General features: G+C 45.4%; 1 protein-coding gene across 1 annotated transcript; it reads left to right on the top strand.

Annotated features, from left to right (window-relative positions):
* Positions 1 to 50,262: 50,262 nt before the first annotated feature.
* On the top strand, positions 50,263 to 52,776 carry LOC123181605 (scarecrow-like protein 6). The gene has a single exon (XM_044593914.1). The coding sequence runs from the start codon at positions 50,576 to 50,578 to the stop codon at positions 52,439 to 52,441; it is 1,866 nt and encodes a 621-aa protein (XP_044449849.1). The 5' UTR covers positions 50,263 to 50,575; the 3' UTR covers positions 52,442 to 52,776.
* The last annotated feature ends 19,313 nt before the right edge of the window (positions 52,777 to 72,089 follow it).

The raw sequence follows: 72,089 nt of genomic DNA, 5'->3' as shown, positions 1-72,089 counted from the left end.
TCCATGAAGAAACAAAGAGTAATATAGTTGTGTGCATTGTGTGTATGTTCTGGAGATCTGACTGGCTTGCGGTTGTGGTGTTGCCGACGTGATCGATGCAGGATGAAGTGCAGAGAGTATTTTCTGACGCGGGCCGTGAAGTAAAAGCAGATTATTTTATATGTCGCTTTTCTATGGAGAGAGACGAGAGACCGTAGATGAGACAACAGGGAGAAGGTGAGGTCACGAAGGAGTATCTTTGTTCAGCCGACTCACCCAAGTTGGTCTGAAGCAGATGGTGCCGAAGCGGGTACTGGGCTTGCTTGCCAAGATAGATGATCCTTTCATCTCGGAGAGAATTAGAGCATCTCTAGCTGCTAAAATTTAGCCCTTAAAACACCTATTCAAATCTTAACTTATTAAATTTGAGGAGTTCAAAGGGACACCTAACCGAACTCTCAAATTTAACTCTTCAAACAAATTGACAAAGGTTTTTCTCCTCCCCAATAAAGGTGACTCCTAGATGAGAAGGCCTTTCTGCCTCCCATGGAGTTGTCGCCGGTCTGCCTCATCTCTTGTGGACTTAGGACCATGGAGGCGTGGTGGACCCCGGTCCTTGCCGGCGGGAGGGCTCCTTCTTAATTTTTAGGTCGATTAAGGTTTGTGCCATGCTTAGAAAGGCGAGGCGGCGGCGGCTCTTCGAACATGGAATAAGGCCCTCCACCATTAGCCCCCATCCGGGTAGTGCATCTAGCATCTTCGTAGGGTGTTTGGAGGTGTGTCTCCGGCAGATCTTGGGAGATTCGGTAATTGTTGGTCTTAGGTGGATCTTCGTGGATTCATTCTTCATTTGTCTGTGTTCTTGTGTCTATAGGTTGGATCCTTTCGATCTATACTTCTCTTCATCAACGACGGTTGTTGTTCTAATGTGTTGGTCCCATGTGGCCTTAGCATGACGACCTCCCAACTGTCGGCTACAACAAGGTTTGTCCAGCTACGGTGAGGAAGGGGCGATGATGGCGACGCGCCTTCAGCTTGCTCCAGTGATTGTAGTCGTCGCTATGTGGTATAGGGACCTAGATGCAATTTTTGTTACTTCTTGTGTTTATTGTATTGTCGTTACAGTTGATGAATAGATCGAAAGTTTTTCCCGGAAACAAACTAGGCCTCACATGGAAGTCTCTCTCCCTCTTCTTCTTGTTTCTTCACCTTTTCCTTCTTTATTCCACACGGTCAACAAAGACTTCTTGCCACTAGATGATGTCCATGAATTAACTAGAACCTAGATTCTCTACACAAGTAATTGATATATGCTCATCGTGTGCGACGTAAGCGTGTGACAAAGTAGTTGATAAAGTAGGCAAAATTCATCATCCACGGATTATGGCTTCGGCGCCTCTTCGTCTGAATGCGTTCTTCCCCTCATCCTTCTCCTTATGGCGTGATGGCATGGTACAGAACGCAAGGATTGTGCTTCTTTGTCCGAATGAGTTCTTCACCTCATCCTTCTCCTACCGGATTGATGGCGTGATCCACCAACACAAGGATTCATCAGAATCGGCGATGGCGGTCGGCGACCACTGTTCCGTTCATGTTTTATTCATGTATATGAGCTTTTCCTGTGTAGGTGTTCCTCCACGCATGTTGTAGATGAGACAACAGGAAGGAGTGCCGCTAGGCTAGGGACGGCTAGGAGGAGCGTCATTGTGGCCGGAGACAAAGGGAAAGACAGAAAAGTGAAGAAAAAAAGTTTGCCATATTCTCGTTGGAGTTTGGCGGTCGGAGGATGCCGTGGCTGTGGGGTGTCATGCGGCATGCAGGGTGGTCATCGAAGTCAAGGAATGCGGCGGGGGGCGGGGGGTGACAACGTGCAAGACACCGAGCAACACAGAGAGGTGACCACGTGAGCGAGAGAGAATCTTTTGTTGAGACATGCTTTTGCTCTCACAAAGTTGAGAGGCAGTCGGCGCTTCTCCTATATTTTTTGAGAAGTGAAAGGTTTGAGAGTTCGGCTAAATGTGGCTTAAATCCTCAAAAAGGAATCATACGAAACCTTTTTAGGAGTTCGGCTAGAGATGTTGTAGATGTATCTAGTGTCGTCGAGTGTTTTGAAGATTATTGGACAAAACAATTAAGGAACTAATGTGTTCGCGAGTATACCCAGGAAGTAGGTCCCTAAGGAGTTAAGAGGAGATTGCTTATCGTGTGGAAGACATGTCCTAAAAATTGTATTGGCAAGCAATAGTTTCGATATGATGTTCGAGGAACGATCAACAAAGAAAATAATGCAAACATGAAGACCATTGTGTTTTCTAGTCTTATTTTATCTACTTGAGTCATAGGTCAAACCGTACTATTACAGGGGGTCCAATTTAAGTTGAGATTTAGGTTGTCGGTGCATGCTCAATCAAACACCTATTTCTTTGAGTATAGACAAGAGAAATCTCTTCATTCCAAGTGATTATTCCGAATTTGAGACGATGTTCCTTGCCACTCCGAGAAATAACTACTTGCAGTTGGGTCGACTTGACTTATTCCTCAAGTAAGTAGCTGAGTGAGTTTGAAATTTGACAGTTATGCCATGTATCAGTTGCTCATGAGTGGTCAGTGCATTTATTGGTCATTTCACACATCAGGACCTCTCCCACTTGTAAATGGCCCCGCATCCCAACCTGAGGCGGTTGGCTGCTCTATTTGATTTGACAATACATTGTCTAAGCAACCCATCCTCCGAGAGAATTGAGAGAATCCTAGAAATGAAAAGCCACAAAGCCTAAAATCTATTGAAGTGGTTGAGCAACATGTCGAACTAGATTGAAGCTTAGCTTGAACCTATTACTCTTGTGGATTGTGCATCCACCGGTAGTTAGGTGTCGGTTCAGTGCATCCAGACGTTAGTCTTGATCGCCAAGAACAAGTATGTGAAGGTATGGAGGTCACCTTGAAGACCTACCGAGAGTAATCGGTCGGAGTCCAAGGGCCTTTATATCAAGAAGAATTGGTAGAGAGAGATTTGCTCCCCTGTTCAATCACAAGCCCCTCCAGCTAGACACATCACTTGTGAACTAGTTGAACAAATTATGAGTCGCCATCGAGCATCACGTTTGTTTTTCCTACTAGCATTACTTTCTTTATTTGTCTCTGTTTACGGAGAACTTCTCCCTCGCGATTTCCCTCTCTGATCCATTCTTCGAAACTACTATATCTTTACCATTTTGCTCGGCATGTTAGTTGTAATTTTCTCTCTAGCAATACTTAAGGTCATATATTTGCATGCTCGTCTAGTTGTCATTTACTTATACTTAGTTATTCTTCTATCATGCCTTCAGGTAGATTTATCTCAACAGAGTTACCTAGTTATTTCTCTAAGTCATTTACTTCAACAGTTTTATCTCTGTTTAGTTTCCGTCTTAGAGAGTATTTAGTTGTGCTTCTTCGAGAAACTTTCTTTCGTCAAAGAAACTTTTAAAATCTCCTATTCACCCCTTTAGTTGATTTATTATCCTTCAGATGCTCCTATATCCGTCGAATGATTCAAAATTTCGTCGCCTGGGCAAGACAAGCTGCGTCGTTCGATGCGCCCTGTTAGTTTTGTCAGCGTGTTTTGATGCGACACGACCCACGTGACACGCGTCGGTTCATGTATAGCTTGATGCTGTGCGTTGCTCCCTCAATAAAAAAGGAAAAGATGTCGCGTGTTGCGCCTACTGCATAATGCGCACTATATCTGCTAAATTCACTGTTTCTATCAAAACCAGATAATTGCTCGTGTGTTGCAAAAGGGGCATAGATATTCTAGTAGGTTAGCCCATGATTTATTTGCACAAATTAATTTGGTTGCGTACACAAATGTGATTATGTATTTGGTAAGCAACTATTGGTTTATCAAAGAAAACATAAATTTATTTGGTAAGTACACAATAGATGAGGTAGTCGAAACAGTTTCCGGAAGGAGAAAACAAGTCATGAGAGAAAAAAAATCATACATGGAGAGAGAGGGAATTGGAAGAAGGAACAAGTGATATATAGAACCTTATGTTCATATTAAATAGGGGAGAAAGGGGTATAAACACATATAGATAATACAATCGACTAAAGGTATTGAAACACGAAAACAAAAGACCTAATAAAATAACTAGTTACTCTATAATACGACTAAAGGAATTGAAACACAAAAAGAAAAGACCTAATAAAATACCTACCTACACCAGAATACCTTGAAGTCATTGTCTCTATCTCGAGCCTGCACATCTTGGTGTTTCACATGGATCGAGAACCTACCAATGGTTTTCTGTTTATGAAGATGGTTGTACCCTCATCCCATTAGGAATCAAATCCAAAGTTTGACATATGTGTGTCTCATAAAGGCGGAATTTCTTTCGGTGGGAGGAGACGCTCGCATGTACAGTGAGGCGTCCATGGTAACTTCTTCAACGTGCTCAGTCTCTTGAGCGTGCTCAAGGGATAGGACGTGCACGTGTGCATTCAAAAAGATGAGCGTATGTAAAAGTTTTTTATCTATACAGTGTTTCTAAAAACCCGTAGAAGACCAAACATGCACAAAATTAACCTATGTCAAAGGTTCCGGAGAGATACTTGAGCAATGCACCTCAAGAGATTATAACCTAAAAGTGCAAATGTGACAAAGAGACACACTGCCACCATCTAGGATGTCGAAACTATTGTTTGATCTTGGATTGTTATGGACGAACACCAATATTACTAAAAGGCAAGCTAGAATACCACAACCCAAAGCCACAACCTATCTTTGTGGGGTAAGGTGTAAGAGCAACACTAGCAGATCCCGCATCCGTCCCCGACCCGCAAAATAACCGTCAAAATGCGGGTACGGGCCGGAAAGCCTGCCCGACCAGACCCCGCATCCCGCCCCGGCACGCAAAATTTTTTAGGGGACGCGGCAAATTCCCGACCCAAACTCGGGAAAACGCGGGTTTCCCCCTCGCGGCTGCGGTGCCCTGCATCACAGAGAAGCAGTTGGCGGGAGGGACATTTCAGCCCCGCGCTCTTTTCCCCCTCCTTTCGCCGCCGTCCGCTCGCCCGCCGCCGGCGATTCCGGCCATATCTGCGGGCGGAATCGCTCCGCGGGGCCGCCCCACACCCTCCCGCGCCGAGCCGCTGCAGCGCCCCTCCGGATCCGGCGAGAAGAGCCGCCCCCCAGTCGCCGCCGCCGCTGGGATCGACCACCGCCGAGCGCACCACCCTCGTCGCCACCGGTTAGTCCCTTTTTTGTGATTTTTGCGAGCTGTGTAGTAGATTGACGCGCCGGTGTGCGTGTAGATGGAGTTGACCCCATGCGAGAAGTTCTTGCTATCCGATTCATCCCTGAAGAACATCATGACTTGCTGTGTTATCCTGCACAATATGATTCTTGAAGATGAGAGAGGAATGAACTTAGAATTCTTTTACGACAATGTGGGTAGCCGTGTCAAACCAGCTAGAGACCCAAACCGCATTAGAGCTTTTCTTCAGACATACAAGGAGATTGAAAATGCAAACACACACTTTCAACTTCAGGAAGATCTCATTGAGCACCATTGGCAAAGGGCTGGACAGTGACTAATTTTTGTATTCATTTGTATTTGTATTCATGACAAGTTTTGTATTGCATTATTTTAAGTTTGCTACGGTGATTTGAATAATTATTTGTAATGCGGATGATTGTTGTTTTAGGGATAATTAATTTGGTGCCCTTAGTTGTGTCCCACTCGGCAGATTTACCCCTAGTTTCCGAAAACACTTGTTCCTGCCCAAACCACTTTGCCCGTCTTATGCTTTTGCCCTTTGACCGTTTGACCATCACTTTGAAAACTTCGTAAAAAATTCATACTAACTCAGAAAAATTCAAATAATATATCAAAATGTTCAGAAAAGCATCACCTATATCTGCATGTCATTTGCATTCATGAAAAAAGTGTTGGCTAGTCCCCATCTAAGTTTTAGCTCATATGATCTTAGCATGAACAGTAAAATCTAAACAAATTCTAAAAATTCTAAAACAAATTGGTGGCAAACTTTCACCAATGTTTTGAGTGCTTGCCAAGTTTCATAAGGGAATGGCATTCGTGGAAGTCGTGATAAAAAAATAAAATTTTGGACCATTGATTTTTGTTTTTTTTGCCATGACTTCCACGAATGGCATTCCCATATGGAACTTGGCAAGCACTCAAAACATTGGTCAAAGTTTGCCATCAAATTATTTTTAAAATTTTTAGAATTTTTTAGATTCTACTGTTCATGCTAAGATCATATGAGCTAAAACTAAGATGGGGACTGGCCAACACTTTTTTCATGAATGTAAATGACATGCACATATAGGTGATGCTTTTCTGAACATTTTGATATCTTATTTGAATTTTTCTGAGTTAGTATGAATTTTTTATGAAGTTTTCAAAGTGATGGTCAAACAGTCAAAGGGCAAAAGCATAAGAGGAGCAAAGTGGTTTGGGCAAGAACAAGTGTTTTCGGAAACTAGGGGTAAACCTGCCGAGTGTGACACAACTAGGGGCATAAATTCAATTATCCCATTGTTTTATGTTTGATTTGAATAATTCAGTTTGTTTTCAATTGTTGAATTATGTTGGATTTGATATTTGTGGGTTCATGATATGCGGGGATGCAGCGGCGCAAACAGCAGAACCCGCATAGCCGACCCGTAAAAAGCATATTCCGCGAATATACTTTTTTACGGATCCGTTTGGGGGGTCTGCATCTGTGCCAGCCCGCTCAGGCCCGCAAAAGCTGTTTTGCGCGAACTCCAAACGCGTTTTGCGGGCCGGCGTTTTGCGGGGCCTGCTAGAGTTGCTCTAAGCAGGGATAATAAACCTATCAAGGGCAAGAAATATTAATTTAAATTATACCCAAATTACAAGCCAAAGTTGGTGGTTTCATATTTCACCGTCTTCTGTTTCGAACACCAGTGATGGAACAAACTAACAGAGAAATGCTAAGATTTTTTCACGCAAGGGCATTTGTGGTGGAACCCAAAGATGTCAACACTACTTTCTTCGGGGTGGGGGAGGGTGAATGATAGGGTGAGGGCTACGGCGTGGCCGACCACTATCCAGTAACACTATTTTTATTTTGTATATAGAGTGAAGGAAAACAACTTGACCTCAAAACCAAGATAAATGTTTTGCTCCCTATCCACTAAAAAGTATAACACGCTACTTATTTCTTTTGTAGATGTAGTCTTGCCACATTAAAAACTCGTGCATGTCGGTCATGAGCTACATTTTATTTACAATAACATGTCCATACAAACATACCACATCACAAAGTCAAGAATATCATTTGATAAGTTAAATTTTTCATTAATTTTTGTGTTGTCTTGGACGGTATATATGATGTACACTTGTAGCATACATGCATAGTTCGTGTTTCACATTATGTTACAAATATCAAAATGTTCTTGAATTTATTAAAAACTCTGGAATTTCAAATATTGTTCCGATTTTTTTAAAATCTTTACACATTAAAAAGTCCATGAATTTGAAAAATGTTTGCCAATCTCAAAAGGGGCTCATGAATTTGAAAACTAGTTCTAAATTTATAAAAATGTCCATGAATTTGAAAAATGTTTGTGAATTTGAAAAACTGTTCACAAATTTGAAAAAATCTTCATGAAATTCAAAAAATGTTCATGAATTTTATAATATTTTAGAAATATCAAAATATTTTCAACTTTAATATTCGGAAAATAAATGACGTTCTTGGTTTGAAAAATGTTCATGAAAATCGAACAAATGTTCGTGAATTCAATAATTTTTTGCGGAGTTGATTTTTCCCATTAATTTAGAAAAGGTCCACAATTTTCTAAAAATGTTTGTAAAATTTAAAAATAGTTATGAACTCAAAAAGATTCATTAATTCGAATATTTGTGAAAAAAATAAAATTTGTTTCACAATTTAAAAAGGGAAAAGGAAAGAAAATAATTAAGAAACTGAAAGCGAAATTAAAAAAGGCTAGGAATTCTTGTGGAACCTTCCCAAAAACTATGTGGACGAAACAGAGTAAACCTCAAATGGTTGAGCTCATATAAGTCTCTACTGTTAAAAGGGAGTTGGTAAGTCTCTATTGTTAAAGGGGAGTTGGTGGTTGTACGTCCGTAGTTGAAGCCTTCCCGCTCGAAACCATGTTCTACATTAAATCAATCAAACCAAATCGAATCTTACTAAAACCTCAACTAAATCTAATGAAATGTTGCCTTCCCCTACCCATGCCCAAATCAAATGAAATCTTACCGAAACATCAACTAAATCAAAACTTTTAATGTCTTCAAGTGACCATACTCAAATCAAATAATATCAATGTAAGACATATGTCGGATATTATTAATGTTGAACCACTATAATATGTATATCCGTTGCAACGCACGGGTAATTAGCTAGTAATATATAAGTGCCACTTGCACATGGGAGTCGCGAGTGTTGAATACCTCCTATTCGACGTGTTCCATGTCGGTTAGCACACTAGTGCTTGCACGCCCCTCACGTGTGGGCTGACCCAACAAGTGAGTGCTCGCCCAGGCACCCCCATTCATTCGCTCATAGACCGGTCAACTGTTGGTCACGGACTGGTCGACCTTTTGGTTAGTTGACTATTAGAAAAATCATTAATAAAAAAGCCATAAATTTAAAAATTACTCAAATTCAGAAAAAACGTCATGAATTTAAAATGTTCATAAATTTGAAAACCGAACACAAATTTGATGATCACAGAATTTGGTAAAAATCATGAAAATGGCAAAGTTAATAAAAATAGAAAAAAGTTTGTAGATTAAAAAACATTTTTTTTCAAAGGTCATGAATCTAAAATATGTCTAAAAACGTGCATTGAAAATGTTTATGAATAAGAAAAAATAAACTAGTGAAACACACCCCAGAGAATATAAGCCCAAATAACCTACTAAACCAGAAAGAAAAGAAAAAGGAAAAAAATGCTGAAGTTTTTCTTTTGCAAATTCCAAAAATTTAGAAAAAAAATGTGAAATTGTTCCCATATTTCAAAAAATGTTCCGACATTAAAAATGTGAATTTTTAAACTGTACCAGATTTCAAAATTTATTCATGAATTTTGAAGAAAAACACAATTTTGGATATTTTGTCAAATTTCAAAAATTATTGATGAATCCAAAAATACGTTCATGGATCGAAAAACCATTGCACATTCAGAAAATATATTTGAATCAAAAAAATTCTTGAATACAAAAAACATTCACGCACTGAAAATAACCAAAACTGTAAAAAATATTGTCAATTCAGCAAATGTTAAGAAATTCGAAAATTATTGCTAATTTCATAAAAATGTCAATGAAAAAAATCGGTGAGTGATCAAAATATTCTTGAATTTCAAGATTGTTTTAGAAATTCAGAAAATATTCACAAATTTCAAAAAATGTTCATCGACTTAAAAAATGTTCGCGAGTTCAAAAAGTTTATGAATTTAGAAAATTATTTTGGAATTTGAGTAATTTTTGCATATTTGAAAGAAATTATGAATTTGATATTTGTTCTTGATTTTCAAAAAAATTCACGAATTTTGAAAATTGTTAGTGATTGTTAAAATGGCAATGAATTTGAAAATTATTTGTGATTTTCCAAGAAGTTGGCCAATTTTTAAGGACGGTCTTAAACGGAAAAAGGAAAAGAAAGAAAAAGGTAAAAGAGAAGCGAAAAAAGAAAGAAGATAGTGAATCGGATAGCTTGTTGTGTATCGCCTTTAGAGTTTAGAGATACGTGTGCATGCGCATTGCTCACTAAGAGCATGTACTACCCTCCACGTTGGATTACTGCTCCAACACACCACATTAGTTCAAATGCTCCACCTCCGTCCAGCATGGTCAAAGGGCTCGCCTTCCGGTGAGCCTGCGCAGCGGTCTGCTCGCACGCCTCCCGTCTACTCAAATACCTACCCCGCACGGCGCCTCCTAGCCAGTATAAATGGGGACGCGTGGCGGTACACAGATGCTTAGTAGAACGCCAACGTTTTAATAATACTTGTGTTTCCGATTGTAACGTGGCAGCTCTTTATTCCAAAATGGCTTTGTTGGTTATTGATGTGTGCGCCTTCGCTAATCGGACAATTTTTTTACCACTGCATGTTGGTGCCATGTCAAGTCAACATGCCAAGTTTCATGATTTGCACACGAGTTTTGGATTTACAGGAATTTAAAACCAAGTTTCTCAATGTTTTCGACCGAGCCATGATGCCCATATGTTTCAAATTCATTATCATTTCTTGTATAGGACCTAAACATTCACCCAAGGACACATTTATGTATTTTTAACCCATTTTAAAACATTGAGCATGTGCATGTGGTTCAAATTTGAATTTATGAACAATAAATGCCTAGAAAGCTCAATTAATGAATAAAAAATGCCAAACAAATCCGGAATAATTCCAAGTTTTAGCATGACACTCCTATTGCACGCAAATGCTATAGTAAAATCATTTAACCCGAATCCGGTGATCCTAATGTTAGATTTAGTAAAATCATTTAACCCGAATAGAAGAGGGATCAGAGTCCCAGAGTATAGGCAAGGAGTAAAAGATCCTAATACCACCAAATGGCGACGTGGGCCCGTAAGCCACACAGCCATGTTAGTAAAAGTTTTCCAATGACTAGACTCGACTTCGGCCAAGGAGTTGGAAAGGGGGATTCCTACAGGCAGTTGGCTCTGATACCAACTTGTGACGCCCTGATTTGACCGTACACTAATCATGCACGCAAATGTGTACGATCAAGATCAGGGACTCACGGGAAGATATCACAACACAACTCTACAACATAAATAAGTCATACAAGCATCATAATACAAGCCAGGGGCCTCGAGGGCTCGAATACAAGTGCTCGATCATAGACGAGTCAGCGGAAGCAACAATATCTGAGTACAGACATAAGTTAAACAAGTTTGCCTTAAGAAGGCTAGCACAAAAGTAACAACGATCGAAAAGGCAAGGCCTCCTGCCTGGGACCTCCTAACTACTCCTCGAAGCCGAACTCCATGTAGAATCATCCTCGGGATCTCTAGCTCCTGGACTCCAGCATCTGGTTGCGACAATCAGGTATAGAAAGGGGAAAAGAGGGAGAAAAGCAACCGTGAGTACTCATCCAAAGTACTCGCAAGCAAGGAGCTACCCTACATATGCATGTGTATATGTGTAAAGGGGCCATATCAGTGGACTGAACTGCAGAATGCCAGAATAAGAGGGAGATAGCTAGTCCAGTCGAAGACTACGCTTCTGGTCATCTCGATCTTGCAGCATGTAGAAGAGAGTAGATTGAAGTCCTCCAAGTAGCATCGCATAGCATAATCCTACCCGGCGATCCCCTCCTCGTCGCCTTGTTAGAGAGCGATCACCGGGTTGTATCTGGCACTTGGAAGGGTGTATTTTATTCAGTATCCAATTCTAGTTGTCATAAGGTCAAGGTACAACTCCGGGTCGTCCTTTTACTGAGGGACACGGCTATTCGAATAGATAAACTTCCCTGCAGGGGTGCACCACATAACCCAACACGCTCGATCCCATTTGGCCGGACACACTTTTCTAGGTCATGCGCGGCCTCGGAAGATCAACACGTCGCAGCCCTACCTAAGCACAACAGAGCGGTCAGCACGCCGGTCTAATCCTAAGCGCGCAGGGGTCTGGGCCCATCGCCCTATGCACACCTGCACGTTGCGAACGCGGCCGCGAGCAGACCTAGCAACCCGCACGATCACGGCGGTTACGTCAAAGCGGTCCAACACGGCGCGCGCCACTCAGTCGCTGACGTCACGAAGGCTTCGGCTGATACCACGGCGCGCGGGGTTACGGGCGTGGCCGTGGGCGTGGGCGCCCGTGCACCCGAACGGGGCAACAGGGGGCGCCGGCGGTGGCCGTAGCCCGGCGCGGCGCGGCGAGGCCGTGGCCTCGGCGAGGCTCGACGATGCCAGAGCTGGGCGAGGCCGTGGCCGGAGCGGAAGGGAGCCGAGCGGCGGCTGGCCCCGGCTAAGGCGGCCACGGACAGGGGCGAGGGGAGCCGGCGCCGGTGCGGGACGACGGGCGACCCGGGCTCGCGTCGGCGCGGGCGAGCGCGAGGGGAGGGAGCGGGGCAGCTGTGGCAGGGTAAGGGCGCGGGCGCGCGAGGGGCTTCGGTCGCGCGCGGGAACGACGGGCGCGGTGAGTGCGCACGAGCAGGGAGACGGGGATGGATGGATGGGGTGCTCACATGCGATGCAGGGCACTGGCAGCGGGGCGTGGGGAGGACGACGGGGACGGCGTGATGGAGAGGAGGCAGGCCGGCGATGGCGTCCGGCGAGGTCCAGGCGGCGGCGCGGGCTCCGGACGGCGTCGGCGCGGCGACGAGGCGGGTCGAGCCCTCGATCTCGATCCAGATCGAGGGGGGAGTGGGCGACGGCGAGCATGGGGCGTGGCATCGGGGTGGCGACGGTGTGCGCCGGCGGAGGCTCCAGGCGAGGGAGGGGGCGACCGCGTCGGGGGCGGGGCGTGCGCCCGATCCAGAAGGGGAGGAGAAGGGGATCGGGGAGAGAGTGGGTGATTGGGCTAGGGTTTCGGGGGTGGGGATATCGGGAGTGCGGGGTGGGCCTCCTGGTGGCCTGGGTGGCCAATTGGGCCACTCGGCCCAAGGAGAGGGGGGGGCTTTGCCCCTTTTTTCTGTCTTTACCTTTTCTTATTTTCTTTTTCTTTTTGTAGTTTCTTTTATTTATTTATTTTTAGTTTTACAAAAATTACCACTAGTGCCTAAATTTGTATTTATCAACAAACTACTGTGAGATTAATCCTTAACCCATAATAAAATAGCTTTGGCATTTTATAAATTCAATAGGCATTTGTTTAATTGTTTTCAATATTGTTTTAATTGTTTTAGAGCCTTTAAATATTTTATCAAAGCTTGGTTTCTCCACCACAATTACTTACGATTTATTTGACACAACCCGAACATTTTAGTTTTTTTTATTTGAAAATTTTACTATTTGCCTATATTTTAGATTTTAATTTGAATCGTTTTTGAACTAACTCCAGTTATCAACAGTAACCGAGGTGACGTGGCACCATTAGCAGAGGTTTACTGTAGCTTGATTATCCGGGCATCACAATTCTCCTCCACTACATGAAATCTCGTCCCGAGATTTAAGAGGGAAGTAAAGGGGGAAGGTTCGGTTTACGAAATTCTAGGGAGTGTTCTTGGTCTTGGTTGTTCTTCTCGAAGAGGTTGATCCATTACATTGATGTCTTCATTCTGCTGTTTCAGGTCATCATGATGAAGTTGTCGTCCTTTCTTCGGGAACTCCATCGTACTTACGAAAGAATAAGGGGGTATTCTGGAAGAATGGGACCTCTGCAAGGTTGACTATTTGGTAGCTAACATCGGGGAAGGTGGCGGAAAGTAACTCTCGAATTGAAACTTACGGAAATATCGAGAGCAAAGTAAGGAGGTATCCTGGGAAGTTTCGAGCGGGTAGGCAATGGTTCGATGCCTGTTACAGGGCGTGAAAGGGGTTCAAGGCAACGGGAATAAGTATTGTGCCTGATATCAGACTTGAAGGTGGCTCGTGAATTACATACGAGGCCACGCGCGATGGATTAATTTGGGAACATGGGGTGCACAGGAGAGTCAGGTTTTGATCCTGTGGAACTGTGGGTTATGGGCCCACCATGTGGTTAAAGTAGGAAAGGCGGTGACATCTTGCACGATCATGATAGCAAGGAATGTCAGAGGGTAGCTTGTCAGTTATATGTCAGCAACATCGTCGGTACCAAGGGCGAGGGACGAAGAGAACCATTTTCCTGCTCGTTGAAACGAGGCGGACCATTAGGCAAAGTTCTCGTCCATCGGTGGTTACCGAAATGTCACCAACAATAGTAACAGGGTCTTACTGACAGAGTTGTACACCGAGGTGTTTACATAAGCAGGAGAATATTACTGCTTAGATCATATAGATCACCAGAAAGGTTAAACCAAACAATGGAAAGGAAAATATGATTATCAGGTTAAACAGAAGAATGGAAAGGAAAATGTGTTTAAACACATATTTCAAGGGTATATCCTTCCCAAGGACAAGCTGAGCATGATATTCATGACAGGACATAATGTAGAAAACTCTTTAGGTAGGGGAGAGAAATTTCATGACATTACCCATACAACGGTGTTTGGATAATTGAGCAGGAAACAATTAGCTTTGGGCTTCAAATGTTCCTGTTGAAATTCAGAGTACCATAGACATGCTTCGAGATAGCATTGACATGGTCAATAGGTATGATCAGGCCATGGATACACAAAGGATCCATCAGGAACAACTTATAGAATAAGTCTTACAATTTCCTCATGGAAGAATAGCTAACCTTGCTAAAAGGGGAAACTTATAACAATAGGTCCTCCCGCCAGGTGTGCTGGGTATCATCACCTTACCGGGTCATAAATAGGCCAATGTTATAACTCTTGGAAATAAGTTCCAACCATCATATCTGACCGAGATTCAGATCTGATTGGTGTCAGGATAACTCAGACTCAGGATGCCTGAGAAGAAAAGGTTCGGCACAATTTGACGAGATGACATTGTAAGATTCTCGGGAAAGGAACTATGGAAGCGAGTTCCGAAACAAGAGTCCCTCAGTAAACCAACGAGAGGATGAGGAGGTGGCTGATGGAATCAGCGACAATTCATCGAGATTAACAAAAGATGGATTTCCACAACTATGTGAACAAAGAGATAACATTTGTCAGATCAAATGGTATAATGATGTATGCTTGAGGAAAACATACACAATTAAACATTGGTTGAAAAGGGGCACCCGAAATATGGGCGGGGTTGCACGACCAACGTCGGAATGGAAATTTAGCAACCAGCACACTACATTGGAATTATTGTCCATTAACTCTGAAGTAACAAGGTTGCTAGAGATATTAAATTCTCATAACAGAGTTCACTCAACACGGGGACCAAGAGAAGAAAGATGATGGTGAGAAGCATCATTGTATCAAGAATTTCTTAAGAGGTGGTGAAACTCTCACGACATTCTTGGCATAAAAGATGGTAATATTCCAAGGTAAAGAAGAACAATTGCTGGATAGCAAGGAACTCAAGGTATTGTTGGGGAACGTAGTAATTTCAAAAAAATTCCTACGCACACGCAAGATCATGGTGATGCATAGCAAGGAGAGGGGAGAGTGTTGTCCACGTACCCTCGTAGACCGACAGCGGAAGCGTTATCACAACGCGGTTGATGTAGTCGTACGTCTTCACGATCCGACCGATCAAGTACCGAACGCACGGCACCTCCGAGTTCTACACACGTTCAGCTCGATGACATCCCTCGAACTCCGATCCAGCCGAGTGTTGAGGGAGAGTTTCGTCAGCACGACGGCGTGGTGACGATGATGATGTTCCACCGATGCAGGGCTTCGCTTAAGCTCCGCAACGGTATTATCGAGGTGTAATATGATGGAGGGGGGCACCGCACACGGCTAAGAGATCTCAAGGATCAATTGTTGTGTCTCTGGGGTGCCCCCTGCCCCCGTATATAAAGGAGCAAGGGAGGAGGAGGCCGGCCCTAGGAGGGGGCGCACCAAGTGTGGAGTCCTACTAGGACTCCCTAGTAGGACTCCCTAGTCCTAGTAGGATTCCACCTCCCATATGGAATAGGAAAATAGGAAGGGAAAAAGAGAAGGAAGGAAGGGGGCGCCCCCCTTCCCTAGTCCAATTCGGACCAGACCAAGGGGAGGGGTGCGGTCACCCTTGAGGTCCTTTTCCTTCTTTCCCGTATGGCCCAATAAGGCCCAATACGTATTCCCGTAACTCTCTGGTACTCCGAAAAATATCCGAATCACTCGGAACCTTTCTGAAGTCCGAATATAGTCGTCCAATATATCGATCTTTACGTCTCGGCCATTTCGAGACTCCTCGTCATGTCCCCGATCTCATCCGGGACTCCGAACTCCTTCAGTACATCAAAACTCAATAAAACTGTCATCGTAACGTTAAGCGTGCGGACCCTACGGGTTCGAGAACTATGTAGACATGACCGAGACACCTCTCCGGTCAATAACCAATAGCGGGACCTGGATGCCCATATTGGCTCCCACATATTCTACGAAGATCTTTATCGGTCAGACGCATAACAACATACGTTGTTCCCTTTGTCATCGGTATGTTACTTGCCCGAGATTCGATCGTCGGTATCTCGATATCTAGTTCAATCTCGTTACTGGCAAGTCTCTTTACTCGTTCCGTAATACATCATCCCGCAACTAACTCATTAGTCACAATGCTTGCAAGGCTTATAGTGATGTGCATTACCGAGTGGGCCCAGAGATACCTCTCCGACAATCGGAGTGACAAATCCTAATCTCGAAATACGCCAACCCAACAAGTACCTTTGGAGACACCTGTAGAGCACCTTTATAATCACCCATTTACGTTGTGACGTTTGTTAGCACACAAAGTGTTCCTCCGGTAAACGGGAGTTGCATAATCTCATAGTCATAGGAACATGTATAAGTCATGAAGAAAGCAATAGCAACATACTAAACGATCGGGTGCTAAGCTAACGTAATGGGTCATGTCAATCACGTCATTCTCCTAATGAGGTGATCTCGTTTAATCAAATGACAACTCATGTCTATGGCTAGGAAACATAACCATCTTTGATTAACGAGCTAATCAAGTAGAGGCATACTAGTGACACTCTGTTTGTCTATGTATTCACACATGTATTATGTTTCCGGTTAATACAATTCTAGCATGAATAATAAACATTTATCATGATATAAGGAAATATATAATACTTTATTATTGCCTCTAGGGCATATTTCTTCAGTCTCCCACTTGCACTAGAGTCAATAATCTAGTTCACATCGCCATGTGATTTAACATCAATAATTCACATCACCATGTGATTAACACCCATAGTTCACATCTCTATGTGACCAACACTCAAAGGGTTTACTAGAGTCAATAATCTAGTTCACATCGCTATGTGATTAACACCCAAAGAGTACTAAGGTGTGATCATGTTTTGATTGTGAGATAATTTTAGTCAACGGGTCTGTCACATTTAGATCCGAGTATTTTGCAAATTTCTATGTTTACAATGCTCTGCACGGAGCTACTCTTAGCTAATTGCTCCCACTTTCAATATGTATCTAGACCGAGACTTAGAGTCATCTAGATTAGTGTCAAAACATGCATCGACGTAACCCTTTACGACGAACCTTTTGTCACTTCCATAATCGAGAAACCTATCCTTATTCCACTAAGGATAATTTTGACCGCTGTCCAGTGATCTACTCCTAGATCACTATTGTACTCCCTTGCCAAAATCAGTATAGGGTATACAATAGATCTGGTATACAGCATGGCATACTTTATAGAACCTATGGCCAAGGCATAGGGAATGACTTTCATTCTCTTTCTATCTTCTGCCGTGGTCGGGCTTTGAGTGTTACTCAATTTCACACCTTGTAACACAGGCAAGAACTCTTTCTTTGACTGTTCTATTTTGAACTACTTCAAAATCTTGTTACGGTATGTACTCATTGAAAAACTTATCATCTTGATGCTCAATATGTAAGCAGCTTCACCGAGGTCTTTCTTTGAAAAACTCCTTTCAAACACTCCTTTATGCTTTGCAGAATAATTCTACATTATTTCCGATCAACAATATGTCATTCACATATACTTATCAGAAATGCTGTAGTGCTCCCACTCACTTTCTTGTAAATACAGGCTTCACCGCAAGTCTGTATAAAACTATATCCTTTGATCAACTTATCAAAGTGTATATTCCAACTCCGAGATGCTTGCACCAGTTCATAGATGGATCGCTGGAGCTTGCATATTTTGTTAGCACCTTTAGGATTGACAAAACCTTCTGGTTGCATCATATACAACTCTTTAATAAATCCATTAAGGAATGCAGTTTTGTTTATCCATTTGCCATATTTCATAAAATGCGGCAATTGCTAACATGATTCAGACAGACTTAAGCATAGATACGAGTGAGAAACTCTCATCGTAGTCAACACCTTGAACTTGTCAAAAAACCTTTTTGCGACAATTCTAGCTTTGTAGATAGTAACACTACTATGAGCGTCCGTCTTCCTCTTGACGATCCATTTATTCTCAATTGCTTGCCGATCATTGGGCAAGTCAACCAAAGTCCACACTTTGTTCTCATACATGGATCTCATCTCAGATTTCATGGCCTCTAGCCATTTTGCGGAATCTGGGCTCACCATCGCTTCTTCATAGTTTGTAGGTTCGTCATGGTCTAGTAACATAACCTCCAGAACAGGATTACCGTACCACTCTGGTGCGGATCTTACTCTGGTTTACCTACGAGGTTTGGTAGTAACTTGATTTGAAGTTACATGATCATCATCATTAACTTCCTCACTAATTGGTGTAGGAGTCACAGGAACAGATTTCTGTGATGAACTACTTTCCAATAAGGGAGCAGGTACAGTTACCTCATCAAGTTCTACTTTCCTCCCACTCACTTCTTTCGAGAGAAACTCCTTCTCTATAAAGGATCCATTCTTAGCAACAAATGTCTTGCCTTCGGATCTGTGATAGAAGGTGTACCCAACTGTCTCCTTTGGGTATCCTATGAAGACACATTTCTCCGATTTGGGTTTGAGCTTATCAGGATGAAACCTTTTCACATAAGCATCGCAACCCCAAACTTTAAGAAATGACAACTTTGGTTTCTTGCCAAACCACAGTTCATAAGGCGTCGTCTCAACGGATTTCGATGGTGTCCCTTTTTTTTATGTGAATGCAGCTGTCTCTAATGCATAACCCCAAAACTATAGTGGTAAATCGGTAAGAAACATCATAGATTGCACTATATCCAATAAAGTACGGTTATGACGTTCGGACACACCATTATGCTGTGGTGTTCCAGGTGGCGTGAGTAGTGAAACTATTTCACATTGTTTTAACTGAAGGCCAAACTCGTAACTTAAATACTCTTCTCCACGATCAGATCGTAGAAACTTTATTTTCTTGTTACGATGATTTTCTGCTATACTCTGAAATTCTTTGAACTTTTCAAATGTTTCAGACTTATGTTTTATTAAGTAGATATACCCATATCTGCTCAAATCATCTGTGAAGGTGAGAAAATAACGATATCCGCCACGAGCCTCAATATTCATCGGACCACATACATCTGTATGTATGACTTCCAACAAATCTGTTGCTCTCTCCATAGTACCGGAGAACGGCGTTTTAGTCATCTTTCCCATGAGGCACGGTTCGCAAGCATCAAGTGATTCATAATCAAGTGATTCCAAAATCCCATCAGTATGGAGTTTCTTCATGCGCTTTACACCAATATGACCTAAACGGCAGTGCCACAAATAAGTTGCACTATCATTATTAGCTTTGCATCTTTTGGCTTCATTATTATGAATATGTGTATCACTACGATCGAGATCCAACAAACCATTTTCGTTGGTGTGTATGACCATAGAAGGTTTTTATTCATGTAAACAGAACAGCAATTGTTCTCTAACTTAAATGAATAACCGTATTGCAATAAACATGATCAAATCATATTCATGCTCAACGCAAACACCAAATAACACTTATTTAGTTTCAACACTAATCCCGAAAGTATAGGGAGTGCGCGATGATGATCATATCAATCTTGGAACTACTTCCAACACACATCGTCACCTCGTCTTTTACTAGTCTCTGTTTATTCTGCAACTCCCGTTTTCGAGTTACTACTTTTTAGCAACTGAACCAGTATCAAATACTGAGGGGTTGCTATAAACACTAGTAAGTACACATCAATAACATGTATATCCAATATACCTTTATTCACTTTGCCATCCTTCTTATCCACCAAATACTTGGGGCAGTTCCGCCTCCAGTGACCAGTTCCTTTGCAGTAGAAGCACTTAGTCTCAGGCTTAGGTACAGACTTGGGCTTCTTCACTTGAGTAGCAACTTGCTTGCCGTTCTTTTTGAAGTTCCCCTTCTTCCCTTTGCCCTTTTCTTGAAACTAGTGGTCTCGTCAACCATCAACACTTGATGTTTTTCTTGATTTCTACCTTCGTCGATTTCAGCATCACGAAGAGCTCGGGAATTACTTTCGTCATCCCTTGCATACTATAGTTCATCACGAAGTTCTACTAACTTGGTGATTGTGACTAGAGAATTCTGTCAATCACTATTTTATCTGGAAGATTAACTCCCACTTGATTCAAGCGATTGTAGTACCCAGACAATCTGAGCACATGCTCACTAGTTGAGCGATTCTCCTCCATCTTTTAGCTATAGAACTTGTTGGAGACTTCATATCTCTCAACTTGGGTATTTGCTTGAAATATTAACTTCAACTCCTGGAACATCTCATATGGTCCATGACGTTCAAAACATCTTTGAAGTCCCGATTCTAAGCCGTTAATCATGGTGCACTAAACTATCAAGTAGTCATCATATTGAGCTAGCCAAACGTTCATAACGTCTGCATCTGCTCCTGCAATAGGTCTGTCACCTAGCGGTGCATCAAGGACATAATTTTTTTGTGCAGCAATGAGGATAATCCTCAGATCACGGATCCAATCCGCATCTTTGCTACTAACATCTTTCAACATAATTTTCTCTAGGAACATATCAAAAATAAACACAGGGAAGCAACAACGCGAGCTATTGATCTACAACATAATTTGCAAAATACTATCAGGACTAAGTTCATGATAAATTTAAGTTCAATTAATCATATTACTTAAGAACTCCCACTTAGATAGACATCCCTCTAATCATCTAAGTGATTACGTGATCCAAAGCAACTAAACCATATCCGATTAACACGTGAGATGGAGTAGTTTCAATGGTGAACATCACTATGTTGATCATATCTACTATATAATTCACGCTCGACCTTTCGGTCTCTATGTTCCGAGGCCATATCTGTATATGCTAGGCTCGTCAAGTTTAACCTGAGTATTCCGCGTGTGCAACTGTTTTGCACCCGTTGTATTTGAACGTAGAGCCTATCACACCCGATTAACACGTGGTGTCTCAGCACGAAGAACTTTTGCAACGGTGCATACTCAGGGAGAACACTTTTATCTTGAAATTTTAGTGAGAGATCATCTTATAATGCTACCGTCAATCAAAGCAAGATAAGATGCATAAAGGATTAACATCACATGCAATCAATATAAGTGATATGATATGGCCATCATCATCTTGTGCTTGTGATCTCCATCTCCGAAGCACCGTACTCGTGATCTCCATCTCCGAAGCACCGTCATGATCACCATCGTCACCGGCTCGACACCTTGATCTCCATCGTAGTATCGTTGTCGTCTTGCCAACTTATTGCTTTTACGACTATCGCTACTGCTTAGTGATAAAGTAAAACTATTACATGGCGATTGCATCTCATACAATAAAGCGACAACCATATGGCTCCTGCCAGTTGCCGATAACTCGGTTACAAAACATGATCATCTCATACAACACATTATATCACATCATCTCTTGACCATATCACATCACAACATGCCCTGCAAAAACAAGTTAGACGTCCTCTACTTTGTTGTTGCATGTTTTACGTGGCTGCTACGGGCTTAGCAAGAACCGTTCTTACCTACGCATCAAAACCACAACGATAGTTTGTCAAGTTGGTGCTGTTTTAACTTTCGCAAGGACCGGGCGTAGCCACACTCGGTTCCACTAAAGTGAGAGAGACAGACACCCGCCAGTCACCTTTAAGCAACGAGTGCTCCGAACGGTGAAACCAGTCTCGCGTAAGCGTACGCGTAATGTCGGTCCGGGCCGCTTCATCTCACAATACCGCTGAACCAAAGTATGACATGCTGGTAAGCAGTATGACTTATATCGCCCACAACTCACTTGTGTTCTACTCGTGCATAGCATCAACGCATAAAACCTGGCTCGGATGCCACTGTTGGAGAACATAGTAATTTCAAAAAATTTCCTACGCACACGCAAGATCATGGTGATGCATAGCAACGAGAGGGGAGAGTGTTGTCCACGTACCCTCGTAGACCGACAGCGGAAGCGTTATCACAACGCGGTTGATGTAGTCGTACGTCTTCACGATCCGACCGATCAAGTACCGAACGCACGGCACCTCCGAGTTCTACACACGTTCAGCTCGATGACGTCCCTCGAACTCCGATCCAGCCGAGTGTTGAGGGAGAGTTTTGTCAGTACGACGGCGTGGTGACGATGATGATGTTCCACCGACGCAGGGCTTCGCTTAAGCTCCGCAACGGTATTATCGAGGTGTAATATGGTGGAGGGGGGCACCGCACACGACTAAGAGATCTCAAGGATCAATTGTTGTGTCTCTGGGGTGCCCCCCTGCCCCCGTATATAAAGGAGCAAGGGAGGAGGAGGCCGGCCCTAGGAGGGGGCGCACCAAGTGTGGAGTCCTACTAGGACTCCCTAGTAGGACTCCCTAGTCCTAGTAGGATTCCACCTCCCATATGGAATAGGAAAAGAGGAAGGGAAAAAGAGAAGGAAGGAAGGGGGCGCCCCCCTTCCCTAGTCCAATTCGGACCAGACCAAGGGGAGGGGTGCGGTCACCCTTGAGGCCCTTTTCCTTCTTTCCCGTATGGCCCAATAAGGCCCAATACGTATTCCCGTAACTCTCCGGTACTCCGAAAAATACCCGAATCACTCGGAACCTTTCTGAAGTCCGAATATAGTCGTCCAATATATCGATCTTTACGTCTCGGCCATTTCGAGACTCCTCGTCATGTCCCCGATCTCATCCGGGACTCCGAACTCCTTCGGTACATCAAAACTCAATAAAACTGTCATCGTAACGTTAAGCGTGCGGACCCTACGGGTTCGAGAACTATGTAGACATGACCGAGACACCTCTCTGGTCAATAACCAATAGCGGGACCTGGATGCCCATATTGGCTCCCACATATTCTACGAAGATCTTTATCGGTTAGACCGCATAACAACATACGTTGTTCCCTTTGTCATCGGTATGTTACTTGCCCGAGATTCGATCGTCGGTATCTCGATATCTAGTTCAATCTCGTTACTGGCAAGTCTCTTTACTCATTCCGTAATACATCATCCCGCAACTAACTCATTAGTCACAATGCTTGCAAGGCTTATAGTGATGTGCATTACCGAGTGGGCCCAGAGATACCTCTCCGACAATCGGAGTGACAAATCCTAATCTCGAAATACGCCAACCCAACAAGTACCTTTGGAGACACCTGTAGAGCACCTTTATAATCACCCATTTACGTTGTGACGTTTGTTAGCACACAAAGTGTTCCTCTGGTAAACGGGAGTTGCATAATCTCATAGTCATAGGAACATGTATAAGTCATGAAGAAAGCAATAGCAACATACTAAACGATCGGGTGCTAAGCTAACGTAATGGGTCATGTCAATCACGTCATTCTCCTAATGAGGTGATCCCGTTTAATCAAATGACAACTCATGTCTATGGCTAGGAAACATAAACATCTTTGATTAACGAGCTAGTCAAGTAGAGGCATACTAGTGACACTCTGTTTGTCTATGTATTCACACATGTATTATGTTTCCGGTAATACAATTCTAGCATGAATAATAAACATTTATCATGATATAAGGAAATATATAATACTTTATTATTGCCTCTAGGGCATATTTCCTTCAGGTATAACACCAAACACGAACAAGTTTGTGTTGGAGGGAAGGCAGTAAAGTAGCCGATGATAACACAAATCATCAAGGGAAAGGATGGTCTTTCTCATCATGAATTCAATCGATATTCCGGAAGGGCTCAGAATGCTCATGATGATCACGACACATTTGTCGAGAGATTCCATGAAGATGCAATCACTCGGCGATGACATCAAGTCAAAGGAATGATGAAGCGAAAGGTTATTGGAACCCTGGGTATGACACAAACTCGGAATCAAGCTTGTTGTTCAAGGAGAAATGATATGACAAGGAAAGTCGGCGTAAGTTTAGCTCATCGTCGAAAATCATGCTTCAGAAAGAAGGACCCGATTAGCACAGTTAAAAAGTTGCATGATAATGATATAGCCGATCGGGCTAGGAATGACTTGAAGGGTTATTAAATCATAAGCAACGAAAATTACTTAGAGTTATTGAATCGGAGTGCGGAATCGATTCACTTAACGGTGTTCTCGAGTGACTAATAACTTAGAACCCGAGGGAAATTGGGATTGGCGAGAATAATAGTTGACGAAGAACTCATAATAAGTTATGTAGTTTCGTGGTATTCTTGAGATACCAGAGTGTAATGCTCGACAGTAGATCAAGTAGAGGTTGGACTGGGGTATTGCTCTGCAGAAGACAAGTGCTCAACTTGTACGAGAAATGGTATTTAAAGGAGAACATGGTCGGAACCACGATTGCAAAAGGCCAGATCCCAGATATAAGATGAACTTATACCAAGGGAATAATTAATTTAAGAGAAGCTTTTAATGATAAGATCTACATCGTGTCCATGGGCATGAACACAAGTTCAAGGTCGACTCCCACTTCTCCAATGCATAACCTTTCATTTACTTCTCGCGTTCGATGAAGTTGTATGGTAGAAAATTATCTGGTAAAATACCAGAAGGGTATGGCTTGTGAAAACCTTCGGGTTCATACGGTTTTTAGGGAAGGTCTAGGTTCAACCCATCAGGGCATCTTAGGAACATATACCACGAACTTCAGAAGTAAATAACACAAGCTCAAAAGTAGAGCATGGTTGACAAAGCAGAAGATACAATTTACCAAAGGCATTATGTACCCGTGGAAAGGCTCACAGGGTTATTCAATATGAAGGACACTGTTGGATAAAATCCAACAAAGGAACCGATGGTCCACAAGGGATCTGATGTGAGCATCGGTACTCCACCAGAGGAAGAAGAATGCAAGGAGATCTGATTATAGAAACAACTGACTAACTCAAAGTTCAAATGCAAAAGAATTATGATTTCGAAATCAGGGGGTCAGAAGCAACGCTCTGATCAAGGATGGATAAGTTGAGTAGGCTAAGGGGTACAATCGATGGCAATTTGATAGGTCGAGATCCAGCTCACGTTTAAAATGACGTCTGAGCCGGAAGAATGAATTCTAGGATATGATTGAGGATTGTGAGCATTCGCAACAAATTGAATCAACGGACTCAAAATGATAATGACAAGAGATGCCAATAAGATTACGAGACTTAGGGGATTAACCATAATGCAAGCAAACAAGAATTTCAAGAGCAATAGGCTCCTGAGGATTTTCGGAAGATCGAATAGTATTTTGAAGACTATTGCGAAATACTTGAATCAACTAGCGATGAGCGGATACTCGGTAAGTGCGAGAACTATCCGTAGGGATATTCAGGTGACAATGAACAGCAAGGTAGTAAGCTCAAAGGATTCTCGGAACAACAGAGAGAATTTCGGGGTATCTTGTAATAACAAGATCATCTGGGAAACATTGTATGAATGGCGAGTATACGTGGTTATCCATAGGAGTTTATCGATGAAAGGGAATTGCAAAAGCGATGAACACAAGTTCTCGGGTTATCAGCGGAGAGTATCTTCAGGGTCTTCACGTGCAACAGACGATCATCAGTAATAAGGGGCTCTCCGGGTGAAAGTGATAACGAGATCCTAATGTTAGATTTAGTAAAATCATTTAACCCGAATAGAAGAGGGATCAGAGTCCCAGAGTTTAGGCAAGGAGTAAAAATCCTAATACCACCAAATGGCGACGTGGGCCCGTAAGCCACACAGCCATGTTAGTAAAAGTTTTTCAATGACTAGACTCGACTTCGGCCAAGGAGTTGGAAAGGGGGATTCCTACAGGCAGTTGGCTCTGATACCAACTTGTGACGCCCCCGATTTGACCGTACACTAATCATGCACGCAAATGTGTACGATCAAGATCAGGGACTCACGGGAAGATATCACAACACAACTCTACAACATAAATAAGTCATACAAGCATCATAATACAAGCCAGGGGCCTCGAGGGCTCGAATACAAGTGCTCGATCATAGACGAGTCAGCGGAAGCAACAATATCTGAGTACAGACATAAGTTAAACAAGTTTGCCTTAAGAAGGCTAGCACAAAAGTAACAACGATCGAAAAGGCAAGGCCTCCTGCCTGGGACCTCCTAACTACTCCTCGAAGCCGAACTCCATGTAGAATTATCCTCGGGATCTCTAGCTCCTGGACTCGAGCATCTAGTTGCGACAATCAGGTATAGAAAGGGGAAAAGAGGGAGAAAAGCAACCGTGAGTACTCATCCAAAGTACTCGCAAGCAAGGAGCTACCCTACATATGCATGTGTATATGTGTAAAGGGGCCATATCAGTGGACTGAACTGCAGAATGCCAGAATAAGAGGGGGATAGCTAGTCCAGTCGAAGACTACGCTTCTGGTCATCTCGATCTTGCAGCATGTAGAAGAGAGTAGATTGAAGTCCTCCAAGTAGCATCCCATAGCATAATCCTACCCGGCGATCCCCTCCTCGTCGCCCTGTTAGAGAGCAATCACCGGGTTGTATCTGGCACTTGGAAGGGTGTATTTTATTCAGTATCCAATTCTAGTTGTCATAAGGTCAAGGTACAACTCCGGGTCGTCCTTTTACCGAGGGACACGGCTATTCGAATAGATAAACTTCCCTGCAGGGGTGCACCACATAACCCAACACGCTCGATCCCATTTGGCCGGACACACTTTTCTAGGTCATGCGCGGCCTCGGAAGATCAACACGTCGTAGCCCTACCTAAGCACAACAGAGCGGTCAGCACGCCGGTCTAATCCTAAGCGCGCAGGGGTCTGGGCCCATCGCCCTATGCACACCTACACGTTGCGAACGCGGCCGCGAGCAGACCTAGCAACCCGCACGATCACGGCGGTTACGTCAAAGCGGTCCAACACGGCGCGCGCCACTCAGTCGCTGACGTCACGAAGGCTTCGGCTGATACCACGACGCCGGGATACCCATAACTACTCCCGCGTAGATGGTTAGTGCGTATAGCCCAAATGGCCAGACTCAGATCAAATACCAAGATCTCGTTAAGCGTGTTAAGTAATCGCGAACGCCGACCAGGGCCAGGCCCACCTCTCACCTAGGCGGTCTCAACCTGCCCTGTCGCTTTGCCACAAAGTAACAGTCGGGGGCCGTCAGGAACCCAGGCCCACCTCTACCGGGGTGGAACCACCTGTCCTTTCAGCCCCCTCATCAGAATCACTTGCGGGTACTCAACGAGCCGACCCGACTTTAGTCACCACATGTGTCATGTATATAATGTATATAGTATGTACCCGTGATCACCTCCCAAAGTGATCACGGCCCAGTAGTATAGCATGGCAGACGGACAAGAGTGTAGGGCCACTGATGGAACACTAGCATCCTATACTAAGCAGTAGGATAGCAGGTAAGGGTAACAACTGTAGCAACAATGACAGGCTATGCATCAGGATAGGATTAACGGAAAGCAGTAACATGCTACACTACTCTAATGCAAGCAGTATAGAGAAGAATAGGCGATATCTGGTGATCAAGGGGGGGGGCTTGCCTGGTTGCTCTGGCAAGAAGGAGGGGTCGTCAACTCCGTAGTCGAACTGGGCAGCAGCAGTGTCGGTCTCGTAGTCTACCGGAGAGAAGAGGGGGAAGAAACAGTAAATACAATGCAAACATAAACATCACGATGCGTGACATGACAATGAGTAGTGCGAGGTGTGTCCTAACGCGACAGTAGGTGGTACCGGCGAAGGGGGGGAACATCCGGGAAGTATTCCCGATGTTTCGCGTTTTCGGACAGATGAACTGGAGGTGAAATGTTGCAGGTTCACTATGCTAGGGACGCGTGGCGGACGAACGGACTGCGTATTCGGATTCGTCTCGTCGTTCTGAGCAACTTTCATGTACAAAGTTTTTTCATCCGAACTACGGATTATTTTATATTAATTTTTAAAGATTTAAATCATTTTTGAATTTTAATTAATTATTTAATTTAATTCGAAAATGGATTTATGACATCAGCATGATGTCATGCTGACGTCAGCAGTCAACAGGGGTTGACTGGGTCAAACTGTCGCGTGGGTCCCGTGGGACCCACGTGTCATACTCTGTTAGGTTAATTAGGGTTTAATTAAACTAATTCTATTTAATTAAACTAACAGGTTAATTAGATTAATTCATTAGGATTAATTAACTTTAATTAATTAATATTAACATGATTAAATAAGTTAATTAATTATCTTAATTAATTAATTAATTAATTATTTTCATTATTTACTTTTATTTATATATTTATTAATATTTATTAATTAATTAATTATTTTTATTATTATTATATTTTATTTTTATTTATTTACTTATTTTATTTTTATTATTTTAAAATCATTTTTTTTCTTTTCCTTTTCGTTCTGTGCGTGGGCCCCGGCTGTCATTGGGCCAGGGGCCTTAGCGGGCGCGCGGGGTTACGGGCGTGGCCGTGGGCGTGGGCGCCCGTGCACCCGAACGGGGCAACAGGGGGCGCCGGCGGTGGCCGTAGCCCGGCGCGGCGGGGCGAGGCCGTGGCCTCGGCGAGGCTCGGCGATGCCAGAGCTGGGCGAGGCCGTGGCCGGAGCGGAAGGGAGCCGAGCGGCGGCTGGCCCCGGCCAAGGCGGCCACGGACAGGGGCGAGGGGAGCCGGCGCCGGTGCGGGACGACGGGCGACCCAGGCTCGCGTCGGCGCGGGCGAGCGCGAGGGGAGGGAGCGGGGCAGCTGTGGCAGGGCAAGGGCGCGGGCGCGCGAGGGGCTTCGGTCGCGCGCGGGAACGACGGGCGCGGTGAGTGCGCACGAGCAGGGAGACGGGGATGGATGGATGGGGTGCTCACATGCGATGCAGGGCACTGGTAGCGGGGCGTGGGGAGGACGACGGGGACGGCGTGATGGAGAGGAGGCAGGCCGGCGATGGCGTCCGGCGAGGGCTCCGGACGGCGTCGGCGCGGCGACGAGGCGGGTCGAGCCCTCGATCTCGATCCAGATCGAGGGAGGAGTGGGCGACGGCGAGCATGGGGCGTGGCATCGGGGTGGCGACGGTGTGCGCCGGCGGAGGCTCCGGGCGAGGGAGGGGGCGACCGCGTCGGGGGCGGGGCGTGCGCCCGATCCAGACGGGGAGGAGAAGGGGATCGGGGAGAGAGTGGGTGATTGGGCTAGGGTTTCGGGGGGTGGGGATATGGGGAGTGCGGGGTGGGCCTCCTGGTGGCCTGGGTGGCCAGTTGGGCCACTCGGCCCAAGGAGAGGGGGGGGCTTTGCCCCTTTTTTCTGTCTTTACCTTTTCTTATTTTCTTTTTCTTTTTGTAGTTTCTTTTATTTTATTTTTTTTAGTTTTACAAAAATTACCACTAGTGCCTAAATTTGTATTTATCAACAAACTACTGTGAGATTAATCCTTAACCCATAATAAAATAGTTTTGGCATTTTATAAATTCAATAGGCATTTGTTTAATTGTTTTCACTATTGTTTTAATTGTTTTAGAGCCTTTAAATATTTTATCAAAGCTTGGTTTCTCCACCACAATTACTTACGATTTACTTGACACAACCCGAACATTTTAGTTTTTTTTTATTTGAAAAATTTACTGTTTGCCTATATTTTAGATTTTAATTTGAATCGTTTTTGAACTAACTCCAGTTATCAACAGTAACCGAGGTGACGTGGCACCATTAGCAGAGGTTTACTGTAGCTTGATTATCCGGGCTTCACACTTTGCATGATTCTCCTACTGGTTCAATAAACCTAGGTTCACACATAGGGAAATACTTATCTCTATTATACTGCATCTCCTCTCCTCTTCGGGGAAACTCCCAACGCGGCTCACAAGTAGCACGTGCCCTATTACCTTGTGGGACCCATGTGGCTCCGCTGACCTAATTCCACTACTATAAATTTTAAAATATTGAGAAACACCGAGAGAGCCACACGAAACACTTTTTCCGCCGCCGCAAACTTCTGTTCTTCCATGATCCCATCTGGAGGCCTTTTTCGATACTCTGCCGAAGGGGGAATCGATCACGGAGGGCTTCTACACCATCCATGCTGCCTTCTGATGATGTGTGAGTAGTTCACCACAGACCTACAGGTCCCTATCTAGTAGCTAGTTGGCTTCTTCTCTCTCTTTGATCTTCAATACAATGTTCTCCTTGATCTTCTTGGAGTTATATTCGATTTAATCTTTTTTTTGGTGTGTCTGTTGGGATTCGATGAATTGTGGGTTGATAATCAGATTATTCATTGAAAGTAGTTGAATCTTTTCTGAACTTTATTATGCATGACTGTTATAGCTCTGTATTTCTCTCTGATCTATCCGTTTGATTTGGCCAACTAGATTGATTTATCTTCAATGGGGGTGCTTTGTAATGGGTTCAATCTTGCGGTCTCCTAACCCAGTGACAGAAAGGGTAGCGAGGCATGTATTGTATTGTTGCTAATAAGGATAAAACGACGGGGTTTATTCATTTTGATTGGGTTTACTTTGTCTACATCATTCATCTTGCTTAAAGTGTTGCTCTGTTTGTCATGAACTTAATACCATAGACGCATGCTGGATATCGGTCGATTGGTGGAGAATAGTAGTAGATGCAGGAAGGAGTCGGTCTACTTGTCACGGACATGATGCCTATATGTGTGATCATTTCCATGAATACGTCATAACTACACGCTTTTCTACCAATTGCCCAACAATAATTTATTTACCAACCGTATGCTATGTGTTCAAGAGAGAAGCCTCTAGTGAAAACTATGGCCCCTGGGTCTACTTTTATCATTTTATAAAAAACAAAAGTACCTTCCTGCAATATTTTTTTATTTTTTTTCAATTGATCCTTGCAAGTAAAGAGTTCAAGGGGATTGACAACCCTCTTTCCTGCGTTGGGTGCAAGTATTTGCTTTTGTGTGCAGGTAATGTTCATGAGGGTTTGTGTGGTTCTCCTATTGGTTTGATAAATCTTGGTTCTCACTGAGGGAAATACTTATCTCTACTGTACTGCTTCACCCCTTCTCTTCGGGGAAAATCACAACAGTTTACAGGTGACAGGAAGAATTTCTGGCGCAGTTGCCGGGTAGACATCATCAAATCCTATCAAGTACCTTCACTCAAACTATCATCTACTTGCTCTAATTTTTATTTGCCTCTCTTTTTCATCTCCCCCACTTCTCATAAAATCAAAAACACAAAAATATTTTACTTTGTTGCTTTGGTTGTTTGCTTGCTTGCTTTGCCGCTATGTCTTAAGAAAATACCAGGTTGTGTGACTTTTCAAATACTAATAATAATGATCTCTTAGTACCCCAATTGCTCCTCCCGCCACTAGTGCAGATACTTATGATATTAATGATACTATGCTAAATCTTTTTATGAAAGAACAATTTTATGGAAATCCTAATGAGGATGTTGCTTCCCATCTTAATACTTTCACCGAATTATGTGATATGTAAAATAAAAAAGATGTGGATATTGATATTATTAAGTTGAAATTATTTCCTTCGTTCTCACTAAGAGATTGTGCTAAAATTTGGTTTTCATCATTGACTCGAAATGGTATTGATTCTAGGCATAAGTGTAAGGATGCTTTTATTGCCAAGTATTTTCCTCCCGCTAAGATTATATCTCTTAGAAATCAAATCATGGTATTTAGGCAACTTGAGCATGAACATGTTGCACAATCTGGAGAGATAATGAAATTAATGATTAGAAATTGTCCCACTCATGGTTTAAGCTTATGGGTGATTGTACAAAATTTCTATGCGAGACTAAATTTTGTTTCTAGAAATCTTCTAGACTCTTCTTCAGTTGGTACTTTTATGGAAATCACATTGGGGAAAGCTACAAAACTCCTTGATAATATAATGAAAAATTACTCTCAATGGGACACCAAAAGAGCTCCAACTGGTAAGAAAGTAAACTTTGTTGAAGAAGTCTCTACTTTGAGTGATAAAATGGATGCTCTTACGAAAATGCTTGCTAGTAAAAATACTCATGTTGAAGCTAATGATGTGCCAGTATCTACTTTGATTGAGCAAAATAATGAGGCTATTGATGTGAATTTTGTCTCTAGAAATAATTCCAATAACAATCCTTATAGATGTAATTTCAATCCTAGATCGTATCTCAGAAATTCCTCTAATAATTATGGTAATTCCTATGGAAATTCTTACAACAATAATAATAAGATACCTGCTGATATTGAGAACCACATTAAAGAATTTATTAGTCCTCAAAAGATTTCCAATGCTATGGTAGAAGAAAAAATGAATAAAGTTAATGATGTGGCTAGAAACATGGATAGAATTGCACACGATGTGGAAACTGTTAAAATTAAAAGTTTGCCACCCAAGCATGATATTAATGAGTCTATTAAATCCATCCAAGTCTCCATTAATTAAAGTAAAGAGAGAACCGCTAGGTTGAGAGCTAAGCGAGAATTCCTAAAAAATGCTATTGCGCCCGGTTTTTATCGTAATCATGATGAATATATTAAAATGATTGGTGTCTCACCTTTTGAATCTTTGTTTAGTAATGTAAACCTTGATGAAAAAGGAACTGGAGATGAGTCAACTTTAGCTAGAAGACGTCCCAATTGTTTGGAGGGTGATGATCTTAATGATATAAATGATAAAAGTGGGTTTGAAGAGGTCATGATTTTAAATAGTGATGTGCCCACTACTTTGGATTACAAGGACTTTAATTATGATAATTATTCTTTGATTGAATGTATTTCCTTGTTGCAATCCATGATAAATTCACCCAATGCTTATGAACAGAATAAAGCTTTTACTAAACATATTGTGGAAGCTATGAGAAAAGCTCATGAAGAAAAACTTGAATTACAGGTGTCAATACCTAGATAATTGCACGATGAATGGGAAACTACTATTAAAGTAAAAAATAAAGATTATGAATGTAATGCTTTCTGTGATCCAGGTACTAGCGTCTCTACTCTACCAAAATCTTTACGTGACGTGCTAGGTCTCACCGATATGGATGCATGTTCCCTTAATTTGCATTTAGCGGGTTCAACTATTAAGAAACCATTGGGTAGAATGAATGATGTTCTCATACTTGCTAATATGATTTATGTGCCTATGGATTTCATTGTGCTTGATATTGAATGCAATTCGTCTTGTTCTATAATACTTGGTAGGCCTTTCCTATGAACCATACGTGTTATTATTGATATGAAAGAAGGAAATATAAGGTTCCAATTTCTATTAAAGAAAGAGATGGAACACTTCCCTAGGAAGAGAAGTAAACCACCATATGAATTTATTATGTGGGCCACCGATGGAATTAATTTGAACAATGACAATACTTGAAACAATGCCTTACGCCTAGCTAGGGGCGTAAAACAATAGCGCTTCATGGGAGGCAACCCAATAGTTATCTTAATTTTTTTGCTTTTACTTTCTGCTTTTGTGAGTTGGCACAACTAGTGCTACTGTTATGATTGTGTTTTTATGTTTTAATAAGTGTTTCTGCCAAGTAAAGCCTTTGGGATGATTTGGATGATAGTTGACTTGATTCTGTGAAAAAATAGAAACTTTTGCTCTTACTCCAGGAATTACTAAAATTCACCGGAACATGATTTTGATCTGAAATTTTTACAAATGATTTATATACAAATTGCCCATGTTTTCCTAATTTTTCAGAAGTTTTGGAGTTACGTAAGTTTGATTTTTATTTAGATCATTACAAGCGGTTCTATTTTAGGACAGATTCTGTTTTCTATTGCATAGTTATCTTGTTTTGATGATGCTATGGATTACATCGGGGGGTATAAGTCATGGAGAAGTTGGAATACAATACCTATTATGAAATATTTAAATATGAATGGGTTCATAACAGTACCTACAGTTTATGATTTGTTTATTATACTAACAGATCTCACGACGTTTCTGTTGAGTTTTGTGTGCTGAAATTTTCAAGTTTTGGGTGAGATCACGATTAATGAAGGATAAGAAGCGGTAAGATCCTAAGATTGGGGATTCCCAAGGCACCCCAAAGTAATATTCAAGGAAGATCCAAGCATGGGGATAAACCAGATGGCATCCCTTCTTTCGTGTACAATCTATTGATATGTTACTTGGAACTATATTTTTATTCATCACATGAAATGAGTTTTGCTTGGAGCTTCTTGTATTATAGTCTTTTCTTTATTTGCTTTTTAGTTTACCACAGTCATTGTTTGCTGGACACACCTTTTGAGAGGGACACGCATTTATTCGTGATTTGTTACACTACTGGAATCAGCTAATTTGCCATCTGCCAGCTCTTTGCCGTCTGCTAGTAGATGGCAAAGAAGGTCTTTGCCATCAGCTAGATAAAAGCGGACGGCAAACAACAGGCAGACGGCAAAACAAGCCTTTGCCATCAGTCACTTCTTTGCCGTCAGCTGGCGTACGGCAAAGAATCTTTGCCGTCAGCTGGCAGACGGCAAAGAATCTTTGCCGTCAGCTGGCGGACGGCAAAGAGAAAGGTGGCCCCCCACTAACGAGCCGTTTACGAAAAAAATGCCCCCTCTTTGCCGTCTGCTAGCAGACGGCAAAGAGACAAAACGGCGGACGGCAAAGAACAGCCGTACTACCGCTTGCGGGTACAAAGAAAATGTTGCCCCCACCTCCTCTCTCAGTCTCCCCTCTCTCCGCCCGGCCCCCACCTCCTCTCTCTCCCCCTCTCTCCCACTCGTCTCTCCCTCTCCCTCGCGCGAGCACCTACGGCGGCCGATTTTGGCGAGCTCCGATGGGATTCGACGGCGCCCAGCACAACCACGTGACCTCCTCGCCCCGATCCTCCATCCCCTCCGACCAGATCTGACTCGCGCGTCCTCCTGCGACCACGCGTGACCCTCCCCTGCGGCTAGGGTTTCGGCCACCACAGTGCCGGCGTGGCTTCGGTGTTGCTCCGGTGACTCAGGTGAGTCTCTTCACTCCTCCTCGTCACATCCATCCCTCTCTTTCTCACCGCGTCACGTCGCGTCTCCTCTCCCTCATAGATCCATCACGCCGGGAAGCCATGGACGGGAAGGACGCCGTGGAGGACACAGCTCCACCACTGCCCCAACGCCATCCAGGTCCGCCCCTTCTCCTCTCCCCCCTCTTGGATTTCTTCTTTTCCTGCCTTGCACCCGTCCACTCAAGATCTAAACCAAACAAAAAAAATTATCAATCTTGTTTTTGCTGCATATGCAATAATGGTTGAGGACGACTCAGTTGTTCACTTCTATAATTGTGCCATAAATCGGTTTAGTCTGCTTGAGGGCTGCCGTGGTTAGCTCGATTTGATAGGGTCCTTACTACATATGCTGCAGGGATTTAACTTGACTTGTTAATAATGAGTGTCAATCAATCAAACACAAGGAAACTATAAATGCTTACTATTTCGTATAGTTATCGTTGTGTTGTGTATAGGTAAAACTTGTGCTGTCCTTGTCTACTTCAGAGGCATCATCATGTGTTGTCAATTTAGTTTCTGCCATGGTTTTGGTTTGGTCCTGCTTATGCCAAATCGATCATTCATTGCTTCTGAACATTCTACCTTTAATCTTTGCTTCTGTAAAACCAGCCTTTCTTCTATTGAATGGAGTGTTTGCTTGCTGTGCGGGAAAAGTAGCTCATTCATCACTGATTTGGCATGTGCAACCAGAGTGAACGGACCACATTTAGGTCCGGTCGCCGTGAGGATCCTCCGGCGGTGCTGGATGTGCCATGGCGCGGTGGTGCCCCTAGGTGGCGCCTCCGTGCTGCGGTGCCCCTGGTTGGCGCCTTCGTGCCCGTGCTCTCACTGGTGCCGCCGTTGTGGTGCTCTCTGGCAAGCTCCGGCTTGTTGTGGTGGTGTTGGTTGTGATGCTGGTCACACCATAGTGATGGTGTGGCTGCATCCTACTTCGGCTACAACTCCTTTTGGTGAGCTTCTCCTTGCTCCCCTCCTGATCTCTCTAATGCATAGCTCTAGCTCTTGATCTTGTTGGATGTGAGGCTCTATTAGCTGTGGTTAGCTGCTGTAGATGAGCATCAACTTGTATTGGAGCTCTCTGTGATGGATTCTTGCTGTGTCAGGGTTTTGGTCAGTGACCATCTATGTGTATTTGTGAAGTATATATACTCATGTACTGCTCTGTTCTGTTTAGTTGATCCTGGAGTTGTTACTTTGGTCAGTTACTTTACTCATGAACGGATACTCACTTGTTCTTAGTTATTTTACTTCTAATACTGATATGAACAGATACCACTTGGTTTGGCTATTCCTATTTGTCTCTTTCTAATAGCCTATGAACAGATGCTATACTTGGTTTTGGCTGTTACTTTCCTAGTTTTCTACTGATAAGACAGATACTACATCTAATTTGGGCAGTGATGCTGGTCTGAGCCCCCCTCTTAGGCTTAATTTACATGTGACTATCCTTGTGCTGTGATGAACTAGCCCTGGCACTTCCAGGCTGTCTGAGCACATAATCCCTCAAGTATACCTTGAGGTCTTCTGTAATTCTCCTTAATAGTTATCTCTTCTAAGATTATCTTGATCTCAAGTACTAGCTCCTACAGCATTGCATTTCACCAAGTGAAATGCTACATTTCTACTCCTAACCCATTCTCTCTTTCTTAGTGTTTTTGTTATGCAGGTTGGAAGAAAAGAAGAAGATCCGGAGAAGATCTTAGTAATAAGATAGTTTTTTTAGGAAAATAGATATTTAGTTTTAGATCATTCCTTGTAATATTTGTTGGATATGTGTTCATGGATATGTGTTGGATATATATGTGTTCATGAGTATATATTGATAACATGTGTTGGATATATATGTGTTCATGAGTATTGGTAATATGTGTTGGATATGCTATATTGGTCATATATATATATATATATATATGTTTGATTTTCTGTGAAAATGAATGGATATAAGAAGAAACAGAATTAATGCCTATTTGGTCTCATTGCCATCTGCCAGCAGATGGCAAAGAGCCTGCAGTCTTTGCCGTCAGCGGCGGACGGCAAAGGCTGGACGCCTAACGGACTAACAGCGAATTTATTGCCGTCGGCTTTCTTTGCCGTCCGCCGCTGATGGCAAAGGCCCCTTTGCCGTCCGCTTCAGAAAGCAGACGGCAAAAAAGCTCTTTACCGTAGCCTACTTTGCCGGAGCCTTTTGCCGTTCGCGGCAGACGGCAAAGGCCTTTGCCGTCCGCCATCCTTGCCTTTGCCGTCTGCCGTGGCAGACGGCAAAGTAGCTGATTCCTGTAGTGTTAGAATACTCTATGTGCTTCACTTATATCTTTTGAGCTAGGCAGTTGCTCTAGTGCTTCACTTATATCTTTTAGAAAATGGCGGTGGTTATATTTTATAGAAATAGTTGCACTCCCATGCTTCACTTAAATCTTTTTAGAGTCTCATAAATAGTAATGGCAATACACATGTGTTATAAGACTAGTCCACAAAGGATAGGTATTCTAGGGGATATAATAAAAACTTTCATGTAGATCACTAAATATGAAAGGGTCTCTGATGGCGTGCACTAGGAAGGGTCTTGCGCTATCTGAGAGGTATTATGAGTTATAGAATTCACTATCCAATGCATCCTGTTGTGCTAGAAGGATATAGTGATTCAAATTGGATGTCTGATGTTGATGTACTCTACACCACAAGTGGGTATGTATTTACTCATGGAGGTGGAGGTCTTGCAAACAGACCATATTGATGAGCTCAACTATGGAAGCATAACTAACTGCTTTAGACACATCCAATGTTGAGGCAGAATGGATGCGTGAGCTCTTGATAGACTTGCATGTGGTTGAAAAACCTGTACCGGCTATTCTTATGAATTGTGACAACCAAACGGTTATCACTAAAGTGAACAATTCTAAGGATAATGCGAAGTCAGCAAGACACGTGAAGAAACATTTGAAGTCTGTCCAGAAGTTGAGGAACTCCGGAGTAATAACTGTTACATATATTCAAACTAACAAAAACCCGGCAGATCCCTTTACAAAGGGACTATCACGAAATGTGATAGATATTGCATCGAGGAAGATGCGTATGAGACCCATAGATGTTACACCATAGTAGTAACCCAACCTTTGTGATGGGAGATCCCGTGAATCCTAGGAAGAACAAGCTATTGGTTAACAGAGGAGAGTAATATATGACCGGCTCTAAGTTAAGATGTAAAACTCTCAGAGCTGTAAGGCAGGTTGACAACATTCCTTAATGTGGTTCTATTGGCTATTATAGCAAAGATGCTGTCCTACAGAGCGGTCTCGAAAGAACGCACCTATATGAGCTTCGAATTTAAACGTTGCAGTCTATTAGACTTGGGTGATCTCTAGTAAGCCCACGGAGAGACTATGGAGTACGACATATATGCTCCAAACCGCAGGGTAGCCTACTAGCAGCCAAGTACTGGTAAAGACTTTGAGTGAAACCTGTTCACACAAAACTAGCAATTCAAGGCATAGTCCATTATCAAGTTGTGAATGGATGTAGCTTAAAGTTCTAGGCAGAAGTTCAACTTAATAGTCTCTGTTGAAATACTGATATATTAAACAAGTGGTGAGAAAAGGTAAATATCTAAATGGGTATTTGAGATCTAGTGGGGGATTGTTAGAATAAATGGGCTTGGCCCATTAACAAATTCTGAAATCTCAACGAGCCCATAAGGAAAATGGTAAGTGGCGGTGTGGTGCTAAAATTTAGTCCTGCATTACTAGTTGAGGAAGAGTTGGACATCTTGATATAGTGAGTTCTATCCACCACTCTAAGTGGTGTGTTGAGAAGAGAAAGGGAAGATCACACGCGCACTCGCTCACCTCGTCTCGGTCGGGCACGGGGCGGGGCTAGGGCGGCGTGTACGTGCGACATGCGCGTGAATGGTCCGCCGAAATCCGGCCCGTTGCCTTGCAGGGGCGCGGCTTCCTTTTGCCGTTTTATTTTTTGATGTCTTGACGGACAAGTTCGTTGTTTACTTGTCTAGTAAGTTTGACTTGGAAAACAAGTCGATTTGAGATCATGATCGCGACACGATACCGCCTCTGGTTCTCCTATATATACTGCTTACCGGCCTCGGCCAAAGATACACCGAAAACACCTAGGTTTTTGCCTTATCTCACAACTTGCGCCGTCACCATACTCTATTCTATCCCAAACGCTTGCGCCGTCACCATACTGGGAGAGCAGGTCTTCGGAACCGTTCGTCCTCACGATCCTGCACCGGGAGAGGATGAATTAGGTTTTTGGGAAGCACTCTGTGCAACTGCTCAAGTTCCTCATCACGAGTCGTCTACCGTCCAAGTCGGGCAGTGCTACTCATCGTCATCTCCATTGCCGTCGATTGTTGCTAACATCATCATCGACACGGTCGCTCCTGCAGCAACTAATGAACAGTACGTACTTCGTGATCTGTTCATGCTCTCTCTGAAGTTGCTATTTTGTGTGCGATGCTTGTACATGTTTTGCTATTGATCTAGTTTGCTAGATTGTTGCATGCTAGTTTCTATTCTAGTAATGAATTATTAACTAGAATTGATCATTAATCATGAACTTGCCTAATATTTTAACACGCGGAAGGAAATTTACGGGTTGCCGTTTGAGATGCCCTGACGTACCCCATTATACTCATCGATATCATAAATTGTGTGCTAGGTAAAACAGATTATAGTTATGCTTTATGCACGTAGTAGAGACTTTCACATCAAGAATCCACACGGCTTTGTCTCTATCACATTCTAAACTAGCCCTAGTTCTTAGTTATGTATACAATGTGATTTGACCTGGGCATGGGCAGAGTGTATGCATCAAGACGTGTAGTAGTGCGCTTCAGTCCTGGCTTCGAAGCTCCTCAAATTTGTTAAGTAAGTTGACGTCCCATCCGAAGAAGAAAATGGACGAGAACCAGATGCCATTTAGAGTTAGGCTAGGCAATCTAATTAACTAAGCCGGTGACAGTTTCCTTGTGCCTGCTACCATGTACTATGTGCATGCATGTAGGCATCAATCTTGGGGATTTTAAAATCCAGACAGGCTAATTAACGAGGAAACTCGTATGTTTAACCCCCAGCTGCCATTGACACTGACATGTTAGTATATAAGTAGTATACTTTTCTGATCAGAAAGAGAAAACTACAGGTTTTCAGTCAACAGCTATGGACAGGGACGGTTTTACCAAATTAATCATCTGATGTCGATTGTGAGTGGTGATCACTGATGATCGGCAGTTGCTTTCTTGTCTTGGGTCATTGAACCACGTTTTGATTTGCAATCCTTCTTCGATCTTCTTGTCCGATAATATGCCCCGTGCTGATGACTAGCTATTTTTTTTATCCAAATGATAAGGGCATCTTCAAGGCGGACCGTGGGACCGTGGAAGCCATCTAACGGATACGTGTATCGGTCCACGGAGCGGTCCGTACGTGATTTCTTCAGCAAACTGGAGATAAATGTGGGGAGGTTTTGTGGTAGTCCGGACCGATCCAAGCCCGCTTCTGACCGCCCTGGCCCACCAAAAACCCGTCACCCGCCCCTCCGACGCTTTCCTTCCGATGCACGCGCCGCTTACCGCGCCGCATTCTTACAGGCCCGGAGCACGCAGACGCCAGCATTGATGCCGTGATGTGACCGGAGGGAGGGAGGGAGGGCGGCGCGGACCGACGCGACCTCTCAGCAGCCGCCGCTTCAATGCGGACACAGGTTCCCGAGGAACTAACTCCTCCTTCATGCGCACCGGCGACGGTGGCGCCGGACCCATCTAACGGAGCTAGCACTCCGTCATGATCTCCATCTGACGGATGAATTCTTCGTCCGACAAAGTCGCCTCTGAGAGTAGACGTGGTCGTTGCTGCGGCTAGTCCTCCTCGTCGCTGGAGGGGAGGACTATCTCCTCCTTGCCGAAGGAGCCCGCCGCCGTGGATGCAGATGGTCCAGGTGAGCGAGGGCGGCGACGCCACGATTCCCCTGACGATGAACTTCCACCGGTGCCGCCTGCCGTCACGGAGAACTAGGTCTTCGGCATCACCGCTCGGCTTGGAGAGAAGGAAGGGCTCTCATAGGGGAGGGGGGAGGGGGGTGGACGGTGCGGTGCTCTGGAGGGTGCGGATCTGGACGACACCGAAGTGTAGCTTAAATGGCCACGGCCAGGGCAGGCGAACGGACGGTCAGCCCGCTTCAATGCGGTGTAGTGTCCGGAGTTGGTTTCTCGGGACGTGGCGTCCGCATTGAAGCGGCAGCGACGCCCTAGAGGCCGCTTTCATCTACCTCGCCTTCCCCTCTGGTCAAATCGCGACGTCAATGTCGGCCGCTGCATTGCTGTGGGGCGGCATGAATGCGGCGCGGCAAGCGGCGCAAGGCGTGTGATGAAGAGTGTGGGACGGGCGGATGAGGTTTTTTGGTGGTCTAGGGCAGTCAGAAAGCGGGTTTGGGATCGGTCCGGACTCCCGCAAACTTTCTTCACGTTTGTCTCCGGTTTGCGGAAGAAATCGCGTCCGGACTATCCTGCGGACCGATACAGGTCGGCGTTGGATGGATTCCACGGTCTGGACAGCGCGGTTCAGACGGTTGCGGGAGGTTTACGGGTCCGCCTTGGAAATGTCCTAAGTGCCATGTAGAAATTAAGGACCATGTGTTGAATATTATTGGTCCTGATTACTTTGATAAGAGAGAATTATTTTTTTTACTTCAAGATGCATAAAGATATAAGTATATTTTTTGTGGACAGATAAAGTCAAACTAACACTTATACGCGGACAGAGGCAGTAGTAAGCCCAGGATGTGCGAAGGACTGTATTCTGTCTTGAAGACTAACGAGTCTTGAAGGTTACAGATTTAAGAGTTAATTACAGCTGGGGTACATAAACTTGCGTGGCGGTAACGGATTCATACAGAAACAAAAAAACACCCATAAAAGTCATACAGTAACTCTGATGCTGATGCGGACTCATTTAGGCCCAACTCGCATGCAAAGTGGACACATGGGCTTCCACGCACGCCTGGGTCTGTCCACTGTGTCATGGCATTTTTTGCAGATAACCCCCCCAGTTTAATTGAAACTGGCCCGCCGCCAACTCCTCTGTATCCCCAATTCCTTTCTCCAGATCCCTAGCTACTGTGGCGCGGCGGCCGCCCTTCTCGTGCGACCATGGAGGGAACGACGGTCAGATCCCGTCGTGGGACCATGGTAGGCGGTCGGAACGGCGGCCTCAACCACGGCGACAGCATCAACCACGGCGACAGCATCAACCACGTCGGCAGCCTCAACTACGCCGGTGGCAACAGCAACATGGATGGCGAGTGGAGAATGAGCTCCGAGCTTATATTTGGCTCCAAAAAATCCATGAAGGTGTGTCCTTTCATCGTTTTGTTGCCGTGGATTTTTGTGTCTGATTTCACGCGTGATTTGTAGGGAGGGGAGAACAGTGCAAATGGAAATCGCCAAGGTCATAAGGCTGAATGTGGCTGCAAACTGACGCCTGTTGTGAGAGTGTGCAATGAAGGATTTGATGCAGGACGACGTTTTCTGAGCTGTCCATATGAGGTATCCGATTTGGTTTCACTGAATTTTGCTTGTTTCACTGAATTTTGCCATGTCCAAATTTTGTACTGAATGTGTTTCTGCAATTGAAACGGACAGGGGCTGAACTCCTGTGGGTATTTGAGTTGGATGGATGATGCATGGCAGGGGAGATCAAGGCTTGTTATTCACAAGCTTGCAGATGATAACAAGAAGCTGCAAGTTAGTATGTTTGAGAAGGAACTGGAGATTCAGAGGTTGAAGAAAGAGAGGAAAAAAATAGATGAGCAGAGGAAAACTAGGGAAAAATTAGATCGGTTTCTTGTACTTGTGATTCTTGCCAGTGTTGTGGTATATGTCGTGGTTGCATAGCTTAGCAGGGGATTTGTGTGATTGTAAGATGAATAAACTAGAAAGTGTAATGCAGAAAATCTGAAATGTTATTGTACAAATGTGACAATTTTTAAGTATAAAGAAGCTCTGAAATGCAAAGTACTTAGGAGACAGTTGAAACTGAAATTCAGTTCAAATGCAAAGTACAACACTGACGACTAAGACTAACACTTGAGCACTAACCTGATTAAGACTGACCACTAACACTGACCACTAACTTGATTAACACTGACTACTAACACTTCTGAAACTTAAGCACTAACTTAAGCACTAACACTGACCACTAACTTGATTAACACTGAGCACTTAGCAGAAATTCAGTTTCTAGTTCTGAACTTTTCTGAAACTCTAGTCCTCGTCGAACGACAAGTCGATGTACTCAGGTGCCGGACGGCTGCAGCTCGGCTCCATAGCATGGTTGTACTGCGCTGGTGCTTTCCTAGGCGCTGCAGCTTGCCTCCTGACCATGGCGTCGCGCGCGGCGCCGTGGTATTCCACGACCTGCCTCACTCTAGCGGGGTCTACATCGACAGGAGCGGGCAGTCCCAGGACAGAATGCTCGTCGGTGAATCTGCGGCTGGAGTCCTCCCTCGCCGCAGTGCCGTACGAGTTCAGCAGGGCAGTCTGCTGATCAACTGCAGGCACCACGGCTGGGAGCGGAGCTTGTGGCCATGGATCCCATGGCTGGGGCTGGAGCGGAGGTTGTGGCCATGGATCCCATGGCCGGGGCTGGAGCGGAGGTTGTGGCCAGGGCTCCCATGGCTCGGGCTCTAGCTGTGGAGATGGATTGGGTGACGGAACATTGGTTGAAGGGGAACGAGGACGGGTGATGTGATCCCAGGTTCCGGTGATGGTAGCCCAGGTGGTGATGAGCTTGCGCACCATGATTGTCGCGGTGAGCACGGCTTGGGTTTGGCCGCGGTGACCATGGCTTTTATAGCGGCCGAGCGTGGCCATGGCGGGAAGAGGCGAACGCGGGAAGTGGCCATGGCGGGAAGGGAATTGGCGGGAAGTGGCCCAATGGTGTACGGACAGCGGTGTCCTGTTTGGCCAGAGGAGGCAGACGATGCGGCCTCGGTCCAAGAAGGATAGGAGAAATATTCAAAAGCTTTAGTTGGCCTGTTAAGATCGATATCCTCTCATAGCCCAATGGTAAGAGCGCACTAGTGTAATACAAAAGTCCTGGGTTCGAGTCCCAAGATCCCACATTTTTTTAGGGGCTAGTTTTTTTGGAAATATTTGCACAGCAAGTATATAAAAGATCAATTTGCCATGAACAATACCAAAAACTTTACCAAAATTTTTGCAAGCACATAAACTTGATTTTCTCCAAGGTAATAAACTGGATCATAGCAATTCAAGGTATGGAAATACGCTCAAATTCAGACTTGACGGTATTAAAATGTGAGGCTGTCAACACACACATATAAACACACACATAACTTGAAATGCAAACATAGATTATACTGACATAAGGTTCTGTTGCAGTCTACTTTGCCAAATTAAAAGATCCATCATGGGCAAGATTAAGGTCATGCATTACAAAATTTGCTCTTGCAGTCTTGTAGTTCATACATGAACTCGGACTTTTTTTTTGCAGTTCAGTGCTGAACTAATGGAGCATACAGAAACAAAAACTAGTGCTCTGGAGTCCTTGGAGCATTCTGGGTCACTGGAATCTCTTCATTCAGGTCTGGGATTGCATTCATTGCTCCATCATGTCCAAACATCAGTTGCCACAAAGCATAATCTTCAACTCTTCTTCCTCCTTCCCCAACTCCTGTTGCAGGTGCTTCTTGTCCAGCTCCTGTTGCAGGTGCTTCTGGTCCAGCTCTTATTGCAGGTGCTTCTGATCCAGCTCCTCTTCCACCCCTCCCAGATCTTCCTCCTCTTCCAGCCCTCACAGCTCTTCCACCTCTTGATTTCTTCACTACTCTGCTTGCACTAGCACTGGTACCTGCCTCATCTGCAAAATTCAGTTGTTGTAAGTTTCAGACAATGCAAATTTAAGGGGCATGCAAGATTCATTAAGGGTACTCATTCAGTTCTTGAAAGATTCAGTTACTGTACCTGCATTTGTTTAAGCTGTTGTTGTTGCCTTTCTTTTACCTTTGCCAGCCCTTCTACCAGTAGTTGTAGCAGTTGTTTGCCTGGTCCTTTGAGGGATTAATTCCCTAGCTGCAGCTACAAAGCTTGACTCCTCTGGCAGTGGTCCAGGTGGTCTGACATTTGTAACATATGCTCTCTCCTACAAAACAGTTGTGGCAATATTAAGTACAACAATATTAACCATGCTTGTCCAATCCTCTCAATATACCCTCTCTTACCTCTTGTCCCATCCTGTAAACCATGCTTGTCCTGTCATTAATTGGGTCCAACCTAGGGTTCAGTCTGCAATGCACAATGTCCTGCAACAACATTCAGAAAAGCAACAATATTAAGTACAACAACAGTCATAAAAGTAGCAATATTAAGTACAACAACATTCAAAATACATCAACAACCTGCAGAATAGCTTCACATGCAAATTCATCCTCTTCTTCCTCATCCTGTTGTTCCACTTGTTCCCTCTGCATGTATTTCTCATGCCCCCTGCTGTTGTGGTCATCTTTGCCACAAACTGAGCAATGCATAGCTACCCCTTTTTTATTCAGATACACTGTTCCATCCTTCTTCCTTTTCTCTTCAGGAGTTTTTCTTCTATTCTTAGGTGGCCTGCCCATCTGTTTTGTGAAAACTGGTGGGTGAATGTACATTCCATTCATCTTCTCCCAGTGGCCCCTGTCTCTTAAGGGCATGATGAAGTGACCATATGCTTGCAAATATGTCTCTATTGTATAGCATTTGTGGACTAGTTCTTCAGGGTCAATTCTTTCAACCCTGCACACTGCAATTGCATGACTGCAAGGCACTCCACTCAAATCCCACCTTTTGCAATTACAAGTCCTTGCTATGATATCAACAATGTATGAGTTGGGCCCAGACTGCACATGGAATATACCATTGCCGGCATTTGTTGCAAAACAATTGGCAGAAAATTATGCATTCTTCTCAAGCTTCTTCCTAATTTTTGGGCAAATTCTTCCTGTCCATTTCTCTACTGCTTCTCTGTGTTTGCTTGCATGCCTCAGTGAAATCTTTGCAAGGATGCACTCCAACATTGACACAACACATAGCTCTCTAGCTTCAAGTATGTAACTGTCATGACAAGTGGAACATGCTATTAGAGCACTAGAAGATGCAGTTGGAGACAACAACTAGAAGATGCAAATGCAAACTACAACTTAACATGCAAAGTACAACTTAAAGATGCAGTTAGAACATTACCTATTATACACCTCAGACATATTGTTCAAAAGAATATCACATTTTGGAAAATCACTGAAGAAGTTTTTCACCCATTGATTAGGTGGCTTTCCCTCTAACCAGTTGTAAGCATCAATGGAAGCCTCTCTCATTTTTTCTCTGTTCTCATTCCATCTTGGTAAGTTTGTAGATCTGGCCATGGCCCACAGCAGATTCTTCAATGTCTCACCTTTGAATTTCTTGTGGAAGTTTGGTATAGGTGCCTAACACAAAACCTATGCTCTGCATCTAGGAAAACTTTTTCAACAGCATTTATCAAACCCTGCAATGGATTTTCACATAAGTTCATATGAAGTAGCCCATGCAATTCATACATAAAGCATGCATATTAATGCAATGGATGAGGAACAATACCTTTTGCTTGTCACTCATTATGGTGTATGGGCTTGTGTTGATAATATTCAGATCATTTTTTAGTGTTGTCAAAAACCATTCCCATGTGTAAGTGGATTCAACCTCTACCATTCCCATAGCTATTGGATAGATGCAATCATTTGGGTCAATTCCCACAGCTGTCAACAATATACCTTTGTACCTACTTTTCAAATGGCAGCCATCCACAAATATAATTAGCCTGCATCCCTTTAGGAAACCTCTCTTGCAAGCATCATATGACCAATAGAGTGAGGACAGGTGATCCTTTGGCAGTGCATCATTCTTCTCCTTCACCTTGGTAGTGGAAACTATGAATTTGCTGCCAGGATTAGCTCTTCTGAGTTCTTGCCCATAGTCCCACAATAAGTTGTACTGCTCTGCTTCATCCCCATGAATTAGGTCTAGAGCTGCCTTCCTGGCCCTTCCCAATTTCATCTTGTTTGGTAGCAGTTTGAACTCTCTCTGGACCTTCTTACCAAATGTACCCAAATCCATGGTCTGGTTGTCTCTGAATTCCTCAATGAATTTCTGTGTGAGAATTTTAACTGTCAAACACTTCGAATCAAATGATTTCTGACATTTGTGAGCGTCATTGTACTGCCTTATGACAATGCTACCAGTCCTATTGTCTTTTGAAGCTTTTAGTTGCCAAGGACAACCTTGTGAGCAAACTGCATTAAGCCTTTCAGATTCATTCCTTTTCTTATAGATCTTCACTCTGTTCCTAACAGTATATGCATCCAAAGCCATCCTCAGCTCTTTCATGTCACCAAACACCAAACCAACACTGAAAACTGGATTATTCAGATCCACTGCTGGATTGTAGGCTTTGAAAGTGTACTGCAACTTTGACAATTCATCCTTGCTCGGGTTTAGATCATCATCATCTAAAGGGTCTTCTTCTTCAATGTACCCTTCCTTCTCATTGTTATCATGGACATCTATATCCACATTCTCCACAAACAAATCATCATCTAGATCTTCAACATCATATTCACTCTCATCAAAATCACTGTCAGTTTCTTCTCCTTGAAACTCTCCCTGCTCTGTTTGCTCTTCTTCTGCCTCTCCCTGCTCTGCTTCATGTCCATGATCTTCTGCCTCTCCCTGCTCTGCTTCATGTCCATGATCTTCTCCCTCTCCCTGCTCTGCTTCCTCTCTTGCTTCTCCATGTTCTTCTTCTCCATGCTCTCCTTCAGCAGACCTTGGCAATTTCCTTGGAGTAATTACCCTTGGTAGAGGGGGCCCATCTAGGATCACATCATCATACAAAGTTCTTATCTTGTTCTCCTCATCCACTATTAACAGCAGTGTCTTACATTCTTTGCTTGCATTGACCATAGCAGCAATGACCTCTTCAGTATCCACACAAACAAGGCCATCTACTATGTCTTTGCCTGGCAAGCACCAGTACACTTGCAGGTCTGGATAACCATGGGAGTAATCCAACTTGTCCAGGCAAAACTTCAACATATCTAAGGACCAAGTGTCAGCATGACAATAGTCAATTTCACAGTAACTGCTGCCAATATATGATCTGTTCACTCCTTGCCCAATAAATATGCCATTGTACTCAAAAGCTACAGAGAACAACAGGATTCTTCTCCTGAAGTTACTGCAAAAAAAAGACAGATGTTTTGTTCAGACTATGATGCAAACCACAGTAGTAAATGAAGTTCTTTTGACTATATAGTACACCAATAAATAATTAACAACATTTATCATCACTTAATTGAATTCACTGCAACATTCACTAACTGAATTTCGACAGCAAGTACAGAGCCATATCTGAATTTCGACAGCAAGGACAGAGCAATTCATACCCATAACAGGGCATCCATCACAGTAATCACAGGGGAGTGCATACATCACAACAATCACATCTTCCTTCAAATCCAAGAACAACCCCTAAATTAACCCCCAAATCATTACCACCGCAAGCCAACATGGAAAGCAACAAAACAACAGTAATCGTCCTATCGAACGCCTACATTCCCTTCATCGCATGAATTGCGGCAACAAAACATCAATCTTTCCACCAAAATCATGAAGAACCTAGCCTGATCAAAACCCTAGGACAAGGGGGCAACCCAGCAGGAGACGAGGTCGATCGAGCGCGTACCGTACTCAGGAGGGAACTCCCCGGGCCCCCGTAGTAGCGGCTCCATGCCGCGTCGATGGGCGGCGGCGTCCAAACCGGCGGCAGAGAAGGCGACGGCGTCGAGGCAGAGAAGGCAACGGCGTCGAGGCAGAGGCAGAGAAGGCCAGGGGTTAAGGGGGGTTTCTGAGCACCGGGTCGAACCGCTGCTTGTACTTATCTGGACGCGCGGACCGATCTACAAATATTGTACTACACAAGGGGGAATGTAGAAAAGTGCCCAAGACCAGCCGCGAGCCTTCTCTTCCCACGTGGCAGCCCAGTTGGCACGTTTCGGACAGTTTTGTAGCTAAACGTTACCGCATCAGAGTTGGTGTATGACTTTTATAGGTTTTTTTTTTGTTTGTGTATGAATCCGTTACCGCCGCGCAAGTTTATGTACCCCAGGTGTAATTAACTCCAGATTTAAGCACAGCTCGACTTTGAAGATGGTACCTTTTGTGGATAAAAGCAATGATGCTTTAGCGTGCTCTCAAGCAAAGTAATCGAGAGAGAGAGAGAGAGAGTGCTTAACTGGACGACGTCAGGGGTCAAAAGCTGACGCCAGTGAGTGAAATGATGATGCATTTTGGTGCAAACAGCTGCTTCAGCTTTCTAACTTTGCTGTTTCATCCTCTTTCCCGGTGTCTCGTTGATTATTCATTCATCTTTGGGACTCCAAGCCTGAACATATATACTCCTGGCCTGGCCAGCCTGAAAAATAGTGATGCGGCAACTGCGTGAAGGAAGACGCGGCCATGAGTGAATTCATGATAACACTGGCACGGTGCCACTTGTGATTTGGTGTGGGGTGACCAAAGGAATGAGCATTGATTGCACTGACTGCACGAACGAATTTCTCAGGGGGTCCTTGCATGCCAGAGTTTGGCACTTTTCTGTCCCTCCTGATATAGTGAAAAATGAAATCTAATCACGCCCAGCAAAGCTAAAATTAATACTCCTAGTGGAACAAGCAGTTCCTGATAAACTGAAACTTTTCAAGTAGGACGTGCACACAAACAAATCACTAGTAGTAGTACTAAAATGGTGGAAGACTTTTCCACGACAACAACAGTTGTAAAGATTGGCTAGCAGGTAGAGGAGGGAGGCTAGATGAGCAGATAGATTTGTTGCAGGGCATGGAAACTAGCGCACATGCAGACGAGGCGGGCGAGCGAGCCACAACTGTACTGCTCCTTCCTTCCTGCAAACAGTTTTATGTCCGCGGATGCATCATCAGGAATTTTGCACAGCCTTTTTCTTTCTCTCTTCTCTTTCTGTTGCCACCGAACCGTGAGCTACAGTGGGGAAGCCATTGCAGCGAAAGAGAAAGTGGCCGAGAGATGAGAGACTGGCTAGTTGAAGCAGTAGGAGAGGGAGAGGAGAGGAGCAAGGCAAGTACTCAGCGGGAGGGAGAGAAGGCCACTCCCACTTTATCGCCTTTTTCATGTTGCACGCTATCATTTCAAGATCAAGACGCTGCCAAGAGAATAAAATACTCTCGCTCTCCCCCCACAGCCTCACTCACACCCCACACGCAAAGGAAAGAGGAGAGGGACAGGGGCCACAGCGACAGCAGTACAAGGGTGGTGCTGCTGGTAGCGGTAGCGGTAGCGTTAGCTCCCTACTACTAGGACTGTGCACTACTAATGGCCCCGTAGACTCCACACCAGAGCCAACTTTGGAGGGAGCGACGAGGGAGGAGAGGTCGACGGAGGAAGGAGAAGACTAGACTAGACCAGCACCCAACTCTTGCTGCGTGGCGGGGATTGGTGGTATGAGGTGTTGCTGCCGGGCTAGATGAGAGGAATGCCCTTTGGTGGAGAGGGTCACGCGGGGAGACTGCAGCAGCCCAAGCTCAGCGCCGGCTTCTGGGCGGAGCCCACGTCCGTGCTCGACCGCCGCCACAGCCCCAGCCCCAGCCCGCCCTCCGAGGCTTCCGCGCTGTCGTCCGAGGTGGCGAGCCTCGCGCCCGGCGGCGACGGCAAGAACGTCTCCCCGCCGCCGCAGCAGCAGGCATGGCCGGCCGGGGAGGATGCCGCGGCGGGGGTCAAGGAGGAGTGGGCGCACCAGCTGGCGCCGCTCGACATGGGCATGGGCCTCGGCGCCGGCGAGGGGTGGGACGGCACGGCGCCGCCCGGGCTCGCCGGCCCTGACAGCACCTTCCTCCGCTGGATCATTGGCGGCGGCGAGGACGCGTCCGCGGGGATGGCCGGCGTCATGGATCCGCCCGCTCTGGAGCTCGACCACGCCACGTCTATGATGTCGCCGCCTGCGGCGTCTCTCGGGCCCAGCCTGTCGCCGTTCGCGCCGGCCATGGAGGACGCCAAGGGGGCCCCTTTCGGCCACGCGCCCAGCTTCCTGCTCCACCAGCACCAACACCACCCCCAGCCACACGCGGCCTTCTTTGGCGCGCACCCGTCTTTCGAGTCGGCGCCGCCGCCGCCCAAGCGCCACCACCCGATGGCAGGCGCGCCGGCGCCGAAGCTGCCTGCTTTCCAGGGGCATCTCGCTCCGGCGGGCGGGTTCTTCCCCGCCCTGAAGCCCAAGGCGGGGACAGCGAACGACGAGGCGGCCGCCACGGTGGACCAGCTCGCCGAGGCTGCCAAGTTTGCCGAGGCGGGCGACGCCTTCGGCGCACGCGAGATATTGGCGCGGCTCAATTATCGGCTCCCCGCCGCCCCCGCGGCCGGGACGCCACTCCTCCGCTCTGCCTTCTACTTCAAGGAGGCTTTGCGCCTTGCGCTCTCCCCCAACGGAGAGACGCCCGCGCCGCCGGCGTCCACGCCGTACGACGTGGTCCTCAAGCTCGGCGCGTACAAGGCCTTCTCCGAGGTCTCCCCGGTGCTCCAGTTCGCGCACCTCACCTGCGTCCAGGCGGTGCTCGACGGGCTCCGCGGCGCAGGCTGCATCCACGTGCTCGACTTCGACATCGGCATGGGCGAGCAGTGGGCGTCGCTGATGCAGGAGCTCGCGCAGCGCCGCCCGGCAACGGCGCTCAAGGTCACCGCATTGGTCTCGCCGGCGTCGCACCACCCGCTCGAGCTGCAGCTCATCCACGAGAACCTCTCCAGCTTCGCCGCCGAGCTCGGCGTGTTCTTCCAGTTCACCGTCTTCAACATCGACACCCTCGATCCCGCGGACCTGGTGGCAATCGCTGGCGGCGACGCCCTTGCCGTCCACCTCCCCGTCGGCGCCGCACACGCGGCAGCAATGCCCGCCGTCCTCCGCCTCGTGAAGAGCCTCGGCGCCAAGGTGGTCGTGTCCGTGGACCGCGGGTGCGACCGCACGGAGCTGCCCTTCGCCGCCCACCTGTTCCAGGCGTTCCAGTCCACCGTGTTCCTCCTCGAGTCCGTGGACGCCGTGGGCACGGACCCGGACACGGCCGGCAAGATCGAGCGGTTCCTGGTCCAGCCGGCCGTGGAGCAATGCGTGGTCGGGCGCCACCGCGCGTCCATCGAGAAGGCGCCGCTGCCGTGGCGGGCCGTGTTCGCGTCGGCCGGGTTCACGCCGGTGCAGGCCAGCACGTTCGCGGAGTCGCAGGCCGAGTCGCTGCTGCACAAGGTGCCCGTGCGGGGGTTCCGCGTCGAGAAGCGCGCCCCGGGCTCGCTCTGCCTCTACTGGCAACGCGCCGAGCTCGTGTCAGTCTCGGCGTGGCGGTGCTGACAACCCCGACCTCCCCGGCGCCGTCGCCGGCGTCGAAAGAAGCCGATCGGTCTTAGTTAGGACTAATGATCCTACTACAAAGTACTATTTCGTCGTTGTAATGATCCGAACCGTCTCGCTTAGTGTCCTAAATTGGAAGTACTATGTTAATGGTGTCGCCTTGCATTTGCCGCTGGTTGCTCGGTATGCTCAAACTGTGGTGTCAGTTGATCACGAGTAGAATTGGCATGGCTTGGCAGGTTGCAGGGCGTGTGTGTGTGGTGGTGCAGTGCGTTTCTACCCTCTACGTGTTGCTACTCTATAGCTGTGAAATCAATGGTTATGGCGTTTTCAAATGTTTCTTCTCCCGCTCCCTCCTCCCTCCGTCCTTGACCGTTCTCTTCTCAGCTTGCCTTAGAGCAACTTCAACGGGCCGATCTAAACACGGCGATTTCGTTCATTTTTTGTCTGTTTGGGTCGGCCGCCCGTCCGGCGTCCGTCCTGTTTTTTATATGGGTCGGCAGCGCGTCCAACGCGCCAATCTATATATGCCGGCGTGGCCGGCTGGCCGGCCAATTTTACATGATTTGCATTTAACATATTGTCAAATGAAAATGTTTTAACAAGCCAAAATAGTCTGGCCGTCCAAATAAATAGTATAGTTTTACAAGCCAAATACCAATAAACATGTTTCACATAATTTTGCAAACGAATAAAAGAAGATACATCTATTGGTTGACAACATGAGCCCACATATGCTCAACCAAATCATTTTGCAGTTGTACGTGAGTTTCCCAATCACGCATGTCTTCATGAAATTGAGTGAACTACTCAAATGTTGCCGCTACTCAATGCTCAGGCACAACATTCTCACCCTGAAACTGAAAGCCTTGATCGTACAGACGTTCCGGGCACTCGTCTTCTACGATCATATTGTGCATGATCACACAAGCAGTCATCACCTCCCACAGTTTCTGCGTGCTCCAAGTATTAGCAGGATACCGAACGGTGTCCCATCGAGATTGCAAAACACCAAAGGAACGCTCGACATCCTTTCTAGCACTCTCTTGCTCTTGGGCAAATCTTTTCCTTTTCTCTCCGACAGGGTTGGGTATTGTCTTGACAATGTGGTCCACTGAGGATAGATACCGTCACCCAGATAGTACCCTTTGTCATAGTTGTGACCGTTGACAGTAAAGTTCACCGGTGGGCTGTTGCCTTCGGCAAGCCAAGCAAACACCGGCGAGCGCTGAAGCACGTTGATATCATCGTGTGATCCAGCCATGCCAAAGAAAGAGTGCCAGATCCAGAGATCTTGAGACGCCACGGCCTCTAGTATGACAGCGCAAGCCCTGACATGTCCCTTATACTGCCTTTGCCAAGCAGAAGGGTAGTTCTTCCACTCCCAGTGCATGCAGTCTATGCTGCCAAGCATCCCCGGGGAAGCCCCTGCTGGCATTCATTACCAACGGGCTGTATCTTCAGTTGTCGGCTCTCTCAAGTACTCAGGGCCAAACACAGCAATAACAGCCTTGCAGAACTTATACAGGGACTCTAGGCATGTAGACTCGCTCATACGGACGTACTCGTCAATGAGATCACCGGGCACTCCGTATGCAAGCATTCGGATGGCGGTAGTGCATTTCTAATAAGAGGAGAAACCAATCTTGCCGACGGCATCCTCTTTGCACTCGAAGTAGTCATCATAGCCGACCACTCCCTCTCTAATACGGTTAAAAACATGACTATTCATACGGAACCGGCGGCGGAATTTGTTATGTTTGAACAACAGGTTTGTTGTATCAAAGTAGTCCTTCCAGAGAAGGAAATGCCCGCTCTCTTGGTTGCGATTCAACGCCGGAAGGTGGCCCGGAATGGAGCCACGGAACAACGGCCGCTGGTTGTTGAGGTGGTGATGGACCACCACGGCAGCCAATATCTCCTCCTCGTCGTCGGACGACCAAACGTCGGAGTCGCAAAGGAAATTGTGGAAAAAGAACTCGTCGGCGGAGTCCATTTCGTACCTTGGCAAACTGTTGAATAGCTTGCGGGCGTCGACGTTGAAGACGGCCGGCGAGGGGAGTCGCGGCGCCCACAGACAAGCTAGCTGCCCTGCCGGCGTCCGACGAGGGTGACGGCGTCCGACGAGCGTGCCGGTCGGATGTGGCAGGGGCGGCGAGGCGGCTTCTTGGTCGCGGGGCGGCTGTGCGGTGGGGGAAGTGGCGGTCGGAAGCAGTTTGCTCCCCGGCGGCAAAACGGCGGCGGAGGGCGACGGGGGGGAGGGGCGGCGTTGCTGGGCGGATGTGGAGGCGGCGGCAGCTGGAAGAGTCGCCGGAAAAAAATGGGCGGCGGCGTCGGCGACGGAGGAGGCGGGAGGGTTGCTTGTTGGCCCAGGGTGAGACGGGAGGGCAATGTGCTAGAGACCAGCGGGTCCGGGGACAGGAGTAGGCGAGCGCGCGCGCGTCCGTCGCGTGTCCGCGCCGACGCAAATCCGGCTCAAAAATGGGTCGCCCGCGGACGAAAAACGGACGCGCGTCCGTTTGGGTCGGCGCGTTGGGCCGCCTTTTGTGTCTGCGCCGACCCAAACGGACGGCCGCGGACGAAATGGGTCGCCCCGTTGGAGTTGCTCTTACCTGCCAGTTTTTTTACGAGTCTTTGGGCCTTTCCAACCTGATTGTAGAAGGACAAGTATGGGCTGTGCAATCGCAATACGTTGATCGATGCACCAGGCACGTATATATGAGTACAGAGGGGGGCCACAACCTCGACTATACAGAGAAACTAGGAGGTGGGCCCAATACACAATATACACGTACATAATATACTCAACCCCCCCCCCCCCCGCGGTCGAAGCGGCGCCAGTGACGCAGAGACTGGAACAAAACTCCTCGAAGGTGGAAGTCGGCAGTCCCTTCATCATCACATCGGCGCACTGTTGTGCGGTCGGAACATGAAGGAACCGAATACGTCCAAGGGCCACCTCCTCGCGCACAAAGTGAATGTCCAGCTCAATGTGCTTAGTCCGGCGATGATGAACGGGGTTGGCGGAAAGGTACACCGCAGAGACGTTGTCGCAGTAGACAACCATAGCCTGGGAGACATCGTGATGCATCTCCTGAAGTAACTGTCGTAGCCAGGTACACGCCAGTCAAGCAGGAGTGAATGCACGGAGGGTTCTATAGCACTAGATAGGGTTTTTGGGTGGGTCTGGGGTATTGGAGTCCGACGTGGAGAACGTCCGGACTCCCTGAGACCTCCCCCCCACCCCACCCCACACACACACCCCAATTTAGGGCCGACTTGTGGGTTCCGTACGGCTGGCCGGGTCCGACCTGATTTTGACGATCCGTGTTGAAGGCCTAAAAGTGCCCGGACGGTTCAGTTTGAATATTTGATACCATTTTGATGATCCTCATTGGAGATGCCCATATCCGCTAGTCTTCTTGAAATATGACAGTGTCCAAGTTTCACCATTCTTTTCTCGTCTTGTTTGGAACACTACAAGTTCGAATGGCATTGAGGGATTTCACCAGATCCAGTTCAAATTCTGCATGATCCAGAGCATCTTTGGATCATAGAACTAAATAAAAATACAAAGAGGAAAAAAATACCCAAATTTGACCCCAAAAAACATGTACAAAAGAACCCAAAAAATGTGAATATTGTCCAAAAATCTATTTGCATATGACACATGGTAACCCCCCGCCCTCCTCCTCCCAACCCTAGTCGTCCCTCCTCCTCACCCCCGCCCTCTTCCCTTCCTCGCCGCCACCTGAGGCAGCCGCCGGGCAAGCCCGGGGCGCCAAGGATGGTGGCGGCGGGGCCTCGATTGCCCTGGCTCTGCGTGGGGAACCCCGGATCTGGAGTGGCGGCTCCATTGGCAAGGCACAGCCGGCTAACAGCCGTGCGGGCGGTGGATCTGGCGTCCCGGCCGCGCGGGCGGTGGGATCCGGTGGTCGTTGGCCGCCGGCGACGGCTTCTGCGGCGGTCGGTGCGTGCGATCTGGCGCCTCCCCTATTCGGCGTGCGGGCCAGCCTGGTCAGGCCGTGCTTCCTCTTGGTCGCCGGTTCTGTACAGGAGGCGGTGCTGGTGGCGGGATCTAGTTCGGGCGAAATCCCTGGCCGGCCATGACCGGCCGCGCCGACGGTGACGCCTGAGGGCGCCGTTCCCCTCCTTGGAGGCGTCGGTATGGACTGATCTCCTCACTTCCCCTTCACCTAGGTCTCCCGAGCGAAAGCCCTAACTTTGTTGGGCGGTGGCGCCGCTCACGGCGCCGTTCCCTTCTTAAAGGCGCCGCTTTGGGAACCTTGGGGTTGGGTGGCGCTTGTGGGTGGTGGGCGACGGCGGTGGTGCGGCCCTATTCTAGCATGGATTTACGTCCGTTGCTTGGAGATGGACTCGCGTAGGTGGAGGTCGCCGTCTGGCGTCGTGGTGGCGTCAATGGCGGAGGACCTGCCAAGGCTCGTGTAGGTGGAGGTCGTCGTTTGGTGTCGTGGTGGCGTCGATGGCGGAGGACCTGCCAAGGTTGTCACCTCAATCTGCTCTGAAGATGGACCAGTGGAAGATGGCGGTGACGACACATGTGAGTGCGTCGGACCGGTTTGAGCTTCGGACCCGGCAGATGGCTCGGTCGGGGCCTCCGGCTTTAGATGTTAGGCTTAGGTGAGAGGTCTGGGTATGTGGGCCAGCTTGCACCCCTTCATCATTTGGATAGGAGTAGCAGCAGATGTTGCAAGATGGCAGATTCAGGCATATTGTTGTTATACTTTGTAAGGTCCTCGAGCATAATCAATAAAATGGCCGCATGCATCTCCCAGATACAGAGGTCAGGGGTCATCCTCCTTTTCAAAATAAAAATATTTTTTTTTGCATATGACACATGAAAAAAGCTGGAATTATGATTCAATCCCTCGAGGCAAGTTGTTGTGGATGTTGAAACTTATGTGCTCTCAAAGCCATATAAAGACAATCCACTGAAATCTCGTAACACCATTCATGTGATCCGCATCGTCCATCTAGTGCAAATTTTGAATTAGTAAAAATCTACAAAAATAAGGTATTCCCTCCACTTCATATTACTTGTCGTTGAGTTTCGTACCAAGTCTTCTTATTTTTTAAAATAGTTTGAATTACTTACCACATGTGTCACGTGGTTAGTTTAGTAAAAAGGGATTACGAGAATCATAGTCAAAAAGTGGTAATACGGGCCCGTCTCTTCTTTGAGCCTAACTCTTTTTTTTTTGCGTGGATTCTTTGAGCCTAACTAACTGTTTTAAAACAGGTAATTCATGGATTCACCTAAAAAAAGGTAATTCATGGATTAATGAAGGTTCTAGATGAGCAGCACTAGTAACCACGCGACTTATATTTTACGCCCAAATGTTGTAGACGTACAAGACCTCGTCAACATGCTCGCTGTCATCCAGTTCGTGATGGATCTTGATGGAGACGCTGGATCGTGTAACAGCGTCATAATGCCAACGATAACGGCGGCCGGAATTGATGAATGCTCCGTGGTGTTAATCAATGCTGATCAAGTGTACGCACAGTACCATCCATTTTCCTGTAGTGGCTTTGCGCTTCTGTCTGGAACATCCACACTGGTGTGCTACACTGCTACAGTATCTTGTTCGTGTGTACTAGTCATGCTAACAAATGGGCACACGACAGCTTAACGACTAAGCCGGCGAACATACATCCCTACCAGCTGGTCTTCTTCGTTATCCCCCTCAGCCGCCGGGTCACCAAACATCTCATAGTACTGATCCGTAATTGTCGACGATCATGGCGACTGAAACTTATCGACGCGACGTGTAATGCCAAGGCCTAAGGGCTGTTTGGTTGGCATGCTAAGCTTGCCACACTTTGTCACGTCACGAGTTAGACAAGTTTCGTTGTTTGCTTTGCAGTCACACTTGTGGCATCATTTCTTTAATGCATACTACTCCCTCCGTTTTTAAATATAAGTCTTTTTAGGGATTCCAACAAATAACTATATACGAAGCAAAGTGAGTGAATCTACACTCTAAAATATGTTTACATACATTCGTATGTTGTAATCCATTTAAAATGTCTAAAAAGATTTATATTTAGGAACGGATGAAGTTTTTTTTAAGCCCCAACCGTAGAACAATAGTTCTACGGTATTTTCTATTAATAATAATAAAAAGTACAATTTACAAAGGACCTACAAGAGGCCCTAAAGAGGGAAGAAAAAACTATCCTATGCCTGTTTTACGAATAAAGACCATCACTTTATATGTTATTTCCTATCCACTGTGAGAAACTGGCAGAATGCTTATTCTTAATCATGTGTTTAAGAAGGAGAATGTCTTGCTTGAGATAATATCTCCATGCTTGCAAGGTTGGTTGTTGTGCACGGAAAACTTTTCCATTTCTCTGAATCCACATGTTCCAGCAGCCCAAAATGATAATCTCCGCTGCAAATTGTTTTGGTATGTGCTTGATGGCTAGAATGGTGTCCTTATATATGGAAGTACCTCTTTGTCTGTTTGGAATCAGAGAGTTCCAGCATTCTTGTGCAAAATTACAGCCCCAAAGTAAATGCATGTTTGTTTCCTCAGCCTTTTGATTGCAGACTGGACAATACAGATCATCTAGATGCATACCTTTTCTCTGAAGAAGTGCTCTGGTATTGATTCTGCAATGTGCCGCTAGCCATATTTTTGTGTGTGTTTTAGTCTGCTAGAGCTATTCCATATCAGGCTGAATATAGGGTGTTCATCCTTTCGTTCAAGCAACGGACGTGTAATGCCAAGGAACGGAGGAAGTAGACCCCACATGTCATTGATTTAGAGAATGTGACAAGATTGCCTCAAGTGTGGCGTTCATTTGATTGCCTAAGCTTAGGCATGTGTGACAAAAACGTGTGGCAAATGATGACAACCTTTATATATGACCTGAACATATACCCTAAAAGTTGTAAGTATCCGGTTTTGCACCCTGTTCCTCTATGATTCAAACAAGTTGCGATGCAACAAGAAATGTGTAAACGTAAGCAACCACATGCGCTCAGTTGGGGTGTGATGCGTGAGCATATACACGAACCCGTGAACTTTTTTCATAATTCATTTTCAGTTTTGCAGAATCCTAGGTAAGGAACTCTTTGATTCATAATATATCATCGGAATTTTGGAGGATTCTATTTCTTAGTAATTTTGATTCATAATATATCATCTAAATTTTGGATGATTCTATTTCTTAGGAATTTTTCATGCGTAGCTTGCTTGGAGTGGAGAATTGCAAACCATAGACAATTTTAAAGGAAAAAAAATCTATTCAGTCCAACGTCATGCAAATTGATAATGGAATTTTTATTTGTTTCATCAAGAACTATGGCATGTGCATAATATATAAGAAACATGCATCTATGGTTTCTTCAATTCTTGTAGGATTCAATATGCTACGACATCCAATTCCTAGTCCCGTGTTTTTAAGAGAGCGATGCACTTACAATGTAATAACATTTGATCCTTTAGCTTGATCAATTAGTTGGTTGGAGCCTTTGCTATTTTTATTGGAATCAGCTGTCTATTCTCATTTCCAAAACACCTAAATCCCTATTTTTGTCATTGCAGAAGAATGGTCAGCCATGTCCATTCACTTGTTTTTTTGCCATAATGCTACTTAAATTGACGGGCCTATAGAATCATTAGTAAAATTATCCATCAATTTGCCAGCACGACACGCACCTCGTACGACATCGTATGGAAGAACTATGCCGCAGGAAATCCTTCTCTATACAAGTTCATCAAATTTAAGAATCGTTAGTAAAATTATATAAATAATCATATGATATATGTGCCTAAGTACTCCTATAATTGTTAAAATAAGGAGATAGGAGGAGGGAGGCCCACCCTTTCCGCCTTGCCCTAATGGTATCTAAATTTTTGGACGTTTCAATTCTGTTGACAAGTCTTTTAAAAAATACCAGTATTGTATATATTTTAAACTCGTTTAAATTTTTCCATTTCACACATTAATTAAAACTGAAATATATTTTTACAAGTGATAACAAATATTCGTAATCCATATTTCACTTTTAGTGTTTCATTTTTTAATGATTGAAACTATTTATTTTAAATGAGTGACATAACTTAATTCACTTGCTATAAATATTTCACATTTCAATCTCAGTTATATTTCATAAACATCAAATTTTAAAATGAGTGAAATCAATTTGTTTGAAACATGTGAAATTGTATTTTTCCTGAAGAGTGTTTTCTTTAAATGAGTGAAATCTTGAAATGGGTGATATCTCCTATATGAAATGGGTGAAATAAATTTTTTATTCAGAGAAATATGTAAAATCGGGTTTTTTATGGGTGCAAACATTTTTTCAAATTGTGTGAAATGACTGAAATCACTTCTTGGAAATAAGTGTTTTTTGCTTTTGAATTAAGTGGAATAAATTATTTTTAAATTAACGGAATATGTTTCCTGAAATGAGTGAAATTTGTTTTAAATGTGTGAAATAATCTTTCAAAAATGAGTGAAATTATTATTTTTTAATTGAGTGAAATAAGTGTTTTGCAAGGAGTGACATGGGTGTATTGAAAAGAGTGAAATAAGTGTTTTGGAAAGAGTGAAATCAATATTTTGTATCGAGTGCAGTTAGTGTTTTCTAAATAAGTGAACCGGTGAAATATGTTTTTCGAAATGAGTGAAATCAATATTTTGTATTGAGTGAAATTAGTGTTTCTAAATAAGTAAATCAACCAATTTTTTTTAAAGAGTGAAACCAGTTTTCTGAAGCGAGTGAAATCAGTCTATTGAAATGTTTGAAATTAGTGTTTTGAAATGAGTGAAACAGATTATTATTTTAAATACTCGAATCAGTTTTTGAGACTAGAGAAATCAGTTGCTTGAGTTGAGTGAAATTAGTATGTTGAAGTGAGTGAAAGTGACTATTTCAAATATGTGAAATTGATTTTTTAGTGTGTGAAACAAACCGAAATTGAAATACGATTTAAACAGTAAAATTCAAAGTAGTTAAAATATATCCAAGATCACTCTTGTTTTAAAGGTCTTATCGCCTGAATTCAAATATATAAAGAATTATAAATAAATAAATTTGGTTTAAAATTTATCAATCATTCAAAATTTTGTAATGAAATTAAATAGAAGCCTTTGGCATGGGATGGAGGAAACGGAGAATGCATGCATCCCTTTTCTTCACCGACTCACTCTTTTTCATGGCTAAAAGGTGACATATGTCCTACTCCAGGATTTTTTTTCCGGTAAAAACTTCCAGTCTATGCATCAGTTGTCAAGGCAGTACAAAGAACACTAGAAGTAACAAGAATTAGATCCAAGTCCATGGACCACCTAGCAATGACTACAAGCACCAGACCGAGCCTAAGGCGCGCTGTTGTCATCGTCCTGCCTCAGCGGAGCCGAGCAAACTTGGTTGTAGTAGACAGTCAGAAAGTTATCATGTTAAGGCCCGACAAAATCAAGGCACTAGAACAGCAACCATCATCGATGAAGAGAAACGTAGATCGGAAGGATCCAACATGTATACACACAAACCCAGACAAATGAATACCGGATCAAATTGGATCGATCGAAGAACAACACTAGCCGAATCTTATGAGATTTTCAGCGGAGACACACCTCCATACGCCATGCGGTGATGTTAGACACACCACCTTGACGGGGCTAGGCAGGGAGAACTTTACTCCAACTTCACGGAGTTACTGCCGCATCTGAAGGAAATATGGCCTAGAGGCAATAATAAAGTTGTTATTTATATTTCCTTATATCATGATAAATGTTTATTATTCATGATAGAATTGTATTAACTGGAAACTTGATACATGTGTGAATACATAGACAAAACAGATTGTCCCTAGTATGCCTCTACTTGACTAGCTCGTTAATCAAAGATGGTTAAGTTTCCTGACCATAGACATGTGTTGTCATTTGATGGACAAGATCACATAATTAGGAGAATGATGTGATGGACAAGACTCATCCGTGAGCTGCTACCTCTAGAGCATGCGTTGGTTTTCCCTTGAAGAGGAAAGGGTGATGCAGCAAAGTAGCGTAAGTATTTTCCTCAGTTTTTGAGAACCAAGATATCAATCCAGTAGGAGACTACACGCAAATCGCCTGGTACCTGCACAAACAATCAAGAACCTTGCAACCAACGCGATAAAGAGGTTGTCAATCCCTTCACGGCCACTTGCAAAAGTGAGATCTGATAAAGATAATAAGATAAATATTTTTTGGTATTTTTGTTGTATAGATTGAAAAGTAAAGATTGCAAAATAAACGGCGACAGAAATAGCTAGTTGACGGGAAACTAATATAATGTAAAGTAGACCCGGGGGCCATAGGTTTCACTAGTGGCTTCTCTCAAGATAGCATATATTATGGTGGGTGAACAAATTACTGCCGAGCAATTGATAGAAAAGCACATAGTTATGAGAATATCTAGGCATGATCATGAACATAGGCGTCACGTCCGTGACAAGTAGACCTAAACGATTCTGCATCTACTACTATTACTCCACACATCGACCGCTATCCAGCATGCATCTAGAGTATTAAGTTCATAAGAACAGAGTAACGCATTAGGCAAGATGACATGATGTAGAGGGATAAAATCAAGCAATATGATATAAACCCCATCTTTTTATCCTCGATGGCAACAATACAATACGTGCCTTGCTGCCCCTGCTGTCACTGGGAAAGGACACCGCAAGATTGAACCCAAAGCTAAGCACTTCTCCCATTGCAAGAAAGATCAATCTAGTAGGCCAAACTAAACTCATAATTCGAAGAGACTTGCAAAGATATTAAATCATGCATATAAGAATCCAGAGAAGAATCAAATATTATTCATAGATAATCTTGATCATAAATCCACAATTCATGGGATCTCGACAAACACACCGCAAAAAGAATTACATCGAATAGATCTTCAAGAGAATCGAGGAGAACTTTGTATTGAGATCCAAAGAGAGAGAAGAAGCCATCTAGCTAATAACTATGGACCCGAAGGTCTGTGGTAAACTACTCACACATCATCGGAGAGGCTATGGTGTTGATGTAGAAGCCCTCCGTGATCGAATCCCCCTCCGGCGGAACGCCGGAAAAGTCCCCAAGATGGGATCTCACAGGTATAGAAGGTTGCGGCGGTGGAAAAAGTGTTTCGTGGCTCCCCTGGATGTTTTTAGGGTATAAGAGTATATATAGGCGAAAGAAGTAGGTCGGTGGAGCCACGAGGGGCCCACGAGGGTGGGGGGCGCGCCCTCCTGCCTCGTGACTTCGTTGTTGATTCCTTGACGCCCACTCCAAGTCTCCTGGATTGGGTTTGTTCCAAAAAAGATCCTCGCGAAAGTTTCGTTCCGTTTGGATTCTGTTCGATATTCCTTTTCTGCGAAACACTGAAATAGGCAAAAAAAACAGCAATTTGCACTGGGCCGTCGGTTAATAGGTTAGTCCCAAAAATAATATAAAAAGGTATATTAAAGCCCATTAAACATCCAAAACAGATAATATAATAGCATGGAACAATAAAAAATTATAGATACGTTGGAGACGTATCATTAGCTTAGCATAATGATCGTTAAGTTTTATTGCTATTGCTTTCTTCATGACTTATACATGTTCCTCTGACTATGAGATTATGCAACTCCTGAATACCGGAGGAACACCTTGTGTGCTATCAAACGTCACAATGTAACAAGGTGATTATAAAGATGCTCTACAGGTGTCTCCGAAGGTGTTTGTTGGGTTGGCATAGATCGAGATTAGGATTTGTCACTCGGATTATCGGAGAGGTATCTTTGGGCCCTCTCGGTAATGCACATCATGATAAGCCTTGCAAGCAATGTGACTAATGACTTAGTTACAGGATGATGCTGTAACACCCCGAGAATCATGCTACAGTAACTCACTGTGATTAAGCTAATCATGTTGCTAAACAGGGCTTGATCACAATTGCATCAAATTTCTTTTCAAACTCCTAGTTCAAACTTCAATTAAAATCAAAGTGGAAAATAAAAGTTTTCAAAAATTTGAACAAAAATGTTCGGTGGGTGCCAAATAATACACTGGTAATTATGGTGGAGAAAACACATTTTTATAAAATACCTAAATACTTTTAAATGAAATAAAACAGAAAAGAAAATAAACAAATAAAAAGAAAAGGCAAAAGAAACAGAACAGGCAGAGAAAAAGAAAAAAAGGAGAAGGCCCTTCCCCCCCACTGGACCCCTGGCCCGACTGGGCCGACCCCCGGCCCAGCCCACCTCTCCCACTCGCCCCCCTCCCCTGTTCCCCCGATCGGGGTCGGAACAGGGGCCGTCCCCGCCGCACCCCCTCGCCGGCGACGGGGGGGATAAGGACGCCAGCCCCCCCGCCTCCTCGGGCCCCTCTCCCACTCACCCCCGCTCTTCCTCTCGGCCGCTGCGCCTCCCCCGTCAGATCCACCTCCCTCTCCCCTTCGATCCCCACCGCCCGACGCGCTCGCCGCCGTTCCCGTCGTTCACACGGCCACCATGCCCCAATCGCCACCTCGCCGTGTCATACGCCGTCGCCGCCCTCGACTACACCACCTCCGCCTCTCCGTTGCAGCTCGGAGCCACTGCAACGGCCTCCCCGAGCTCGTCTTCAACTTCGGACGCCGGCGACCCCCTTCTTCCCCGGCGCCGACCTGCTGCTCCTAAGCTCTCACCGGCCTCCGTGTGCCGCGCGGTGAGCCTTTCCCCCCTCCTCCCCTGTCTTTTCTCTCTCGCGCGCCCCCTAGCTGCTTCCCCACGCGCGCCCGAACGCCACGCCGCGGAGCTCGCCGCCGGCGAGGCTCCGGTGACCTGTTGATCACGGGCTCAAGCCCGTTGCACTCCCCACCTCGCGTAGATGCCCCCCCAGCCCCTCCGCTTACTCGATAGCCCGCCGTAGCCTCGTTTCCGTCGGGCACCCGTGCGCGCCGCCGCCTCCGCCGCTCGCCGGCGCCGACTCCGGCCAAGTCCGGCGAAGCCCCGGCCACCCCTGGATGCGGCGCTGCGAGCCCTTTCGAATGGGCCTAGCCCCGCTCCTCCCCGAGCCCCGTAGCGCGATTCCGGCCAACTCCGGCGAGGGGCCGCCGCTGTTTTGGTCGCCGGAGTTGCTCCGGCGCCGGCCGCCGACGTGGCTGGCCTGGCCCCCCCCAGTGCCACTGCCAGTGGGCCCGTGGGCCCCGTTGACTGGGTCCACCCAGTCAACGTGCTGACTGGGCAGGCCCAGCCACTGACATGCGGGCCCCGCCGCAAAAATGAAAAAGAAAAAGAAAAGGAAAATGTTTTATAAATAAAAATAATTAATTAATCTAATCCCTCACTGACAGGTGGGCCCAGTAGTTTTACTAACTAAATTTAGATTAGTTTGAACTCTGTTTAACCCACTGTCTATGACAGGTGGGTCCCCCGTGTCAGTTTTGACCAGTCAACCGGACTGTTGACCGCTGACGTCACTCATACGTCATGCTGACGTCATATCCCTTTTCTGTTAATTAAATAATTCCAGAAATTCAAATAATCTTTGAAAATTCATATCTTTTAAACCGTAACTCGGATGAAAATGTTTTCTATATGAAAGTTGCTCAGAACGACGAGACGAATCCGAATACGCAGTCCGTTCGTCCACCACACCTCCCTAACCTATCGAACTAGCAACTTTCCCCCTCCGGTCCGTCTATCCAAAAACGCGAAACATCGGGAATACCTCCCGGATGTTCCCCCCTTCGTCGGTACCACCTACTGTCGCGTTAGGACACACCTAGCACCGTTCATTGTCATGTCACGCATCGTCATGCTTATGTTTGCATTGTATTTACTGTTTCTTCCCCCTCTTCTCTCCGGTAGACTACGAGACCGACACTGCTGCTGCCCAGTTCGACTACGGAGTTGACGACCCCTCCTACTTGCCAGAGCAACCAGGCAAGCCCCCCTTGATCACCAGATATCGCCTACTCTTCTCTATTCTGCTTGCATTAGAGTAGTGTAGCATGTTACTGTTTTCCGATATCCTATCCTGATGCATAGCCTATCCTTGCTACTACTGTTGTTACCTTTACCTGCAATCCTACATGCTTAGTATAGGATGCTAGATTTCCATCAGTGGCCCTACATTCTTGTCCGTCTGCTGTGCTATACTATCGGGCCGTGACCACCTGGGCGGTGATCACGGGTATATACTTATATACTTTATACATGACACATGTGATGACTAAAGTCGGGTCGGCTCGTAGGAGTACCCGCAAGTGGATCTTTGTGGCGGAGGGACAGGGCAGGTTGAGACCACCCCGGTGAGAGGTGGGCCTGGCCCTGGTCGGCGTTCGCGGTTACTTAACACGCTTAACGAGATCTTGGTATTTGATCTGAGTCTGGCCATTTGGTCTATACGCACTAGCCATCTACGCGGGAGTAGTTATGGGTATCCCGGCGTCGTGGTATCAGCCGAAGCCTTCTTGACGTCAGCGACTGAGTGGCGCGCGCCGGATTGGACTGGAACGCCACTAGGCTAGGTCTGCTTCCGGCCGCGTACGCAACGTGCAGGTGTGCATAGGGCGATGGGCCCAGACCCCTGCGCGCATAGGGTTAGACCGGCGTGCTGACCACTCTGTTGTGCTTAGGTGGGGCTGCGACGCGTTGATCTTACGAGGCCGGGCATGACCCAGAAAAGTGTGTCCGGCCAAATGGGATCGAGCGTGTTGGGTTATGTGGTGCACCCCTGCAGGGAAGTTTATCTATTCGAATAGCCGTGTCCCTCGGTAAAAGGACGACCCGGAGTTGTACCTTGACCTTATGACAACTAGAACTGGATACTGAATAAAATACACCCCTTCCAAGTACCAGATACAACCCGGTGATCGCTCTCTAACAGGGCGACGAGGAGGGGATCGCCGGGTAGGATTATGCTATGCGATGCTACTTGGAGGACTTCAATCTACTCTCTTCTACTTGCTGCAAGATGGAGATGGCCAGAAGCGTAGTCTTCGACAGGACTAGCTATCCCCCTTTTATTCTGGCCTTCTGCAGTTCAGTCCACTGATATGCCCCTTTACACATTTACCCATGCATATGTAGTATAGCTCCTTGCTTGCGAGTACTTTGGATGAGTACTCACGGTTGCTTCTCTCCCTCTTTTCCCCCTTTTCTTTTCTATCTGGTTGTCACAACCAGATGCTGGAGTCCAGGAGCCAGACGCCACCATCGACGACGACACCTACGACACTGGAGATGCCTACTACTACGTGCAGGCCGCTGACGATGACCAGGAGTAGTTAGGAGGATCCCAGGCAGGAGGCTTGCGCCTCGTTCGATCTGTATCCCAGTTTGTGCTAGCCTTCTTAAGGCAAACTTGTTTAACTTATGTCTGTACTCAGATATTGTTGCTTCCGCTGACTCGTCTGTGATCGAGCACTTGTATTCGAGCCCTCGAGGCCCCTTGCTTGTATTATGATGCTTGTATGACTTATTTATGTTGTAGAGTTGTGTTGTGATATCTTCCCGGGAGTCCCTGACCTTGATCGTACACATTTGCGTGCATGATTAGTGTACGGTCAAATCGGGGGCCAGTAACGAGATTGAACTAGGTATGAGGATACCGACGATCGAATCTCGGGCAAGTAACATACCAGTGACAAAGGGAATAACGTATGTTGTCATTGCGGTTTGACCGATAAAGATCTTCGAAGAATATGTAGGAACCAATATGAGCATCCAGGTTCCACTATTTGTTATTGACCGGAGATGTGTCTCGGTCATGTCTACATAGTTCTCGAACCCGTAGGGTTCGCACGCTTAACGTTCGATGACGATTTTTATTATGAGTTATGTGTTTTGGTGACCGAAGATTGTTCGGAGTCCTGGATGAGATCACGAACATGACGAGGAGTCTCGAAATATTCGAGAGGTAACGATTGATATATTGGACGATGATATTCGGACACCGGAATGGTTCCGGATCGTTTCGGGTATTTTTCGGAGTACCGGGAGGTTACCGAAACCCCCCGGGGGAAGTATTGGGCCTACATGGGCCATAGGGGAGAGAGAGGGCAGCCCACAAGGGGTGGCGCCCCCCCTCCAAGGGATTCCGAATTGGACAAGGAGGAGGGGGCGCGGCCCCCTTTCCCTCTCCTTCTCCCTCTCCTTCCCCTTTCCCCCTCCGTAAGAAAGGAAGGGGCCGGGGCCGAATACGACTTGGAGTCCTATTCGGTTTCCCCCATGGCGCGCCCCCTAGGGCCGGCGGCCTCCTCCCCTCCTCCTTTATATACGGGGGCAGGGGCACCCCAGAGCACATCAATTGTTCTCTTAGCCGTGTGCGGTGCCCCCTTCCACAGTTTACTCCTCCGGTCATAGCGTCATAGTGCTTAGGCGAAGCCTTGCGCGGATCACATCACCATCACCGTCACCACTCCGTCGTGCTGGCGAAACTCTCCCTCGACCCTCTTGCTCGATCAAGAGTTCGAGGGACGTCATCGAGCTGAATGTGTGCTGAACTCGGAGGTCCCGTACGTTCGGTACTTGATCGGTTGGATCGTGAAGACGTTCGACTACATCAACTGCATTAAACTAACGCTTCCAATTTCGGTCTACGAGGGTACGTGGACACACTCTCCCCCTCTCGTTGCTATGCATCTCCTAGATAGATCTTGCGTGATCGTAGGATTTTTTTGAAAATGCATGCTACGTTTCCCAATAGCATCGTCTTTATGAGCAGGACACAAATCCTAACAAAACTATAAAAAAATACTTACAAACACAGCCCTCCAGTGGGCAAGGATCGGGATCCACCTCGTCTCCATGGCGAGTGTTGGGGAACGTTGTAATTTCAAAAAAATTCCTACGCACACGCAAGATCATGGTGATGCATAGCAACGAGAGGCGAGGGTGTTGTCTATGTACCCTCGTAGACCGTAAGCGGAAGCGTTATGACAACGTGGTTGATGTAGTCGTACGTCTTCACGATCGATCGATCCTAGCACCGAAAGTACGGCACCTCTGCGATCTGCACACGTTCGGCTCGGTGACGTCCCACGAACTCACATCCAGCAGAGTGTCGAGGGAGAGCTTCGTCAACACGACCGCGTGATGATGGTGATGATGAAGCTACCAGCGCAGGGCTTCGCCTAAGCACTGCAACGATATGAGCGAGGTGGATTATGGTGGAGGGGGGCACCGCACACGGCTAAAAGATCAATGATCAACTTGTGTGTTCTAGGGTGCCCCCTGCCCCCGTATATAAAGGAGCAAGGGGGGAGGCCGAACGGCCCTTGGGGCGCGCCAAGGAGGGGAGGAGTCATCCTCCTAGTAGGAGTAGGACTCCCCCTTTCCTTTTTTTTGAAAGAAAACATCCACTTTATTAATTGGAAATGATAGTTACATCGTCTATAAGAAGAGGTACAATATTCTCCATAGGCTCCTCAAACCAATCTCTAGTTACAAAAACTTTCGCTAGCCTAGCAAGTTCATGAGCAACCTTATTAGCTACCCTATTACAATGTTCAAATCTAGTCAACGGAAAATCGCATGCCATGAAGTAGCAATCCTCGAATACTGCCGCCCCAACTCCCGCCGATTGTCCTCCATTCCTCATTGTGTCGATGACTTCCATATTATCAGAGTTAATAATAAGACGATTGCATCCCACCTTTTGTGCAAGAATTAAACCAAACCTAAGAGCCATCGCTTCTGCTGTTAGTACATCAGCACACCAATCGATCTTCCAATATCCGCCGACAATGAAGTTTCCTTTGTCATCTCTAAGCACCGCACCTGCCGTGCCTCTGAGCAGATCATGGTCAAAAGAAGCATCAACATTTAGTTTAACAAAACCCATAGGAGGTCGGCTCCATCCTTCTTTTCTACTAGTCGCACTAGGGGAGTGGGCATTCACATAGTTTGCAGTTATAGCACGAATCCCCATCGAAATCTGATTCACTTCTTGAGATTTTCCTTCATGAACCAACATGCGTCTCTCCCACCATAAATACCAGGCGGTTATCGCGATTAATTCACTTGTATTTTGGCAACCTAATATAGATAGTTCTTGGTGTGGCATAAGAAGTAAAAATTCAAGAACCGTCTCACCCGCACGATCAATAACACAAGCTTTCTTAATTACCTCGTACATCCCCAGCTTTCCCCAAACCTCTTTTGCCTTCTGACACAGAAACAAGATGTGCTTTGTATCTTCTTGCCCATTCGAGCAAGATGGGCAAAGGGGCGAAACTTTCATATGTCTATTGGCAAGTGTAACACGACACGGTAGAGTTCCATGCAACGTTCGCCAAATAAATATCTTTACCTTTGCCGGACACGATAATTTCCAAATCTTACCCCAAATAGGATTGACATTGGTACGACCCATACCATTAGTATATTGCAATTTCCTCCCGTGTTGTTGGTTCCATTCCTCCAAATAAGCTGATCAAACAGTGAATACACCATTTTTAGTATAGCTCCAGGCGATGAAATCCGACATATTCTGCATAGGGAGGGGAATCGCAAAGACCCTTTGCACATCAATTAGCCACAAAGTTTGTCTCACCAAATGTTCATTCCAGAAATTCGTGATTGGATCAATAAGATCAGCCACCTTTGACAGAAGTTGCCCACCTCTAGGAGTAATAATTTTCCTATTCGCACAATTCGGAATCCACGCATCTCTCCAAATATTGATGTTTTGTCCATTTCCAACTTGCCAGATATAACCATTTCTCAAAGAGTTCACTCCCGCCATAATGCTTTGCCAAGTAAAGGAGGATCCCTTCTTTAAACTTGCGTTCATCAAATCTCCCTCAGGGAAATATTTAGCTCTCAATATGGTTGCACATAAAGATTCCGGATTATCGAGAAGATGCCACACTTGTTTAGCTAATAGCGCCAGGTTGAAACAGTGTATATCTCGGAAGCCCATACCTCCTTGATCTTTTGGAACACACATTTTCCACCATGCCATCCAATGCATCCTCTTCTGATTGTCCTCATCACCCCACCAAAACTGCGACATCGCATCAATAATTCCTTTGCAATTTTTTTAGGAATTTAAAGACAGACATGGCATAGGTGGGGATGGCTTGTACAACAGATTTGAGCAGAATTTCCTTCCCTCCAGAAGATAACAATTTTTCCTTCCATCCACTAGTTTTCATAATGATTCGATCGATCAGGAACTGGAAACAATCACTTTTGTCCATGCCCACATTTGCCGGCAAACCCAGGTATTTGTCATTGAGGGCTTCAGTCATAATATTTAAAATTGTACATATTTGTGCCTTGTCTTCCACTTTAGTATTGGGACTAAAGAATATACTAGATTTTTCAACACTAACCATTTGCCCTGAGGCAGCACAATACAAATCCAAAAGTGATTTCAGCGCCTCCGCACTCTTTGGATTGGCTCGCATAAGGATCAAAGAGTCATCAGCAAAAAGGAGATTAGAAATTGATGGGGCATCTTTGCAAACCTTTATACTGGAAATGTTTCCATTCTCCTCCGCATTAGCTAAAAGGGCAGTCAAACCCTCTGTACATAACAAGAATAAGTAGGGAGAAAGGGGATCTCCCTGCCTCAATCCTCTAGTTGGTTTAAAGCTCTCCGTCTCATCATCATTAATACGGACCCGGTACTCCACAGAGGATACACATTTCATAAT

Source organism: Triticum aestivum, chromosome 1D, assembly GCF_018294505.1.
Source record: "Triticum aestivum cultivar Chinese Spring chromosome 1D, IWGSC CS RefSeq v2.1, whole genome shotgun sequence".
Taxonomy (NCBI): Eukaryota; Viridiplantae; Streptophyta; class Magnoliopsida; order Poales; family Poaceae; genus Triticum; species Triticum aestivum.
The sequence above is the reverse complement of the archived record's forward strand: the minus strand, read 5'-3'. Positions and strand labels throughout refer to the sequence as shown.

Excerpts from the sequence above, each read along its gene's own strand:
- LOC123181605 (XM_044593914.1), top strand. The coding sequence starts at position 50,576 with ATGAGAGGAATGCCCTTTGGTGGAGAGGGTCACGCGGGGAGACTGCAG.